We start from the raw sequence: 72,089 nt of genomic DNA on the forward strand, positions 1-72,089 counted from the left end.
CGGGATATTCAACATAGTTTTGAATCGAATTCCCTCCAATGAGATACTTCCCAGGACAGACCGTAACATGAACACAATGGTATACAGCAGGTTTCAATTTAACAACCACACTATACAGGTTATTATTTGCAAATGTACAAGGAGGAAGTAAGCACTACATATAAAAGTGTAGAGAAAACATGTTTTGCAGGTGTATATCATACAAGCAATTCTATAGGGACACATACGTGATGACCATATACATGCTTTTGACGTTCCATATGTTGGAAGATGGTTTAAGCACAGTGTCGGCATTAAAACTTAAAACATGATTCTTACAATCATGTTTAAAGTTCTAAAGCCAACATCATCACAATGCTTAAAATAACATTACAACAGTGTCGGCATTCTCTCATCGATATCATGCTGTTGATATATTGACTGACGACACAGCATGAACAACGACAAAGTAATTACTTCCCATTCTATCTAATTTAAAGGTTATAAACAGGACATAGATTATGGCTGACTATTCTACAAGTCATCTCAATAGAATGCTTTTTAATTTGCCTTGGTACATAAAATGCCAAACACAAAATACAACTGCTAAGATGAAATAAGGATCCCAAAAGTACCATCACTAATTGCCGATGCAGTTAGTCGTGATACAACAAGATCGGTCTTCCAGAGGGTATGTATTGTACCTGCAGAGATTAGAAATAAAGCTTCATTGAAAGAAATGGCTTTTCACATTAACAGTTGTAAAGATTTGACATTTGATCTTAGAGATTGGAAAGAAACATTCAGAAAATAAATCTCATATGAGAGTAAACAGAATTGCCTTCAAGATTGCATTTCACTGCAGGCAAGATCTGCCATTTACTGCAGTCCTAAAGAAACTATTTTAACCTCAATTGATGAATTGTTTTTATTTAGTTTTGATCAATAAAACAGAAGGAAACTTGTCTAAAAAGCAGTCTGTCATTTCAACCAAATCTGTGCAAACTTTAAAGTAAAATATGTGACCGAACAAATGGAAATAGGGGTACAGTAAGTACATTTCTGACAGTACTCAAGCAGATCAATCTCATATAGGGGAATATTCAATAAATGTCGAAAACGGACGATTATCGCCACAAAAAAAAAAAAAGGGGGGGGGTTGTCCGTTTTTTGCCAAAAAAAAAAAAAAACAGGCAAAAAGTTTTCTCCATCTCAGACCAGGAGGGGAAAAAAAAAAAATGCAAAATCCATAATTTTTGCCTAAAAATGTGGGGATTTCTTTCAGAACCCTTTGGACACCCCCCTAATGATAAATTACTCCCAAAAAAATTACGTAAGTTTAGTACTTTGGCGACAAACACCGGTAACATTTTGGGTGTAAAATAAATTTTAAAAAATCATTGAAAATGGGTTGGTTCTGGTTTTTCGGGGGGGCCATATGGATGCGACACGTGTTTCAAACATCGCACGTGGCTGGCGCAGGAGTTTTTCTTCATGATTTTTAAAATCGTGGCCTGCGCCAGCCACGTGCAATGTTCAAATAACTTGTCGCATCCATGGAGCCCCCCGGGAAAAACCAGACCAGATATCGTTAAACCCATTTTCAACAATTTTTTTTTTCACCCAAAATTTGACCGGTCATTTTCACCAAAGTGCGCAACTTCCGGAAAAAAAAAAAAGAATTGGGGTAGACTATTATTGGGGGGAGGGGGGGATGGAGAAAACTTTTTGCCTGTTTTAGTCTAACAGCTTATGTAATACAGTGATGTGCCCTTAAGGCCCCCATACAAGGTGCGATATGCACCTTGCAACGCAACGGCCGATCCAATGGCCGACATATCAGGTGGTCCCATACAGAGCGATCCGCTGCCCGACAACCCGATATGCCGACACCCACCTCCTAAACCCATATAGCGCTGCATGGGATCGTACATCGCATCCCCAGATCAAGTGAACCTGCAGTAAGATCTGGAGGTGCGATGTACGACCTCACGGGAGAGCGCACAGGTCGATATCATGCCCATACACGGTACGATATAGCAGCGATATCGTACCAATCCGTTGGATCGACTGCTATATCACACCGTGTATGGGGGCCCTTATGCTTCATTTAGCCTTCCAAGCCTTAACCCGTGTACTTTAGCTATGGCATACTTGGTTGTCAGATTTGTGTTATAAGCTTGAAATACTTGTTTAAAATGCCTACTGAAATTTTAAAGATGTATTTTATTAAATGCATTGTTTTAATTTAGTACGGCGTAGAATAAAATGTGGCCCTTTTGAATGGCCACCGAAATGTGACAGGTGGCCTATCACTGATGTAATCTGTCTACTGATGTTATAGAATAAAGAATTCCTTAAAACGGGTCAAAAAGCTAATATTTGTCAAGAAATATGTTATAATTGGTTTATTACTGTGATCGCAAAGCAGTAAGCCTAATGGTGGGGCCATTTGGGCACAGAACTACCTGCAATTATTGTGGTGATTAATTAAACCTTGCAACAGTCCCTGAACTCATCTAGAAGCTGCAATAAGCACTATTTCTCCCCTCCCGGTAACATAAGTAATTATCAGCTTTTATTTATGTAGCACTATCGTACTTAACAATATTTAACTTACATTTACATCAGCCTCTGTTGAACCTACAAACTATGGTTCTGATGCAGAGATTGACGGTATCACACGATACGAAGTTGAAAATGTAGCTGGTGGTGCTAAACAAAATAAACTCCCCGTGCATTGCCCTTTGTGATCCTAGTGTAGCGTCCTTAGGGGTGGGCCGGATCACCATCGCAATTAAACTAGTGTACAGATATGCCCAGCTAGTTTGTTGTTCGTGGCGCACCATTCAAGGCTCTGTGTTGCGCCATGGAACATTACGTGATGGCTGGACTTGTGGCGTACCGTGGTATTCTTCAACGAAGGATACGCTACGGCATGTAATACAGCGCTTAACCGCTGGGTGGCAAGAGCTCCATTGTTGTAATTTGTACTGAACACCATACTGTTAAATTGGATGGATATCACATTCAAGCACTGTATAGTATTTGCATGTTCGCACAACCAATATGTTTAATATCACATACATACTGTACAGTAAGTTTTTAGAACAGGACACAATTGCATATACTGTACATCACTGTACAGTAGTGAAGTTGCCCGAGTTATCATGGTATAACAGATACTGTAGATTAATGAGATGCACGCACAGCTTTCAATGAGATGGGATGAATTATTCTCTAATGGTGAGGTACTGTGTATATATGTACTAGTACTGTATAATATTTGGAAAGGAAGACAATTTTTTTTATTATTAAAAACAGCAGCGGGTGGGTGGAGTGCACAAGGATGAGCTCGCTATGTGCAGTTCTTAATATAGCTGGCTTGTGGGCTAGTGGTTAGGTGATCGCTTTGCAACAATGCTGGACCCGGGTTCGAGCCCTGGAAAATAATATTTTTTGGCACGTTCGGCTCTGGACACTATAGTGAAACTAGTAGTGGGCTGTTTAAAAGTTAGGCTTTACAAATTCAAAATTGCGGTACTGTCTCGGACTTTTACACTATGGAGATTTCTCATGACTTCAGTAACTGGTAGTGGGCTCTGTGAGAAAGAGAGGTCTCTGTATTACTAACTGATTGTGCGTTTAAAGCGCAAACTTGCGTCAATGTCAGCATGTCTACGCTGCTTTGGCTGTAAGCTCCGAGGGGTTACAAATGGGATCTCTGGCGCATACGCAGTGGAGGGGTTTGCAATGGGATTTCTGGCGCATGCCCAGTGCAGCCAAGCCATATACAGTACCATGTAGCTCTATGCCATGGCATATAGAAGATCACAGCACTGCACATGCCCAGTGGCTCAGTGTTCAAACACAGAGAAAGTGGGATGTCTGTATTACAGTACACACTGATTGTGCGTTTAAAGCGCAAACTTGCGTCAATGTCGGCGTTGCCCCAGACTCTGACACTATAGTGAATTCTCAAGACTTCAGTAACTGGTAGTGGGCTTTGTTTGAGAGAGTGTGCTCTGTATTAGAAACCGATTGTGCGTTTAAAGGGCAAACTTGCATCAATGTTAGCACGTCGACGCTGTGGTGGCAAATGGGATTTCTGGCGCATGCCCAGTGGAGCTGCTCCGTAGATGTGGCGTAAGGAGGCTCATGCAGTAGTAATGCGCATGCCCAGTGGGTCGGGAGTCACACACAGTGCATCAGGTCCCCTCCCCCAAAGCAAGCAATAGCCTCTCATTACCATAATAAAGAACGCTATGTTAATCCATTTACTGTAAGCAGTCAGCTCAAGGTCTGCCCTTACCTGTATGTCGCTGTATGTTGTACAATACAAACAATACAATGTCTAGCGCATTGTAGCTTCATGTAAAATACAGCTGGGTGGCATAGAGTAACATACAGTAGAAATGGAAGGTGGTTTGAAGTTGAGGAGAGTCTACTGTACTGGAGTAAACTTACTTATTAATACTGAACTTCATTTGCTCGATATTTTTGCAGTGCTGTGTGGGCATCGATACCTGTATGTGTTGGTATAAATGACAGAATTCACACACCACCAAGTGATTTCTGTGTAATCCTGTTGTGAAGATTTAAACATAAATTAAAAAATTAAAAATTGAAGCCTTCCAGGCTTAGAACCCGGGATGCCCACTACATCACAGACGCCTGCCATAACAAGTGACGCACCTGTGTGTAATGAATGACCATCGTGCGTCGTACTGTACGTGTGTATTGTGTTTAAGATGGCGACGAGAAGAGATAGGTTTTCTCCAGGCGAGCTCTTTCTCTTGGTGAAGTGGAGAGACAACCATTCTCCACCAACCAAGAGAAAGAGCTCGCGTATATATAGGAGAGCGAGTAGGGCGATATTCCACAAATATGGGTGCCGCCGGACCATCAGGTTACTCTAAAGGCGGTGATCCGATTTGTTGCGGAGGGATGCACCTCGGCTCCAGAGCATCAGGAGGCACCTCCTACTTAGTATTACAGTATTGCTGTACAATTACATGAATTACAGTATAACAAATACACTGTCGTGTAGGGTGTTGGATATCTGACAATAACTGACAGTTGTTACCACACACTCGCATGACTGGCAGAGATTTGATTGACAGGGTCATAAGAGCTACATGGACTAAAGTTCGACACACTATTGGTCGACATGGCTTGTTTGTACAGTAAAACGACAGTAACACAAGGCAAGTTGACCCACCATACTATATTTGGGCGTCAAAAATATTCTGGCAACATTTCATCCATTGTTATCTATTGCCATGTTGGCAAATACTGTGAGTCATGAGTCACAGTCAACCATTTTTCCTGGTCGACCAAATCTATGACGACCTATACACTGTTTATATGTGCTGGCCCTGCCCCCTTTAAGTCTGACATCATGACGTCACAGACAGATTCAGGGGTCTATTTACTAAGCGGTGTTAGGAGAGTGAAAAGTGATAAAGTGATAAGGTGCCAGCAAGTAGCATAGAAATGCCAGGTGGTGGGAAGTTGTGGATAATATATTGAATACCGAATTAGTGAAGATTTAAAAAAAAAAAAAAAAAGTGACTAGGCATTATCCCCCTAGGCCACACGCCTCATCAGATTACTACATTAGTTCCTAAAGTAATTAAATCACTACAATGTCTAAGTCTGGGACAGTGCCGGCAGTACTTACATTGGCGCAAGTGTGCAACTTCAACTGCAGTCTGTGTGTAATACAGAGCTTAATGATTTCAAACTTTATTAGACATTCTTCTACAGCTTTATTATACATTCCTGATTCCTTATGACAACGCTGTACTACTGTACAGTGCGCTGTGTAGTTTAGGAAAAGTGACACCTGGTGGACAAAAAGTTGTATTACACGTTATGACACTTTTCCAGCACTACGCTACACTACATTAGATTACAAAACTTTGTGTGGCGCGACTCATGGCGTGGTGTGTGGTGCACTACATAGCGTATGGAGCAACAAACTAGCTGGGCACATCTGTAGTAATAAAACCATAACACTTGGTAGAAACCTCATGCAAAACATGGCGAGAACATAAAAAGTCTATAATCATCACTGAGCCACCTAGTTGCATCATGTAGTGTTGGAACCATGTATACAAACATACATATCTTCAATTATCTCAAAATATCTCCTAACCTGATCTCTCCATTCTGCACAAGATCTTCATCTCTCATTCACACACATTACTTGCTCCCATTCACAGTTACAGAACTTTTTTGGGCTGCACCCACTCTGTGGAATTCCCTCCCACGCACAATAAGACTTTCTGCTAGTCTCCAAACCTTCAAGTGCTCCCTGAAAACTCACCACTTCAGATAAGCTCATCAGATTCCAGAACCGCCCACATAACCTTCATAGCTTCCCTATCTAATTACATCCCTTCTTACAGTCCACACAACCTCATATTTTCATTATTCACATTCACATCCCCCTAACCTTACGCCAACGTTCCTGTGTGACTGGATCATACAACCCATCAAGAACCTCTGCAATCTGGCAGGACCATTATACAATATGTAGCACCTATCCTTGTGTATCAATGCTTATTTCCCTATAGATTGTAAGCTTGTGAGCAGGGCCCTCTTACCTCTGACATACTTCATATTATTGAAGGAAGGATGAATAGAAAATTTTACAGAGACATTCTTGATAAAAAAAATCTGCTGCCATCTACCAGGATGCTGAAGATGAAACGAGGGTGGACATTTCAGGAAGACAAATATCCCAAACACACATCCAAGGACACCCTCAATTGGTTTCAGAGAAAGAAAATAAAGCTGCTAGAATGGCCCAGCCAATCACCTAACTTGAATCTAATAGAAAATCTATGGAAAGAACTAAAGATCAGAGTTCATAGAAGAGGCCCACGGAACCTTCAAGAGTTGAAGACTATTTGTGTGGAAGAATAGGCCAAAATCACACCTGAACAATGCATGCGACTAGTTTCTACATACAGGAGGCGTCTTGAAGCTATCATTACCAACAAAGGCATTTATACAAAGTATTAAATACATTTCGGGTAAGCGTGTTCAATACTTTTTCCCTGTGTCATTTCATAATATTACACATAACTTAATTTATGGACATCTAAGGTTTAATTTCTTTGCATGTGTGGATTGCATGAGTTGTTGCTGACATTTGGTGAACATTACATTACAATAGCCTCATTACAAAGATATTTACTGAGAAAAATGTTGATGTTTTCAATACAGGTTGAGTCCGGTATATAATTATTCCGAAATACGGAATATTCAGAAATACGGAATTTTTATGGCATGACTCAGATAATTAAACCTTTGATTCTTGATGGTTCAATGTACACAAACGTTTTCTAAGGCACACATTAAAAATATTGTATAAAATTACCTTCAGGCTGTGTATATGAAACAAATTTCATTTCTGTACACAAACTTTGTTTGAGCCACAAAATGATTGAAAATAGTGTATAAAATTACCTGCAGGCTGTGTGTATAAGGTGTGTATAACACATAAATGCATTCTGTGTGTATATTTGGGTCCTATTCTCAAGATATTTCATTATGGTATGCATTTATTCCAAAATAGGGAATATTCAGTTATCCAAAATACCCCTGGTCCCAAGCATTTTGAATATGGGAGACTCAACCTGTACTTACTTTAGCCACTGTATGCAGGCATGAAAATATGTATATATGTATAATTATATATATATATATATATATATATATATATATATATATACACATACATACATACATACACACACACACACACACACACCGGTTGAGTCTCCCATATCCAAATTGCTTGGGACCAGGGGTATTTTGGATAACGGAATATTCCGTATTTTGGAATAATTGCATATCATAATGAAATATCTTGGGAATGGGACCCCAATATACACACAGAATGTATATATGTGTTATATGCACCTTATACACACAGCCTGCAGCTCATTTTATACAATATTTTCAATAATTTTGTGGCTCAAAGTTTGTGTACATACATTAAATAAATTTATGTTTCATTTACACCCTATACACACAGCCTGAAGGTAATTTTATACCATATTTTTAATAATTTGTGCCTTAGACAAAGTTTGTGTACATTGAACCATCAAAAATCAAAGGTTTTATTATCTCAGTCATGCCAAAATTATTCCGTATTTCGGAATATTTGGACATGGGAGACTCAACATGTATGTATGTATGTATGTATGTGTATATATATATATATATATATATATATATATATATATATACACACACACACACACATATACACACATATAAATATACGTGCACACACAATTATATTTCCCTTTGTTGCCCAAAAGGGCTTGTTTTAAATAGTGTTTGTTTTATTATCAGTAATACTTTGTAATTAGCCTGCTTGCCGGGTCATGGAATTATTTTTTGTTCATGTCCAACTGCAATTTTACCCTTATTTTATCATGTGTATGGGATTAAGACCCTATATTCAATTGCAAATAGTAATTCTTGTGTCTCTGTAAGTCTAGATGCCAGCAATGTACCTAATGCTGTGGTTTTCTGGCTCTGGTAGAGTACATGATCTATTTAATTTTAACACTAGTACTTCTGTAAATAGTTTTGTGAAAATGGAGAAACAAAATCATGAATCATTTCTCACAGCATCAATGGAATGATTTCTGTGATACACAAAGTAATTTGAGTAAAATGGTGCCTCATACCTATAATGCCTAAAGTGGTTTTATATTTGGATATTTTAGCACTCCACATGCATTAATAGATAGTGATGCTGATGCGGACAGGACAACAGATATGAAGCTGATGGGTCACAGATGAATATAACATAAGTATTTAGAGAGAACATGAATAGATTTTTATATTAAGCCCAGAAAACAAGACAAAATGAATACATATACATGAAACTTTCAGCAAAGACTACAGAAAGAAAGAAAAAAAATGCATTTTTGACATTTTAAAAAAAATATGAAGCACTGAAAAAGTGCTTCATGTAAAAAATACAGATTTCCAGCAAAGAGTGCTCCCATTACAGAACAAAAAAATAAGGTAGTCAACTTACCATTAGATTCTATTACAGACATTCTCCATGAGAGCACTCAAAGAGATCACCCCCCTTCTAGAAAGGAGCATAGCACCTTCTCATTGTATTGCTAAGAACAACATCACGGACATAACAATCCTAAATGCATAAAGTAATTGATTGATGCCCTGGAGAATTATTGGAAAAAGTTTCTGGCAAGTCAATTGACAAGTTTATAATACAGTTCCAGCTGGAGATTATTTTAAAAACAAGGGAGTCCATGTTCAAGCTATTTGTATGACCCCCTTCCTCCCCATGACACCAAAATAATTTACCCCCATCCCCATAATCATTAACCCTAAACAACAATCATCTATTGCTTAGTTTCCAAACAAGGTAGGCTAGGAGGCATCTAGGATTATTGCTGTATAATTGTGGGTGCAGAATTGCCTACAAGTCAATGGGTCCCCTACACTTATGGGCCTGTGTGCACTGCACACCCTGCACTCATGATCTGGTACATGTGTGTGCAAAAGTCTGAATCTGTATACGAAGTGCTACAATGCAGCGGTAGCAGCTTCTTTTTTTTTCTTTTATGCCAAGTTCCATTGTGCTTTACCTACAACTTTGTTCACATTTAAAACAAATTCATGTGCTGTGAAAGTCGCAGTCCAGAGTCTCTGGTACAGATTGATTGGTGTTTCACTGCGTCTTGCAGTGCGAATAAGGCGCAAATTAAATAAAAAGAGAAGCTACCCTACACCGCTCGTGCCAAATGGCATATTGAGACTAGGTGTATGAGAACACATCTGTACATTGGAGACAGCTGTTCTACCCATATTTTAATGGTCTAAAGACACAAAAGTGATAGAAAGCAAGTTAAAGGAACTTTGCTGGTAGTGAAAGGAATATCAGAGAATTTTAAAAAACTTTAGAATACACACTGACAAATTCAGAACTTAGCACATCCATATTTATTTGATCTTGTATCCACTTCTTGCAGAGGCTAACCAAAACAATGCATTAAGAAAGTTCATAGGCATTCCTTGGGCTAGAAAGAAGAATTAAGGAGACCATTCTAACTTAAAACCCATCTCATGAATATGATCCAGGAACATTGTGTTGGAGTGGCAATAGAAAGTAATCTCACATCTCACAGATGTGTCCTCAATATGCCACGCAGCAAGACTTGCCTACCATGAATGAGCTGTCAAGGTCCCATGCTACTCTGCTAGCGTCTGGGTCTTTCTTGCTGACAATGCGTCTAAGGCCCGTATTCAATAAGTTTTGCGTACGCAATAAAGCTTCGCCTGCCGTAGTTTACACCTACATCGCGTTTTTTAGCCGCGGAAACTTATCATGCACATACCCGCGATTCGCCCTACTCAATTCCAAAAGACACGGAAACGGAGACACGCGAAGTTAGAACAGGCCAAAAGTAGTGTCTGAATCGGGGAAATCAGCCTGAACCCCACAAAAAGATCTGGAAACATTGGGGATCAATTTAGTAGTGCCCGATTAGCCCTAATACAACTATTTGGGGTACTTACGTTCGCACAATTGCCACTAATTAGCGTCTTTGCACAAGTGGTGAAGAATGGCATAAAGCAATATTTTTAGGAGAAAATAAGTATTTCTGTCAAATTTGGGGTACTTTAAAATGGGTGCAAGCATATTTAAAAGTCGCTAAAGTGAAGTTATAAGAAACGTAAAAAACGCACCTTCAGCAAACACCTGCAATCAAAAAAATACCTCACCCATACTTGCAGACCCCCCAAAGTCTATTTCGCTACTTTTTATGTTTGTACCCCCACTTTGCACTTTTTCAGCCCCATTTTAAAAGTACTTTTTTTGGGGTGTTCCTAACTTTTTTTTTTTCGTTTTTCTTTTGACACAGTCATTGTTAGGGGGGCTGTCCCAAGAGTGCCTAGTGGTTTCCCCACCTTTGCTCCCCAAAATAGCGATTTTGCACTTTTTTTCTCCACCTATTGAGAGCGAATCTTTTTCACCTATTACACTGCATTTTCGCGTGCGCGAAAAGTGTTTCCAATTGAATACGGAAAGAAGTTTCTGCCCTAGTCCCATCATATTGCAACTTAGATGCATTTTCAGCTTAAAAAAAAAAAAAAAAAAAAAGACACCAGGCGCTAGCAGATCCTTACGGGATTTGGGTTGACTAGAGGAGCCTTTTAGCATGACTGCAGCAACGATGAAGTAAAAGGAAGGCTGTCAAACACTTTGAGAGCAGCATAATTTCAACAAAGCCTAGAATATGACCCATTGGTCCTAAAACTGGGTTAATGCAATTAGAGCTTCAAGGTCCAGATTTCCCTTGTGTGGACTCATTCTTTCAGGTTTGTTTCAGCATTATTTGATTATGGAACAGCAAGTAATTTTCTTAGCTTTATCCCTAGTCAAAAAGTGTGGAGCCCTGCCCTCCATTTATCCACTCTTTAGACAGAATGCTGCCTGTCAGTGGGAAAACATATCTAAGAGGTTTACTTTCGTATGTTATTCCTGAGATTTCACTGAGTGAGAGAGAAGATTACTTTTGCACACTTTTAGATCTGTAAGGGACTTTAAAAAGTATATGAAAGAAATCAGTGCATCTACAGTACCTCTCCAGCTGGCACCATGTTCTTTTTTTTGAAGGTGGATTGAAGCAGTATACAGGCTAAACAAAGTTATTTAAATGAATACCACTTCACTATTAATTTTAAATTTGTCCAGCCAAGTTAAAAGGAGCCAGGGCCTTTTTAAATATTAGACTTAATGGTAACATACAGCATAAGAGTATAAAAATGGAAAAGCGTTTTTTTAACATCTCAGACAGGTACTATAAATATTTGTTCATACCTTTCAAATTTATGCAATGCCTTGTGGGTATAATTGAGTGTTTTTAGAAGTGGAGATGTTGCCCATAACCAGATATTATCTTCTAGAAGGTGCTATTTAAAGTAGAATCTGATTGGTTACTATGGGCAACATCTCCACTTCTAAAACTCTCACTTTAGTAAATATGCACATTGGTTGGTATTCAAAATTCTATGAAAAACATTTAAACCCAGTAGATCTCAGCTGTACTAGTGTTAAGCTGGGTAAACACTAGATATTTTGCACGATTTGACCGATTCCGATGCATCGGAATGACAAATTGTGCAGTGTGTATCCATTATCACGATGTGCGCTCCCGCGGGTCGTTTGTCGTATCCTCAGATCTTCACTATATGCAATAAGATCTGGAAATCTCTTGAACGACGCACAGGAAATCGTTAAGGACGCACGGTAGGTAGTTTGTCAGATTGCACAGTTTAAGCACGATATCGTATGTCCGGGAGTGCCGGGGAGATCAAGGGAAACCGTTAACGACATTGCATAGTTTGCGAGTCATCTAGTGTGTAAACACCTTAAGTCATAACTGGACATTGAGCGAAGGACACAAAGCAATTTTAATGTTTAAAATAAATGTATGATATTTCAGGCAGAGTTCAATTGTTGCGCCCCTGTACGCGCCCAACAGGAGCTATTCAATTGTTCCTCCTGTCGGGCGCTATCAGCTGCCAGCGTACCACTTCAGCTCGCAGCCCCAGCAGTGTGCGAGCTGAAATGGGCGAAAAGGTACATGTTTGGGCGCCAAAACGTCACATTTCGCAGTCGCGCCCAGCACTTTGGTCAGGGGTAGCTGCTTTACGCGGCCAAACCCGACCACTTTGGGCGCAAACAGCGTGAAGAACTGCAACAATTGAAAAGTACCCCGCGATCTCCAGTCACTTTAGACGGGAGATCTGGCGCGCTATAACAATTGAATACCGCCCTTAGTGTTACCATTATAATGTGTGCAATGAAGAAAAGGACAAGGCTGATCAATATACATGTATTTCATTGTACCTGCCACGCAGCTAATTGTGCGTACACACTGTACGATATCTATGAACAATATCTCGTTCATATAGTTCATTTTTATGCAGTGAACGAGCAACGATGCGCGTTCCCGCATGGACGATAACGATATCTATGGTCATCCGTACATGCAGGCAACTTGCACGATTTCATCACGATTTACATGTTCAGAGATGTGGCAGGATGACTTCACTGAAAGATATCCATCATAGAGATCTTTCAGTGTGTACACCCAATATCGTTTGTCCTGCACTACAGACAGTTCAAGGGAAATCATTCAGATATCGTTGGTTGTGCAGATCGAACCGTGTGTACCCAGCTTTAGAAATCTCCCTGAAGAGACAGTGGCCAGCAAGCACACCTTTAAATATATTACAAACAGAAATAAGCCATCACTTCAGGACTGCATCAGATTCCTCTCTGTTGCACACATACATCTTTACCACACCCAACCGAGGTTCTGGATAACTACCAGAACCATACAGTACAAATGGTAGGGTCAATTTCTTCGTATACTAGCACCTAAACATTAATATATAATTAAAAAAAAATAATAATAATTCCCTGTAAGGGTTGGCAATGGTCCATAAATTTATAGATGGTACAAAAAAAAAAAAATACGCAACAAACTATTAACAAGCAGGGAGGGGGGGGGGGTGAGGAATATATGCTAAAAAGTAATGACAGCTTACCTAAATTGCTGTTGCTCCTCTTTGTGCTGCCAAAACAGCTCTGGCCCACAGAGGCATTGACTCTACAAGACCTCTGAAGGTGTCCTCTGGTATCTGTTACTAAGACGTTATCAGCAGATCCCTTAACTCCTGTAAATTACAAGTTGAAGCCTCTGCGGATCGGACTTGTTGCTCCAACACATACCAGAAATGCTAAATTGATTGACATCTCATGAATTTGAAGGTCAAGACAACATCTTGGACTCAATCATGCTCATTAAACCTTTCTGAACAATCCATTCAGGGAGCATAATCTTGCAGAAATAGGCCACTTTCATGGTGAGGTTTGTTGTACTCGTCAATTTAGCATCCTCATGAATGTCCAGACCCAAAGTTTCGCAACAGAACATTGCCCAAAGCATCACACTCTTCACCAGCTTTTTTTTTTTTTTTCTTTCCACAAAGCACCCTGGTGCTTCCCTACTTAAAATATACACATATGCATCCATCTGCCCACCTGATTAAACATAAAATGAGAGTTCTGGTAAGAACTTACCTTTGTTAACTCTCTTTCTTCGAAGTCCATAGAGTCCACAGGGAGACCTTGGGGTGTAGGTGGTGGATCAGGAATTCGGGAACCAGGCAGTTAAAGCTTTTCAGCTCCCAGGATGCACTGGTTCACTCTCCCTATAACCCACCCCCAAGTCAGAGGTACCTCAGTTAACAAGCCAAAGGCCGGAGGAGGATGAGAGAAGACAGACTGGTAAACACAAGAATCATACTCTCACAGGTAAGGAGACGAAAAACCGGTGACCAGAAACATAACCCATATGAAGCCAGGTGCGTCAGGGCGGGTGCCCTATGGACTTTGAAGAAAGCGTTAACAAAAAGCAAGTTCTTACCATAACTAATTTTCTTCTTCTGGGTCCATAGGCTCCACATGGAGACCTTGGGGATGTCCATAACCAGAGCTTTTAAGGGTGGGGACGCTCCTGTGCTGAGAGGAGAATCCGGCGCCCAAAGGAAGCATCCGGAGAGGCGAAGGTACCAAAGGCAGAGAAATGTCTGGACAGAAGACCACGTGGCCACCTTACAAAGCTGAACAGCTGAGGCGCCACGGCGAGCTGCCCATGAGGGACCCACAGACTGAGTAGAATGAGCAGTAACAGAAGCCGGAACAGGAAGGCCTACCTGCGTGTAAGCCTGCGAGATAATCATACGAAGCCATCTAGCCAGTTTTGTTGGCTGGCCATCTCTTCTTATGAAATCCATAGAGCACAACTAAGGAATCTGATTTCCAAAGGGAACTGGCATGTTCCACATATATCCTGAGGGCACAGACCACATCCAAGGAAGCCTCACCTGCCGAGAGGTCTGGTGATTGAAAGGCCGGGACTACAATTTCCTCATTAATGTGGAAACTAGCAACAACTTTTGGAAGGAACCCAGGACGAGTCCTAAGTACTGCCCTGTCCTGGTGGAAAAGTAGAAATGGGGAGCGCCGCTAAATCTGACACTCTTCTGGGTGACGTAAAGCCAGAAGAAAGTCTTCACTGTTAACCACTTGAATTCCACAGAATGCAGGGGTTAAAATGGAGGACCCGAAGAACTACTGACAAATCCCAAGGAGCCACTGGAGGTACAAAGGGAGGTTGAATTCGGAGGACACCCTGGAGGAAAATGTGGATATCCGTAATTGGAGCAAGTCTACACTGGAACCAAATGGACAGAGCAGAGACATGCACTTTCAATTAGGCCAGGCAGAATCCCAGGTCCAACCCAGCTTGAAGGAAGACCAGGACTCTGGAAATCCTAAACACCTGGTGGTCGTAGCTTCTGGTACTATACCATTAGAAAAATGTATGCCACACTCTGTGGTAGATCCGAGCAGAAGCTGGCTTAAGCGCTGAGCATAGTTTTGACTACAGCGCTAGAGTAACCTTTTGACCTCAGAGGGATGTCTCAAGAGCCACGCCGTCAAAGACAGACGACCGAGATCCAGGTAAAGGCAACAGGTCCGATCATTGAGGCAGCAGGAACGGAGTATCGATGGAGAGACTCCGAAGATCAGAGTACCAATGGCGTCTGGGCCAAGCTGGAGCCACCAAAAAGGACAGTGCCTCAGTCTTGTTTGAACTTCCGAAGAACTCAAGGAAGAAGGAAGACTGGAGGGAAAGAAGTACTCAAACTGGAAGGTCCTGAAACACCTCTTGGTGAAGCGACCATTCCCCGGATGCACGTCGTGACAGCTGTGGAAGTCTACTTCGCAATTGAGAACTTCCGGAATGAATACTGCCGAAATGGCCGGATGTGACCGTCAGCCCATGTCAGAATGCGGGACACTTCTGTCATTGGTGCCTGACTTCGAGTACCTACTTGATGGTTGATTTAAGCCACTGTTGTGGCATTGTCGGACAACCTGTACAGGTTTTCCGTGAAGTATGTGCTGGGCAAGGTTGAGGGCCCTGTAGACAGCTGGAAGTTCCAATATATTGATTGGCAGGGTTGAATCGACCGATGTCCAACGGCCCTGAAAGGAGTACGGACCAGTCACTGCGCGCCAGCCCTGGAGCCTGGCGTCCGTTGTTAGGATTACCCAGTCCGGGATCCAAAAGGGACGACCCCTGGTTAGATGAGATGTCTGTAGCCACCAAGATAGACACAGACGCACCTCTGGCGAGAGCACCATCGTCTGAGCCTTGATCCAATGGGGTAACCTGTTCCACCTGGAGAGGATCAGCCTTTGCAAAGGCCTGAAATGGCATATTCCAACATGTCGAAGGAAGACACCATGGATCCCAGAACCTGCATTGCCGAGTGGAGCGACACTCGGCGACTGTGGAGATATCTGCGCACTCGTAGTTGAAGTGTGGAGATCTTGTCTGATGTAAGAAAGATTCTCTGATCCTGAGATTCCAGCAGGGCTCCCAGATGAATCACTCTCTGTGAGGGATTCAGGGAGGACTTATTCCAGTTGATTAACCATCCGTGCTTGTGCAGGAAAGCCATTGTTAACTGCAGATGGCAGTGAAGCACTTCTGGGGATCCTGCTAGGAGCAGGTGGTCGTCCAGATATGGTAACAGTAGGACATCCTGACCACGTAGGAGGCACGATAGCCATAATTTTGGTAAACACCCATGGAGTTGTGGATAGTCCAAAGCGCAGAGCCTGAAATTGAAAGTGTTGTTGTATAGCGAATCAGAGATATTGGTGATGTGAGGGCACTATAGGTACGCATCCTGAATATCCAGAGATACCATGAAGCCCCCAGCCTCCATAGCTAGGATGGAGTGTAGGGTTTCCATCCTGAACCTGGGTACCCTGAGGAATTTGTTCAAGGATTTGCGGCCGAGGATAGGCCGATGAGACCCATTCAGCTACTGAACTAGAAAGAGTAGAATAATAACCAGTCCCTCACTGAGATAGTGGGACTGGCACAATTCCCCCTGCTTGAAGCAAGGACTGTATTGTCAGGCCTTGTTCAGGTCTGAAGGAGGCCCTGTGTAGAAAAACTGGTGGGTAGGCCATCTGAGAAATGAGAGGGCGCACCAGTGAGAGACCACTACTCTTACCCAAGCATCGGTGGTGGCTTGACACCAGCACTGGGTAAACTGAAGTCAGCCTCCCACTCTGGGATATCCCAGAGAGAGGCCCGTCCCATCAGGCTGAGGGTTTATCCTCAAGTTTTGAAGCAGGGCTTCTGGTGTTCCAGGTCTGCTTGGTCCTGGGTTTGGCGACCCTAGCGGAAGCGGACTGCCTACGAAAGGCCAAACCTTTGGGTTTTCTCTGAGGATAAAAGGACTTAAATGATTTAGTCCGAGGCCTAGTAGAAGTAGTTGCTGAAGGCAGAAATGCAGTTTTTGATGCTGTCAACGTGGTTACAAACTTGTCAAGGTCTGGGCCAAGCAAGATCTCCCCTTTGTAGGGGTAACCATTGTATGCCTTTCTTGGAATCTGCATCTGTCTTTCATGAGCGTAGCCACAGGGTACGGCGGTCAGACAGTTGCAGCTGAGACTCTGGAAGTTAGAAGACTGGCATCCAATGTCGCTTCTCCAATAGCTGCATCTCGAATGTGAGCAACAAAAGACATCTGATCCCTAAAAGCATCTGAGGGAAAAAGAGTCTTCAAGTGCATCAGTCCAGCTCTCTATAGCTTTATCCACCAATGCAATAGCCATGTTGGACGGGCAACATCCCCTGAAAGAGAGTATATTGATTTCAGGCAATCTTCCACTCTCCTATCCGTAGGATCCTTCAAGGAAGTAACTGTAGGAATAGGCAACGTAGCGCTTTTAATTAAATGAGTAACATGTGAATCCACCATAGGAGATGTTTCCCATTTTGCACAATGAGCCACAGGAAAAGGGTAACGTGAGGTGAGACGTTTTTGTGGTTGAAACCTCTTACCAGGTGATTGCCAGGCTGCAACCATTGTGTTCAGCTATCTGATAGAGGGCATTCTGCTGAAGCCACTTTCTATCATTTAAACAGAGGGTGCTTGGATTTAGGGGCTGGCTCATCATCTTCTACTAATAAGATGGATCTAACCGCTCGTACCAAGGCAGGAATATTACATTTTTGACCGACTCTCATCCTCCTCCAGAGGGGAGTCAGGGTTAGAGAGATCAGCATAATCTGCCTCCTCAGATGATAATTCAGAATCTGAGAGTTGCGTGGACTGTGACAATAACACAGGACGCTTCGAGGGCTTACTGGGTAAGGGCTTCTCACCTTGCAATGTGGTTTGAAAGGCATTAGATGTAGCCATTAAACTCTGCACAGAGTTAGAGAGTTCGTAGGGGGCACATTAGGTACCTGTATCGCCTGAGCCTGTTGTGGCAATCCCAAAGGGGGAACTACGGCCTGCTGTTATAACCCCATAGGGGGAATGAAAGACTGAACAGCCAGGCGGTCCGCAAATGTGGCCAGTACCTGAGAAAATAAAGCCCAGGGTGCTCTTGAACAGGCGCTGGGTTGTCTGATGGACTTGTGGAGTATAACAATTACTACATAACTCATCTTGTACCAAATCTTCCTCACTTAAGCCTGCAGCCCATAATTTGCATTATAGCAGTATGGGTGCAGATGCCTGTTTGTTACTCTTGCTTTTGCTAGACATAGCTGCAGAGTAATATGGCACACAATATGGCACTGGGTATAATGCAACCACCGTGTATGTACGATACTAGTAGTAATGCAATATATTGGTCCGTCTTATGCTTGGGTAAGCTGCAGGAGCACGCAGCCCAAATATGGCATAGTGCAACGACCAACTGTATGTGACAAACCTCACAAATACTTAGTTCTATATATGTGCGGTACAGGAAAACCCCTGAATACACCTGTATGTTAGGGCAAAGTCAGAAAACAAGGGAAAGATATATGCTGACAGTAGAATAGAAAATAGGCAGGCAGCACTAGCATTAGTCACATACACTGCAGAAATAACCGATAACTGCAAACTTGCACTACAATCAACTACACAGACTCAGTGTCTGGTAGGCTATAGTGCTACATACGCAGACCCCAGGGTTAGGTATGTAGTTGAATCGTACCCTGCATATCCCTGAGAGAGCTGTGGCTGTGCCCTAAGAAAATGGCTGCCGGAGACCTCAGAGGGGGCATGATCCGAGGAGTAGAGCAACTCAGAAGCGAGACCTCTGTGGAATGGCACCCTGAGCTGAGGGGCCGCTATAACGGGGAAGCTGACCTCCCCTTGCCGATTTTTTACATACCTGGATGCTGGTTTCCTCACCATGTGCACCCTGGTGGTGTAGTGGATCACTGTTGCTGGAGCCTGCATTTGCACCTCTGGTCTGTCCCCTGAGACCGGAGGTATGACTGTCCCATTAGCGTCCGGCTGCAGTCTGGGTCCTCCTATGGGGCATTGCTAGCACGGACCCCGGGATGCCTGCCGAGATCCCCAGATCTGTACTGGCGTTGCGGCGCCGAAGCGGCAGCGCAGACGTCCTATGGACAGTCTGCTGCTGTGCGCTCTAAGGTAGTAAATGTAAAATAATAAAATCATTATATAAATAAAGTAACTCCGGCTGGGCACCAACGAGATTCCTCTGGCTCGGGGTATAGGGAAAGTCAACCAGTGTATCCTTGGAGCTGAAAAGCTTTAACCCGCGGTGCCCGGATTCCTGAACCACCACCTACACCCCAAGGTCTCCTTGTGGAGCCTATGGACCCTGAAGAAGAAAACAGGGTTAAATCTGACCAGACAACATTTTTCCATTGATCCAAGGTCCAGTTACGATGCATGCATGTCCATTGTAGGCGCACAGGAGAAACAGTTGGCACACCAATTGTTAGCTCATACCAGAAAGAATAATCTTTGCTGGCATCAAACATCAATGCCCAACACACTGTAAAGGCTGGTACACACTAGACGAAATATTACTGTAGGTAACATAAGAAGATTCAAGCAAGGTCTATAGGATACTAAACTACTGAGAAAATTTTACATTTAGAAACTCAGGGCCGTATCCAATTAGCGGCGTAAGCTGTTTATTTTGTCATTTGCGAAAACAGCGTTTTTTTGCTAAAAAGGTGGGGATTTAATTTAGAATCCTTTGTACACCCCTTTTTAATAATAAATTACCCCAAAAAGGTTTCATAAGTTATGCCTTTGGCTAAATACGACGTGCAAATTTTAGGTAATTTGCTTGGTGCAATTTTAAATGCCTGGAGCAGAGAATAATCTTTCCCTGTAGGGACATCAACTGGACACAATATTGAACCTAAACTTTGTGGAGAAGATAGCAGTCCTACTGATGAATCACCAAATATAATCACTTGTGAACAAATTTAAATATTTTTATTCTGTTATAGCCATATTGTGAAAAATAAATTCATAAATTTAGACTTAACTGCAGTCGAGAGTTTAAGATTATATGGAGCCTATTAAATGCAGGTTACCTCATACATCTAGCCTCCTTGCGCGTTAAACAGCCCTTGCGCCATGCCGTGGCGTGACTTGGTAGCGTTGAGCGTCTTTTCATGTGACTTTTTACCTTCAAATGCGTCTTATTCGCACAGTGAATAGGTAGCACAAGCAGCTTCTGCTGATTAAAATGATAACCAGCATGCCTATGTTCTATGAGCAAGTGCGGGTGTATCTGCATGCAAAAAACTACATCAGTGTGTCAGTGGCTGTAACACTGCATATCATTTTAATCAGCAGAAGCTGCTTGTGCCATCTATTCGGATCACTCTGCGAATAAGACGCATTTGAAGGTAAAAAGCCACGCGAAGCAGATGCTCCGCGCTACAAAGTCACACGAAGCTCCAGCGTTCTGTGCAGCGTGACTTGTAATGCACGGAGGATAAATATAAGTGGACACATCTGTACTTGCTTTTTTTCATTTTTTGTATAGCGCATAACTTCAACAGTCACTTCATCCTTATGGCTATATGATTAGTTAGCTGCCCCCAGCATTAATATTGAATTTCCAGTTCCCAGAATTGATGTATGGCATATAGAATACAGCGCAGCGCAACATGCCTGTCGTGATTTAACTGCCAGGTCCTGTGCAACTCTGCTAACATCAGACGTCTTTTTTGACAGAAAATGCATCTAAAGGCCCCCATACATCAGAGATTGATTGCAGCAATCGTGCAATTTGCAATCGATTGTGTATAAAAATCTTTCCCTTTTTCAATCGATTGCAGAATTGCCACAATCGATTGTGTATAAAAATATTTCCCTTTTTCAAACGATTGTAAATTGCACGATTGCTGCAATCAATCTCTGATGTATGGGGGCCTTAAGTCGCAAAGCAATTCGACTAGAACGCATCAGGAGACTGCACTAATTAATTTGATATGCGACACATGTATACTGTGCACAACAGAGTCTGTAAATGGAACTTGGTGTGAAAATAGCTGCAGTCGCTGCATCGTAGTACTTTGCATGCTTATTGAGAGTCTACGTTGCACACAGATATACAAGTGTTTCATATGAAACAAATCAGTTCAGTGTCTTGGTGCCTCCTAGTCACATCGCATTCAGACTTAGCTGCATTTTTGGCAAACAATACGCATAAAAAGACGCCTGGCGCTAGCAGAGTTTCTTGGGACCAGGAGTGCCGAGAAGGGCTGTTTGGTGGTACTGCAGCCAAGCAGAGTGAGGACACCTCTCTAGCTTCAAACAGATCAGTCGCCCATTTTCTTGTGCAATAGGCATTACATTAATGATAGAATGTTTGCACAACACTACATTCAGATTGTAGAATGCACAGTGTGCTTAATATAGCGATTGTGTGCAACAATTATAAAATTCTTTCCTATTGAGTGGACAACAGTTTCGAGGACAATAAAGTTGTCATCAGTTTCCCAACAGATAGCTCCAGGCACCCATTGTTGTGGAAAAATCCTCTTCGCATTGTGGGCCTGATTCAGTAATGATTGCTATTCTGGTAATACGCACGCTACACAGTTGCTAATATCAGCAGTGAAATGCAAATGTTTGCAATCGCATTGCATTGCCTAACATAAGGACGCCCACTTCCCCTTACTCACATTTATATACTTAGGCAAGACAGCAAAACAATTTGTAACCGAGTAAAATTGGACCCATATGCACAGTTAAGGCAGGTCAGACTTTGCTAACTTCAGTGTACGCTATGAGGCCTCAGGCTGCGTATAGGCCATGAAGTGGATAATTTATGAACACCTCTGCAACGCACCAGCACGCCTGGGATCGTCCGACCCCCCCCACAAACGGCACTTCCTGTTAATCACTCTGCCCTAGGTCTGTGTATCCTCTGCAATTGTAGTTCGGATCGCAAATGCTAGTCGCGCACTGTGATGCACAGTGCAAATGAATTGACCGATTGCGTGCGTATTAGCAACTGCGTTCCTTGCTGAATCAGGCCCTGTATTGGTGTGCTTCATACACAGGCTTTCATATAATTTGAAGACTAAATTGACCTCTGCCAATTATCTGTTAAGGCTGGTTCACCATAACTGAGGCACAAATGTCCCTAAGAAAACTGTTGCGGTGACAATAAGTCTTGTCAGCAAAATACAGTTGTCGTTGAAATATGATTGACATCAGTTCCTCACACCAACAGTAAATGAACCACAGTAGTCAAGAAAGGAATGAGACTTCCTTAAAACCAATTCAATATCACTTTAGCCTGAGAGTGCTTCACATTACATTTCCAGAAAATCTTCACACCAAAATACAACATCACAGATAGGTAATTTGCATACTTTGCCTGCAAAATGCCATTATTCTGCATAAAATCAACAGCTTTCCTTTCAGTGCAAGGCAAATCCCATATCTTTATCATGATGATAATGGTGGAGAGCTAACCAGTCTGTTTCCACCATGAGACAATTAACAAGTGGTTCAATGAGGTAGTACCTTTTATATGCAAGTACCAACAATTTATTATACTTAGGGCCGTATTCAATTAGGTGCGAAAAGTTGCGTTTGGCTAAAAGTTTGCATCTGCGATTGCTTTTCGCCAAACAACTTTTTCGCACCTAATTGAAAATCAATCGCAGATGCAAACTTTTCGCACATAATTGCGTATCGCGCTACCCAATTCCCGAAGTGTTCGCATGTGCAAAAACTCCATAGACAAAAACAGGCTTAAAGGTTATCATCTCAGAGCAGGTGAAAAAAAAAAAGTGCAAAATCCCTATTTTAGGCTAAAAATGTGAGGACTTGGTTCAGAATACTTTGGAAACCCACCCTAGTGACTAATTCGGCAAAAACATGCTTTTATTTAACTTAATTTCCCCTAATAATGACATGTCATTTTTGGGGTGAAATTTCAAACAAAAAGGTGTTGGAAAATGGGTTTAAAGTAGGGATGTGCAGGCTCGGATAGGTTCGAGTTTGCACGTGGAGTTCGGATTTTTCCCTCCAAAAAAACGGAACTCAGAAAGAGGCAAAACGTCATCTTGCATGGACGAACATCATCATTCCTGGACTTTTGTCCAGGAATGATGATGTTCGTCCATGCAAGATGACGTTTTGCCTCTTTCTGAGTTCCGTTTTTTTGGAGGGAAAAATCCGAACTCCACGTGCAAACTCGAACCTATCCGAGCCTGCACATCCCTAGTTTAACGTACTGGGTCAGGTAATTTGGGGGGCTGGATGGATCGGACAGGTGTTTTAGGATTGCAGGTGGCAGTAGCAGGTGTATTTTTTAATTTTTTTTAAAAGTGCACTTTAAAAAGACACAAAAATATACTAGCACCCATTTTAACGTACCCCCAATTTAACTGCAGTAATTATTTTATCCCAAACATATTGTTTTTTTAATCAATTTTCAACACATATGCAAATATGCATATAACAGCCATTTCACACAATTTAAGAACCCAAAATACTTTTGTTAGGGCTATTAATACACTTCCATATTGATTTTTAGGCTTTTTATGGGGTACAGACTGATTTCCCCAAGATGTGCTGTACTTTGCGCTAGTTTCTCCATGCGCAATTATTGCGCAAATGTGTTTTCGCTTGTTTTGTAACTGGATAGCGCACATTGCGAAAATCTCACCAAAACTGGCGAATAGGGTAAAGACTTCTCCAGCAAAAAGTTTGCTTTTTATCACGTCTAATTGAATACTGCCCTTAATGTGATTGAAAAAAACTAAAAATAGATTGTACTCAATTTTGTTTCATAACACTGCTGGTTCCCTTTTTCCCTGTAAGTTATACTGTGCTTAGTGATCCTGTCATACTGGGGGCTAGGACGGCCGCTGAGGTGCATGCAGGGATTTAAGGCGCGTGCTCCCGAAAATGGGCGTGGCCTATTGGGGGGTGGACGTGCCCTTGTGACAAGTCCCCAATTCATCACACTTGGGTGCGAACCCAGCACTTACAGAGGTGCTGGGCTTCCACCAAGCTCTCCCCTCACTGTGAATACACCAGACAGCTCTCAGAAACCTCAATTTTTCTCACCAGAGGGACACTGTGACCGGCAGGTGGGGACGACACAGGTAAGGCTGCTTTAGTGGGGCGCCAGTGAAAAAGGCCAGGGCGCATTTCACCCCTTTAAAAATCGGGCATGGCGCAGCACCTCACTAAAACAGCCTAGCGGGAACACTATGTGCTTCACATATATTGAAAAATGTAGAAGTGTTGTAAAGGTTACAGACACATCACTTCTTGGTAATATTACTAAATAGTTTTTTTTTTCCCCCTATGGATCAATCAGCAATAGTTAGTACATAAAGATTGTCAGCAGTTTTTCAAATGCCTATAAATTATTGACAAAGTTATTAGAAATGTCAACAAGATTCTAAAAAAAAAAATCTTAAAAGCTGACCCACAGAATATAACCGATGGATGAATGGATGGATGGATGTTACGTTCTGATATAGAGAATGCTGTTCTTTGAATAGAAACTGTTGATGACAACAATTGTCAACACATTGAAAAATTAAAAAAACTTTATTCAATTTTTATTGCAATAGCGGCACTGCGTGACAAAATTCCTAAAAAATGTTTTGTTTTTTTTTGTCTTCAATAAATGGCTAGCAGGTCCCCTGAAGTACCCATTGTCCACATTTATCTTAAATCACAAGCCGTAGAAATTGCTCTAAACTGGGATATTTTAATTTTAACAGCCCTATAAATATATGGATTATCAACGCACCGAATTCATTAAGTTTAAGCTCATTTTTTAATTTGTTCTTTAAAAGCAGGTTTAACTAGGCACATCTTTTCTACAAATATGGTCTGCACCTAACTAACAGGGCTACACCACTGAAAACAGGGTTTCAATTGCAGCTGACTTTGCGTGTCCTTGGTCGGTAAACTCAAAATAGTGTATTCTTACAAAGCTAGACACTAGAAGAGATCCTATTATAAAAGTGAACATTATTGGAATACTTACACTTTACATGAAAGAAATGAAATACTGGGGGTTTTTTTGCATACGATATGTACTATTACAAAAGGTTACATACACAATACAGAACTTTAACGGCTATCTTTTCAAGAAGAAACGTTACTGCTACTCAAACACTGAATATTCTGGGCAAAACATGAGTGCTGATTTATTTATTGCTGCGGTTATTCACAATACAAACAAAATTAAATAGTACTTTGAATTTTATTTCATTTGTTATTTTTATTGCAGAGGCTCAATGAAGCAGTATCAAGTATTTCAAAATAACCCTAGTATGGATTTGTGATGGATCATAAAGATTGAAATATTACAGATTTCAAATTAAATGCATCAGGCAAAAAACAGTTTTTCCAAATGTGTGGCCTAGATAAAAAGTAATGACATGATTCACGAGATAAGATATCTGTGCTCAAGCACGCACACACGCATTAAAAAAAAAAAAAAACTGAATGAAATGGATAAACGTAGCACGATTCATACCAAGGGCAATTGATCGTCCTCAAAGGACAGTGTAAAGTTTTGCTCACACAGCACATTGCATAACCGTTCTGTGACACAGACTATGCACTATGATTGACAATGAACAGCTGTAATCTGCATCCAGACTTAATGTAAAAAAACACATCACACTCCTATGTGTGCAAATACTGTACCATTCTGAGAGCCGCCTATTTTAATTATTCAGAAATTACTTATTTCAGTTGTTCTAATCTAGACTAATATTATATTATACATATTACATTAGCACCACCTGTGGATCTTTTAAATTGTGTCAGTTACTGAAGCAACGTGTCAAAGGCTTTTATTGATAATTACATAAAGTTTATGCAAAGAGTCAATATTTGCATTGTTGACCCTTTTTCAAGACAGCTGCGAGTCGCACTTGGCATGTTGTCAATCAACTTCTGGGCCACATACTGACTGATGGCCACCCATTCTTGCCTAATCAATTCTTGGAGTTTGTCAGAATTTGCAAATTTTTGTTTGTACACCCGCCTCAATGGGATTAAGTTCTGGGGAGTTTCCTGGCCATGGACCCAAAATTTCAAAAGTTCCCCGAGCCACTTAGTTATCACTCTTCCGAAATGGCAAGGTGCTCCATCATGCTGGAAAAGGCATTGTTCATCACCAAACTGTTCTTGGATGGTTGGGAGAAGTTGCTCTTGTAGGATGTTTTGGTACCATTCTTTATTCATGGCTGTGTTCTTTGCCAAGGGAGTGGGCTCACTCACAATCACTCACAACCCCACATGAATGGTCTCAGAATGCTTTACGGTTGCCATGACACAGGACTGATGGTAGCGCTCACCTTTCCTTCTCCGGACAAGCGTTTTTTCCAGATGCCCCAAACGATCTGAAAGGGGATTCATCAGAGAAAATAATTTTACCCCAGTCCTCAGCAGTCCAATTCTTGTACCTTTTGCAGAATCAGTCTGTCCCTGATGTTTTTCTGGAGAAAAGTGGTGGCTTCTTGGCTGCCCCTCTTGACACCAGGCGATCCTCCAAAAGACTTCGCCTCATTTTGCATGAAGATGTACTCACACCTGCCTGCTGCCATTCCTAAACAAGCTCTGCATTGGTGATGCCCCGATCCCGCAGCTGAATCAACTTTAGGAGACAGTACTGGTGCTTGCTGGACGTTCTTGGAGCGCACTGAAGCCTTCTTCACAACTATTGAACCTCTCTCCTGGAAGTTCTTGATGATCCGATAAATGGTTGATTTAGGTGCAATCTTACAAGCAGCAATATCCTTGCCTGTGGAGCCCTTTATGTGCAAAGCAATGATGACTGCACGTGTTTCCTTGCAGGTAACTATGGTTAACAGAGGAAGAACAATGATTTCAAGCTCCACTTTCCTTTTAAAGCTTCCAGTCTGTTATTCTAACTAAATCAGCATGACAGTGATCTCCAGCCTTTTCCTCGTCAACACTCACCTGTGTTAACAAGAAAATCACTGACATGTAGTCAGCTGGTCCTTTTGTGGCAGTGGAAAATGTGTTTTTGGGATTAAGGGCCTGATTCAGAGCCGCTCGTAAGCGGCCGCTCGTTTGCTCCAAGCGATGTTCGCACATCTGCGCATGGGTCGTAATGCGCATGCGCCAACCAGTCATTGCGGTCGGAAATCGAGCACTCACAAAATAGGGAGTGCCTGCTAATTTGAGTGACAGGATGAGGCGTTTGTGGGTGGTAACAGGGGAAGGTGCTTGAAAACGGGGAGTGGTGATCCAAACGCAGGCGTGCCAAAACGGGCGTTTTAAGGGTGTGCATAATTAACAAAGCAGCGTTGGTTGTTTCTTAGCCTGAACTGTTCGCATGATTGCGGCAGGAAAATCCTACCACAAGCACTGCAAGCAGTTCAGACGCCTTTCGATGTACTCGAAAAATGAAATAGTGGAGATGACGTAGGATGCGAACGGCAAAGGGGCGTCTTTACAAAATAGCGAGCGCATGTTTAGTTCGCTCGCTCAGACATAGAGGCGTCAACAGACCGCAAAGAGCGAGAGCTCAATTTAAATAGCCGGCCCCTTTTTCTGAACGAGCAAGCGCAAATAGCGTCTGGCTCTGAATCAGGCCCTAAGTTCATTGCCATGGCAAAGAGGGACTTTGTAATTAATTGCAATTCATCTGATCACTCTTCATGACATTCTGGAGTATATGCAAATTGCCATAATAAAGCAGCAGACTTTGTGAAAACCAATACTTGTGTCACTCTCAAAACGTGTGTGCATATACATATATATGAACATTATATATATATATATATATATATATATATATATATATATATATATATATATATATATATATATATATACACACACACACACACACACACACACACACACATCTCTCTTGCCTGTTTGATCAGCTTTACCAACCGGCAAAGATGATGGCTTAATGATGGTTGTGAAACAAAGTAGTTATCTATGAGCAAACTAAGTTTTACAAAACAGGGTATAAAAAAATAGTTTGGTTTATTAGTTGTATTAATTATATCAGCAGAAATATATATATATTTATAAACACAGGGTATTGAAATGAGGACTCTAGACAGGCAGGTATAGCAGTGGGTTTTAGTGGTAGCAGACACTGCACCTCAGCATACGTGAGGTTAGGCCTGGATACACACAGGCACATAAACAGAAAATAAGCAAACATAAAAGTGAATGCCTCAGCACTCATTGTGCTAATGTCTGTAGACACTCTAGGTCCTGGCACCATAATGCTAACACCACCCCCAGCCTATCGCCTGGCCAGTTTGTCCGGCACCAGGAGCAAGGAGCATCAGGTGTGTGAAAGTCTTAAACCATTCATGTGCTCCAGTGATTATTCCAGCTGGGCTTGAGTAAATGTGAAATCTGGAATTCCACACCTCCACTGCTACTGCAGAACGCACAGGTTTCAGTCCATATTAGGATGTGCAGCCCAGCCCCTCCCATTTCCTGTGTGTGTGTATTTAAGGTACATTCTGAAGGTGAGACCCCTTCTTTGGGCTAGCACTCTTCCTGCCTGCCCCAGGTGATTTTAACTGGTATGGGTCCTTGCATTGCAGTACACACATCTAATGGGCTCTATGATAGGTAAGACCTAGATAAATTAATTAGTGTGTTAGTATTAGAGATGTTAGGGACCCACCTGTATAAGGTTCACCGTGACGTGGTAGGTGGGCAAACATCTTTGGCCAAACATGTACTAAGAAACCTTACATTTAAAACCATGTTAATTATTGCAGTCTATTATAGATATTTTGATCATTTGTATTCTTAGTGCTTATAGTGTGCACCTGCTTCCCCCCCCCCTCTTCTTTTTGCTGTAGAACTACTGGTCTCAGCATGTTAGCACCTATCATCATGTTTAATATTAGGATGTGCAGCCCAGCCCCTCCCATTTCCCTTGGAGAGGGCTGATTCCACCAGAATGTGGGCAATTAAGGTGAGAGACAACCCCTCTCACCACACATCTCCCTCCCTTTCGCTTTTCCAAGCTTGGGGAAGCCCAAATATTCATTGGGGACGGCCGACAGCCTTCCGAACCACCTTTCCATGCGTGTCTTCTTCATACCCCCTGAACATGGTGTGTTCTGGCAGAGGAGCAACCATCCTTCTTTTCTTGCGGACACCGGGTTCTGCTCTTTTCTGCTGCCTGCAGAGAAAAAATACCCTCAAAGAACCAGTGCGACATCCGAGTAGTCTAGCAAGAAGTACAGGGACCGGACCTTCTTCTTTCCAGACAGCTTGTCGCCGCACCTCAGGAATGCGATATGGTCGCTGCTTTAGAACCACTCCTCCAGATGTATTTATCTTGTGCTCTATTAAGGCAGTGTGTGCCAGTTGGGAAGAAAACACAACCTGAATATTGTGAACTAAGGCTTCTGCTCCTTTTCTCTGTTTTGCTGATAAGGTGTCCGCCAGCGGAACTTCTGTAGGACCAGGCAAACTAGAGTGGCCCCTAGGAACCTGAGGGGTGGTGGTTTCCAGCACATCCATGGCAACATCTGTATTGGGTATAACACATCAATTGCGCAGGAGGTTCGCTCTCCAAAGAGGACTGGCCGTGTTTTTCCGCTCTACTTGCTTTTCCGAGGTAGGGCCTTGTAGACTTTACATTGGCGTTGTCTCTGGTTCCTTTAGGAGCTCAACAAATCCTGGGAAATTGCGTCCCAATGATAGGATAGGGGAGCTTAGGAACAACCACGGCAATTACCTCATAAGTGCGCCCCTTTATGGTGAAGCACACTCACACCCGGGAAAAGTTTTCTGTGGATCCATGAACGCAGAGTACTTCGACTAATCCTGGCTCCTTTCCCACTGGCCTGGGCAGGACAACCTCTGAGATCAGTGTTAGCTCACCCCTGAGTCTATAATAGCTGAGAGTTCTCGGCCATTCAATGATACAGTATCCCACATTAACGGGGATCTGGAATCCAGGAGTACCATTGTGCAAATAGCGGGGTACGTAGCACCCATACTAGTAACCCCACAGGCTGTTTTTCTAGGACAGTCCTGCCTTATATGATCTGGCTCTCTGCACTCAATAGTAATGACCCTGGCATCTCCAGCTGTGTTTCCTTGAGGAGGGGTGACAGTCGGGCTCACAGTCCAATGGGGTGCCATCTTAACGGGTTGCTCATTCCCTGGTTTCTTTTCTGTCATTTTTGTCATATTTCCTGCGACCTCATACTGCGCCAACACTAATTAATTCCTCTAAACTTGGAGGATCAGTGTATATGATGCAGCGCTGCATATTCCGCCCTAGGGTTCTTATACACTGGTCAACAACTACCGTCTCTACAATCTGAGCGGCAGTGTGGTCTACTGGCTGGAGCCAACTTCACCCATGTGGCGAGTTCTGCAACCTGCATCCGAATAGGGACCCCTGGTATTAGGGCCCATTCATGGAAGCGCTGCGCTTTCCCAGGAGTGAGACCTGACCTGGCCAGAATAGCACTTTTGACTAGGTCATATTTCTCTGCAACAACAGAGGACAAATCAGCATAGGCTTTCTGAGCCTCACGAGTGAGATAGGGGGCAAGTCTATTAGCCCAGGTATTCTGACTCAATAACCAGGCTGTATGTGTAAGGCCCCTGAGATAATTCCTCTGTGTATATCTGTATTGAACCAGTACTTACACCAAGAGACTTTGCCAGACAGTGTCAACTCAACTAGTAAGGCACGTATGAAGAATCCAGATGAGGGTTTATTTCAAGCTGATATTCTTGTAATTATGCATAACATAGTAGGTGAAAAGATGATAGTTTACCAGAGCTCAACAGGAACAACTGCAAGCTAAAATGGCAGGCACACACACTGAGCTACAGACAGGTAGAAAGGAGGGGTAATGACATCAGATCCTAGCTACAGAGAATCAGGAAGGACAAAATTAACAAGATGCAAAGCCTTGCAAAAGTAACATAACAGCAACTAAAACAGCATATGAAACACATATATCCTGGGACATGACACTCCCAGTCTGAAATATTTAGATTTTACAATAAATCAAACGTTATAATAACATCCTTAGATAAAGTCCAGAATTGATCTTGGGACCTGTAAATCGATAAACAGAAGGAAAATATGTTAGATCAAGTTCCAAGTAATAACCCATCTTCGGAATGGGGAAGTCGCAACTTGTAAACACTTCCACCAACCCACAGTACAATCCAAATAATAAAGTGTCGATGGTATATCATAGCTGGAAGTTTGTGGTAGAATACTCTAATGATGAGCTGAATCTGGTGGCCAAGTCCTTCTTTACGTGATATATTCTTTTGGAAGAAGAAGCACTAGTTCAGTGATTGGACGGAGCATCCTTTGCTCACTTTGACCTCCACCTTATGAACCTTTCCATCGTCACTAGGAGCAAACCTGGTGATAAGACCCATTGGCAAATTCATTGCAATGGGCTTCCTTATCATTCAAAAAAACAAGGTCACCGATCTGGAGGATGGGTTTTGACATCTGCCATTTGTGATGACTTCGAAGCATATGTTAATACTCTGTCTTCCAGCGATGCCAGAACACATTGGACAGGTGTTGAACCTGTTTCCACTGATGCCTGTAAATGTCACTGTGGTCTAAGATATCAGGAGGAATAGAAGCAGCTCCAATCTTCTGGGTGGTTAGAGAATCAGAGCTTAAGGATACCGGGACAAGTGGTCTTGCATTGATTATGGCAGATACTTGGAATGTAAATATGTCCTGTTTGATGTCCCAGAGTAACCCTAAACTGCATTGTATGGGAGGAACATCGGAACAAAGATTAAGATCCTTCAAGTTGGTGGCATGATCATCAGAGGGAAATGCTTCCATTACCTTTTGGCTGTTGGAGATAATCTTGTGGAGCCTGAGGTTTGATACAGAAAGCATTTCTTGTGTTCTGGTGAGAAGATCAATTGCCTCTTCACTTGGGGGTAAGGATTTTAGTCTGTCATCAATGTAGAAGTTCTTTTCAACAAGATGACGAGCATCAGATCCATAGTCCTTCTCACCCTCCTGGGCTGTGCTCCTGAGTCCATAGATTGCTACTGCAGGAGAGAGGCTGTTGCCAAATACATGCACCTTCATCCCATAATCTAAGACTCCATTGTTGTCCTTGTGCCATAAGAACCTCAGGTAGTTCAGATTGTCTTCCCTGACTATGAAGCAATGGAACATTTGCTGGATGTCAGCTACTACTGCAACAGGTTCATGTCTAAAATGTATTAGCACTCCTATGAGGCAGTTTAGGTTTGGCCCAGTAAGGAGCAGGTTGTTGAGGGAGACACCATTATACTGAGCACTGGAATCAAAAACTACTCTTTGGTTGGGTTTCCGCGGGTGATACACTCCAAAAGGATGGAAGGTACCAGCATTCTTCCTCTTCCTTTACTGGTGGTGCAGGTTCTGCGTTATCTCTGTCAAATATATGTTTTGCATGAAACCCACAAAATGTTTCTCCATCTCTGGTTTCTTCTTTAGGGTTTGTTTTAAAGCGGTAAATCTAGCAACTGCTTGCTGTAGATTGTTTGGTAGTTTCACTCTTGGAGAGCGAAAGGGTAAAGGTGCTACCCAACTGTTGGAATCGTCCTGGGTGAAATCTTTGTCCATTACCTTGAGAAATTCTTCATCTTCTCTTGCAGATGCTAACTTGTTGTCCTCACTCGTTGAATTGAACACTGTCGGGAACGCTAGATAGTTGAGCACATCGGCCCAAATTGCAATTTTTATGGTATACAGTGTTTTTATAAAAATGTGTTGGATACGTTTTAAAAAGATGTTGTTGACTTAATTCAGTCATAAAAAAAAAAAAAAACTGCAATTTCTGAGCGTTTTTTGGCAAAAAAAATTGTCAGTTAAGTAGTTAATGACATTGGCTGTACGTTTGGGGTCATTGTCCTGCTGCAGGATAAATGTGGAGCCAATCAAACACCTCCCTGATGGTATTGCATGATGGATAAGTACCTGCCTGTATTTCTCAGCATTGAGGACACCATTAATCCTGACCAAATCCCCATCTCCATTTGCTGAAATGCAGCCCTAAACTTGCAAGGAACCTCCACCATGCTTCACACTGCAGACACTCATTATTGTACTGTTCTCCAGCCCTTTCGGCGAACAAACCGCCTTTTTTGTTACAGCCAAATATTAAAAATTTTGACTCATCAGTCCAGAGCACCTGCTGCCATGTTTCTGCACTCCCGTTCCTATATTTTCGTGCATATTTGGCCTTGTTTCCACATCGAAGGTATGGCTTTTTGGCGGCAATTCTTCCATGAAGACCCCTTCTGGCCAGATTTCTCCAAACAGTAGATGGGTGTACCTGGGTCCCACTGGTTTCTGCCAGTTCTGAGCTGTTGGCACTGCTGGACATCTTCGGCTTTTGAAGGGAAGCATGATGTGTCTTACATCTGATGCACTTGGCCGACACTGCGCATACGGTCCTCAACATTGCCCGTTTCTTTGTGCTTCTTCAAACAAGCTTGAATAGCACATCTTGAAACCCCAGTCTACTTTGAAATCTTTGCCTGGGAGAGACCTTGCTGATGCAGTAAAACTATCTTGTGTCTTGATGCTGTGCTCAGTCTTGCCATGGAGTATGACCTGTGACATTAATCGGTCTTCTACAACCTCAGCTTTGTAGCAGAGTTTGGCTGTTCCTCACCCAGTTTAAGCCCCCTACACAGCGGTTTCTGTTTCAGTTAATGACTGTTTCAATCTACATATGAAAATGATGATCATTATCACCTGTTTATAATAATTCTACAAAATCTGTGACTTTGTGCAAGTATACCTATAAAGGGTTGGGTATGAAATACTGCCAGTCGGGATGCCTGCTGTCAAAATGCAGACAGCGGCATCCAGATGCTCGGTATCCCAATAGGGGTCGAGTAAGTATACTAACCCTCAAAGGGTGGTTACACCAAAGTTTGATTTGATTTAGATTCCTCTTATGTTCATTAACTTTAGATTTTGTTAATTGATAAACATATAGAGTTATGGTAGACTTACCTAGATAACTCCTTTTCTTCGAGGTCCATAGGGTCCACAGGGATATCATGGGAAGACCAGGCACCTAACAGTTAAAGTTTTGCTTCCAGAATGCCCTGGATCCTCCTCCATATATACCCCGCCCCTAGCCATAGGACTTCAGTTTAGTTAACAAGCCTCAAGGCAGGAGAAGGAAAGAGGAGAAAGAAGACCAATCGTCCACCAGAAACATTCTTGCAGAAGATGAGATCTGTGACTGAAAGAAAATCACCCAATGAAGTCAGGTGAGTCAGGGTGGGTGCCCTGTGGACCCTATGGACCTCAAAGAAAAGGAGTTATCTAGGAAAGTCTACCATAACTCTATTTCTTCTTCAGGGTCCATAGGGATCCGCAGGGATAACATGGGGGATGTCCTAAAGCTGTTCCACCTAGGGTGGGGAACCCTCCTGAGCAGAAAGGAGAACTCATCGCCCAAAGGAAGCTTCCTGAGATGCAAAAGTATCAAAACCATAGAACCTAAGAAAAGTGTGGACAGAAGACCATGGAGCAGCCTTGAATAATTGTTCAGCAGAGGCACCACATCTGAATGCCCACAATGGCCCTACAGACCGACTAAAATGCGCAGTCACTGTGCTTGGGACAGGAAGATCAACCTGTGTATACACCTGGGAGAAAATCAAGCGTAGCCATCTCACCAGAGTCTGTTTACTAACTGGCCATCCTCGTTTGTGAAAATCATAATAATACAAAAAGAGAACCCGATTTTCTAAAAGAATTTGTACGCTCCACATAAATACGGAGAGCACGAACTACATCCAGGGAGGCTTCAGCTACAGAAACGTCTGGAGCCTGAAAAGCTGGAACCACAATTTCTTAATTTACATTAAAACGGAACACTACCTTAGGAAGTTAACCCTCCCTTGTACGAAGAACAGCTTTATCCTGGTGATAAACAAAAATGGGGAGCAACAAGAGAGCGCTGTCAAAATACGGGACTCTGCAAGCAGAAGAGATAGCAAGAAGAAAAATTGTCTGAAGCTTAGGCACCCCCCCGGGAGGGTTAGGGTTAGGCTAGGTAGAGGGTTAGGATTAGGCAGCGGGGAAGGGGGGGGAGGTTAGGGTTAGGTTAGCTTATACTTACCTTAGCGACGATCAGGATTTTCCAGCTCTGTCGGCCTGCCATGCGGCCGGCGGTATTTCACACAGATTTCGGTGGAACAAAGGGAGACTGAACTCGCAGAACTCCTTGGAAAAAAATTCTAACATCTGGTAATGAAGAAATCTTCTTCTGGAAACAGACTGACAATGCAGAAAACTGCAGTCTCAAAGTGGCCAGGTGGTCTCCCATCTAAGTAAGAACCAGGCTCAAAAGGCACAGCCTCCGAGATCTGGCATGTGTAGTGTGCTGTGGCTATAGGTAAATCCTGAACACCTTATGATCATATTCCTTATGGGAACACCATTGACCAAAAGAATGTCAACCTTCTTTTGCGGGCAGAAGCAGGCTTCTGTGCCCTATCATTTGAATTTACAGAACTGGAAAACCTTTAAGCTCTTAGGATGGAAGATTCAAGAGCCACGTCGCCAAAACCAGGCGAGGCAAGTCTGGATGTCGGTATGGACCCTGCGTTATAAGATCCTTCCATAAAAGGAAGAGGATAGGACTGTCTATGGACAGATTCCATATGTCGGTGAACTAATGACGGCTGGGCCAAGCCCGAACCACCAGTATTACCTTTCCACATTCCTGATTGAATTTTCAGAGAACTCCTGGGAGTAGAGAAATCGGAGGAAATAGATCCGCCAGCTTGAAATCCCATCCCAGTGCATCCACGAATGGTGCTGATGGGTCTCTAGACCTGGACCCGCACTTGGGGACCTTGTGGTTGTGGCGTGATGCCATCAGATCTCTCTCTGGTAGACCCCATTTGTTTATCAGGAGCTGAAACACTCCCGGAAAGAGAGACCACTCTCCGGAGTGTATGTCCTGGCGACTTGGACAGTCTGCTTTCCAATTTAGCACTCCCGGTATGAATATTGCCTATGACCGGAAGATGACGTTCTGCCCAAATCAGAACCCTTGTCACTTCCTTCATGTCTACATAACTTCTTGTGCCTCCCTGACGATGGAGGTAGGCCACTGTAGTCGCATTGTCGGACTGGATCTGGACCAGCCTGCCCTGGAGCAGATCCTGTGCCCTGATCAGTGCTCTGTATACTGCTTGCAGTTTGAGAATGTTTATTGGCAGATGACCTTGATTTGTCCATCCTCCCAGAAAGGTGTGATGACCTGTCACTGCCCTCCATCCGCTAAGGCTGGCATCCATAGTAAAATCCAATTCAGAATCCAGAACGGGCGCCCTTTGTTTAGATGATCCTTTCTCAGCCTTCACAGGAGGGAGTAAGGGAATAATGAACCTCTGGAGTGAGAAGGATCCTTATAAGATGATGCTGTCTGTTCCACCTGGAGAGAATCAATCTTTGTAGAGATCTGAAATGGAATGGGGCATATTCCACCATGTTGAAGGTGGATCCATGGACCCCAGGACCTGACTTGCTGAGTGAATGGGTACCCTCTGATTTCGGAGCAATATCAATATCAGTAGCCTGTCCAAGTATGGTAGTATCCTGACTCCTTCTGAGATGAGCAAAGTCATGACCGCCAACATCTTGTTAAACACCTGAGGGGCTGTGGACAGACCAAAAGGCAATGGTAATGAACAGCCCAAACTCTGAAACACTTAGTGAATAGTGCAATAGGTACATGCAGATATGATCCTTTTTGTTCAGGGAACCATGAAATTCCCAGCATAAAATTGACTGTAGGGTCTCCATATGGAACTTGGGCACATGGATGAACCTATTTACCTTCTGAATCAAACACAAATCGGAGTAACAATTCCTTCCTTTCAGTTAAAGGAACTGGGATTAACACCCCTGAATTTAGCAGGGAAATAAATGGCCTTGATTGGATCTGATGAGGGAGTTGTGCAAACAATCTTCTTGGGTGTAACCCTTTAGGAAGGTGTCACGTAAGAATCACCAGTAGGGAGGGGAATTGCCTACCTAATGCACTCTGTGGGAGAGGGTAAAAAGATACTTATCTTTTCTGGAATCTGGAACAGTCTACCAGGAGTGTTCCATGCTTCCCCTCTAAACTCAGTGAGCTGTTTAGATTGAGGGAATCCAGCCTAAATCACCTTCCTTTGTCTGAACACCAGGTTTATTCGGCTTTAGGCAGGGCTCGACAAAATCCGGGTCCAGGTCGCCATGGCGACCAGATTTGGCTGCCTGGCGACCATATTTGCAGCAACCACCTGACGCCGTTGCACCTGCCGCTAGCGTAGTGCAGACCGCGATCCACACTACACAGTTTACAAACACACAGCCGCCACTACAGCGGCGGCTGTGTGTTTGTTAAAGCAGCCAATGAGAGTCAGACAGACTCTCATTGGCTGCTGCGTCCAGGAACGGGGATTCAGGTAAGGTGCGTGTGCATGTGGGGCACTGCATAGGGGGGCTGACCGCTACAGGGGGCACTGCATAGAGAAAACTACTGGGGGCACTGTATAGGGGTGGCTACTACTGGGTGTACTACCACGGGCAATGCATACAGGGGACCACTTCTGGAGGCACTATATAAGGGGCACTACATAGGGGCACCACTACTGAGGGCACTGTATATGGGTACCACTACTGGGGGCACTGCATAGGTGGGTGGGCTGCTACTAGGGCACTGTATAAGGGGGGGCACAGGGGTCTACCTGGGGTAGCCATTTTGTGTTGTGGCCATGGGGGTTGGTTGCCTGGGGCGTAGTTGCTCAGTCATGCTGCTCCGGAGGAAGGAGGTCTGGCTCCTACACTTTCATCCTGGCTCCTAGATTTTAGAAACATTTGTCAAGCCCCATCTTAAAAACCGGTAATTCAGCCTCTATAATGAGCATTAAATTAACCTCCCCTCTAGAGAGGAACATCCACTGATGAATGATGCTCCTCCTCCGGTAGGCCCAGAGGGAGAAACCTGTGTATCCTCTGCCTCCTCAGATGATATATCGGAATCTGAAAGCAGGATGGACTCCAATTTATATATATGCTTAGACGGCTGATTGCTTTTTCGCCTGTAACATCTGCAGATAGGTAGATGCTAAAAAACAGATTCTGAACTGAGTAGACATAACCTTCCATCCAGGAAGGACGTGCAGTCAGGTACATAAATATTGGGACATTGACCGAATTTTCATATTTTGGCCTCTATTCACCACCACAATGGCTTTGAAATGAAACAAACAAGATGTGCTTTAACTGCAGACTTTCAGATTTAATTTGAGGCTAATTACATCCAAATCAGGTGAACGGTGTAGGAATTACAATGGTTTCTATATGTGCCTCCCACTTTTTAAGGGGCCAAAAGTAATGGGACAAACTAAACAATCCTAAATCTAACTTTCACTTTTTAATACTTTGTTGCAAATCCTTTGCAGGCAATTACAGCCTGAAGTCTGGAACGCATAGACATCACCAGACGCTGGGTTTCATCACTGGTGATGCTCTGCCAGGCCTCTACTGCAAATGTCTTCAGTTCCTGCTTGTTCTTGGGACATTTTCCCTTCAGTTTTGTCTTCATCAAGTGAAATGCATGCTTAATCGGATTCAGGTCAGGGGGATTGACTTGGCCATTGCATAACATTCCACTTTTTAGCCTTAAAAAACTCTTTGGTTGCTTTTGCAGTACGCTTCGGGTCATTGTCCATCTGCACTGTGAAGTGCCGTGAAATGAGTTCTGAAGCAATTGATTAAATATGAGCATATAATATTGCCCGAAACACTTCAGAATTCATTCTGCTGCTTTCGTCAGCAGTCACATCATCAATAAATACAAGGGAACCAGTTCCATTGGCAGCCATACATGCCCACGCCATGACACTACCACCACCATGCTTCACTGATGAGGTGGTATGTTTTGGATCATGAGCAGTTCCTTTCCTTCTCCATACGCTTCTCTTCCCATCACTCTGCTACAAGTTGATCTTTGTCGCATCTGTCCATAGGATGTTGTTCCAGAACTGTAATGGCTTTTTTAGATGTTGTTTGGCAAACTCTAATCTGGTCTTCCTGTTTTTGTGGCTCACCAATGATTTACATCTTGTGGTGAACCCTCTATATTCAGTCTTGTGAAGTCTTCTCTTGATTGTTGACTTTGACACATATACACCTACCTCCTGGAGATTGCCAAATCAAGAACAAAGTGTAGTGAAGGGGTTTTTCTTCACCAGGGAAATAATTCTTCTGTCATCCACCACAGTTGTTTTCCGTGGTCTTCCGGGGCTTTTGGTGTTGCTGAGCTCTCCAGTGTGTTCTTTCTTTTTAAGAATGTTCCAAACAGTTGATTTGGCCACACCTAATGTTTTTGCTATCTCTCTGATGGGTTTGTTTTGATTTTTCAACCTAATAATGGGTTGCTTCACTGATAGTGACAACTCTTTGGATCTCATATTGAGAGTCGACAGCAACTGATTCCAAATGCAAATGTCACACCTAGAATCAACTCCAGACCTTTTACCTGCTTACTTGATAATGAAATAACGAGGGAATAGCCCACACCTGTCCATGAAATAGCTTTTGAGTTGATAGTTCCATTACTTTTGGCCCCTTAAAAGGTGGGAGGCACATATAGAAACCAGGTCCGTAAAAGCTCCATGGGAACAGAGGAGCTGCGTGCTGCCACTGCACCTACCCCGAGATTCAGCCATGATGTGGTGGACATTATTAGATGGGGTTACAGACAGCTGCCTGAGCTCCTCCGTCTAACCGCTCGGTCACGTGTGGTGATGGATCATTGAGCAGGGTGATTTCTAGGTGATTCAAACACCTCCCCCCCTACAAAGGTGCCAGCCGCCCGCTCACCCAGAGGCGGATTTAGGCCTCATAGGGCCCTAGGCAAGATAGTCGTTTTACGTTCTTTACCTGCCTGATTTCCTTTACTCTCCTTCACTAACCTCAATATTCTTAACTCCCTAAAAAACCTCACGCTTGTTACCAATCTTTACCTCTGCCTCTATAACTACCTAATTTCCTTCGCCACTCATTTTGGTTGGGGATAGATTCTCTTCAGTAAATGTACCATGATGTCCTAATTCCTACACCGTTCACCTGATTTGGATGTAGCCTCAAATTAAATCTGAAAGTCTGCAGTTAAAGCACATCTTGTTTGTTTCATTTCAAAGCCATTGTGGTGGTGAATAGAGGCCAAAATATGAAAATTCTGTCAATGTCCCAATATTTATGCATGCACCTTACTGTGTCTGTGTGTGTGTGTATATATATATATATATATACACACACATACACACACACTCGGGTACAAGTCGACCCGAATATAAGCAGAGGTACCTTACTTTTACCCAAAAAAACTGGGAAAACTTACTGACTCGAGTATAAGCCTAGTGTGGGAAATGGCAGCAGCTGGTAGTGCCCCCTGTAGTAATCCTCCCCTGGTAGTTCCCCCAGTGGTAATCCCCCCTTTTAGTGCCCCCTGTAGTAATCCCCCCCTGGTAGTGCCCCCTGTAGTAATCCCCCCCTTGTAGTTCCCCCAGTGGTAATCCCCCCTTTTAGTGCCCCCTGTAGTAATCGCCCCCTGATAATGCCCCCTGGTAGTAATCGCCCCCTGGTAGTGCCCCCTGATAATGCCCCCTGTAGTCCCGTCCCCCCCCCCCCCCCCTAGTAGAGAGAGACGTGAAAAGAATAAAAAAAAACAAAAAAAACACTTACCTTAAACTCCCGCTCCTGGTCCCGCCGCTGTCCGCTCCTCCGGCCGCTTTGCATGGGAGAGACGTCGTCATGACGACGTGTCTCCCATCACCCACTGCGGGAGCCGGAAGATGGCTCCCGCAGTGGGAGCAGCAGCAGCCGGTGAGAGTCTGACAGACTCTCAGCGGCTGCTGATTACACCAAACACGCAGCTGCCGGCTCCGGCGGCTGTGTGTAGCGCTGACCGAACTCCGTCCGGTCAGCGCTACACTTGACTCGAGTATAAGCCGAGGGGGTACTTTTTCAGCACATTTTTTGTGCTGAAAAACTGGGCTTATACGAGATATAGAGATATATATATATATATGCCTTGCAAAAGTATTCACCCCCTTACCTTTTTTTCGTCACCTTACAACCTGTAATATATCTCTTTTTTTTTAACCCGCATTTTATGTGATGGATCTGCTTAAGAGTCTGATTTGGTGAAGTGAAATGATCTTTATAAATACAATTCTGAAAATTGGCATGGGCACATGTAATCACCCCCTTTGCTATGAAGCCCCTCAAAAGTTCTGGTGCAACTAATTACCTTCAGAAGTCACATAAATAGTGCAATGAAGTCCACCTGTGTGAAATCTAAGTGTCACATGATCTGCCAGTATAAACACACCTTTTCTGAAAGGCCCCAGAGGCTGCAACACCACTAAGCAGGAGGCATCACACCCTGAAGACCAAGGAGCTCTCCAAACAAGTTATAGACAAAGTCGTTGCGAAGTACAATTCTGGGTTGGGTTATAAAAAAAAAAAAAAACATAAAGAAAAAAACTTTGATGATCCCCCGAAGCACAATCAAATCCATCATCATTATCATCATCAAATGGAAAGAACATGGTACCACAACAAACCTGCCAAGAGAGGGCCACCCACCAAAACTCACAGACCGGGCAAGGTGGGCATTAATCAGAGGCAGCACAGAGACCAAAAGATAACCCTGAAGGAGCTGCAGAGTTCCACAGCAGAGACTGGTGTATCTGTGCATGTGACCACAATAAGCCGTAAACTCCATAGAGCTGGGCTTTATGGAAGAGTGGCCAGAAAAAAAGCCATTTACTTAGTGATAAAAATAAGAAGATACGATTTGAGTTTGCCAAAAGGCATGTGGGTGACTCCCCAAATGTTTCGGCCACCAAGGAAAACGCCATGTTCGGCAAAAATCCCTACACATCCCATCACCCCAAGAACACCATCCCTACAGTGAAACATGGTGGTGGCAGCACCATGCTGTGGGGATGTTTTTCAGCAGCAGGGACTGGGAAACTGATTTGAGTCGAGGGAAACATGGATGGTGCTAAATACAGGAATATTCTTGAGCAAAACCTGTTTCATCTGCCTGGGACGGAGGTTCACCTTCCAGCAGGACAATGACCCAAAGCATACAGCTAAAGCAACACTCGAATGGTTTAAGGGGAAACATTTAAATGTGTTGGAATGGACTAGTCAAAGCCCAGATCTCAATCCAATTGAGAATCTGTGGTCAGACTTGAAGATGGCTGTTAACAAGCGGAACGATCCAACATGAAGGAGCTGGAGCAGTTTTGCCTTGAGGAATTGGCAAAAATCCCAGGGACAAGATATGGCAAGCTCATAGAGACTTTTCCAAACCGACTTGCAGCTATAATTGCCGCAAAAGGTGGCTCAACAAAGTACGGACTTTAAGGGGGTGAATAGTTATGCACTCTGAAGTTTTCTGTTATGTTGTCCTAAATGTTGTTGGTTCACAATATAATAAATAAAAAAACTTCACAGTTGTAGTCATATTCTGTGAATGAAATTATGCACACCTGCAAACAACTCATTTTAATTCCAGGTTGTGAGGCAACAAAACATGAAAAATACAAAGGGGGTGAATACTTTTGCAAGGCACTAATATATATATATATTATATACACCTATCTATCTATATCTACACACACACACACACAAACCTTGGTGGAAAAAAAAAAAAAAAAAGACTGTCGCCGTAAAAAATTGCTCCCATGCAAGGTCAGGGCAGTTTGCTAGTATACACACACACACACACACACACACACACGTATGTACGTACAAGCTGACTAAGTGCTGACCCACTTCTTCAGCACTTAAATTAAAACTGAGGAAGGGTTGGGGAGAAGGAGCTTATATACCCTAGAAGTTAAGGTATTAAGAGCTAGCTCCTCAGCTCTCAATACGCCACATAGTCAAGAGCATCCCCAAGATGGAGGAAAAGAAATTCCTATATGCATAAAGTATACTCTGCATCTACTGTCAGCTTATTTTCTCAACATGCGTCCGCAGTGTACCTTCCCGTAGGCCGAGAGCCATGGAGAACAAAGTTATGACAATATTGGTCTTTAAAAGAAATCTGGAAGGATATATAATGCTTTCAACATTTAAATTCCATTTTCATATCCATGGGGGTCTTTAAGAGGACCCCCAACCTCAAGTGGAATTTCCATTGTACTAGACATACTGCAACCACAGTCCATATTTTACATCTCATCAAAAATAAATGGATACATCTATTCCAGTATTTCACTATTAGACTAAAGTCTGTCAGTGACCACTGCCTTAAAATAGAGTTCAGATATGGCTGTTGGTGCAACAGTTATATCAAAGGTTGTCTGTGTGTGATTTAATAGAGTGTCCACATTATTCAAAATAAAATGTTGTAGGGGTTTGTTCAATTTCCTCTGATTCCAAGCTAGAAGCATTTCTATCATTGACTGGAGAATTCCCTTCCAAATAAGAATCTTTACCTACATAAACACCTCAATTGTGCTTTTGTTCCAGTCTTGTAACATAACAAGCTTCATCAAAGCAATAAGCTCTTTAAATAGTTTTGAAGGCCGAAATGATTTAGGAGACCAAGGTGTACATTTGGAGTATACAATCTCAGCCTCCTGCACCAGTCACTTGCGGAAGGTAACCTCCTTACTGGAGAATCTGCAATAATACTGCAGAAACAAGCTGACTCGCTCAGACTAAAAATTGCAATATGCGTTTCCCTAACATATACAGTAGTAGACTTACTATGAGTGGGGAGATTATTGCAGCTATTTGGGCTCCATTGCTGTTCCCATGCACAGGAAGCAGAACTGTACAGCAGTTCCTGCTCCTTGTTAAGCTCCAGCCAGCCGCATTTAAGTAGTGTTGTACAAACTCACGTGTGGAAGATACCTTTGACAGGAGTCATCCAATGACATGAATACATTTTCCCAAACCACTCTAATGTGGAGCAAGAAGGTGTGCAATCTTCAGTGCATTAATACTCTTGGACCGCAGATGTTTGTATGTTAAAATTGGGATATCTACAGTATTTGAATAAGCTCAATTAACAGTAATCTGCAGCCCCATCACTCTGGACCTTTAAGTATATCTAAATAACTCTCTCCAGAAAGCCAATGGCAAACAACATTGCAATGATATAAGGATGGGGTTCCAGTCACTATGTTGCATCTTCAGCATAAAAAAACATGAAAAATAGGTCTTAAAAAAAAAAAAAAAAAAAACACTTTGCAGTCTGCACCACACACTAAATGCTATGGGGTTTTCCCTACCAATGTCCCCATTCCTCCTGAAGCCCTGGAAAAGAGCACACCTATTATCCATAATCTGTAGAATCCCACACCCCAAAAGTCAAATTAAGATTTTCTCATGACATTTATCCCTCTCTATGCCCTTTCGAGAAGATCATCCATGACTTCATTTTTAAATGCAACCATCTTTTGTGCCAAAAGATCTCAGCCACTTCAATAAGATCATACAAGAAGATAACTGTGCTTCTCAAGAAGAAACTTATCCTTACTGCTGTCCTTCAACAGCCTACTTTTGATTTTTCCCTTCTACATTTCTTTTAGACACAAGTCAGCTCCCTGAGATAACATTTTTCTTAACTCACAGACCTATCAACTGACATACTATTTTTAGACTTTGTAAAAAAACTCTGCGGTCTCCAGAGGGCATAACCATATAAATGCAGTTTTGGGGCCTTGTTGCACAGAATATAAAAAAAAAAAAAAAAAAACAGATTTTCCATTTTGCAGGATGAGCTTAATTAAATCACAAGGTGGTAAAGTGGGTCTATTTTCAGAGATATGTCGAACATGCAGAAAAAACACCTCTCACTGCGCAGTGGTAACAGTCAATCACTTGCAGTTCCCCTGCAATGATTGACAGTTACCGTCACTGAAACCACAGATATTGCAGATTCATTTGTTAAAGCCAGTGTGCAATCATAGCAGTTTCACAAAGCACTGTACACATGAACTTTACATTCACCTCACAGAAGTTGTCAGATTATATCTATATTCCATGTGCTGGCAGAAAAGTGTATTGCAGGGAGATTCAATATTACAGACTTGATAAGATGCAGTCTCTTTTTTCCAAAGCATCAGTCAAGTTGTGAAGGGTTTTATTTTTGTTTTAACACTTGCAACATCTATTTTTGTGGAAATCTGTATTTAGTAATATTATTGGGAATATGACAATGCTTCAATAAAGGCTATCAATCTGTCATACACACAATGAAAGGAACAGTAACATAACTAAACAAAAAAAAAAATGCATGCGTGGATTAAGCAAAAATCAAATAAACATTCAAACAGTCATATAAAACATTAAAAATAGTTCAATGTCTGAGTATAATCTATTTGGCAGTTTATGTAATTTTAAGTTAATACACTAAATAAAAATTTCAATACAATTATTTCAACATTCAGAAACAACTTGTTTAAGGCAATTTGGTGTAATTAGCAAAAACTGAATTGAAAAATTAATAATCATTGTTTAATGTCTGCATTTTGTAGTAATTACTACAGGAATGTAGAAAGGTGTTTGTTATTTTTAACAAAGTTTACAAGAATACAGTACTTACTGTAATAGCCAATTAAAACAGTATTCTCAATCTGAGAACGTGTGGTATTATTTTCTGCCCAGTCCTAAAACAAAAAATAAATAAATAAATATGAAAGACAACATTACACATTTGGTATAAAAACAGGTTCCTAACATATCAAAAACTGAATATATCAGCAACAGCAGAAATAATAAATTCCTTGCTGCGAGTTCAAAACTAAATGATCACTTTACATTTTTAACATAATGAATAGACCCCAAAGTGTCTGATTCAGCAGCAGACCCAATTCTGCGATTTACGCAGTTCAGGCAAGTATTTGCCACTGCGCATGCATACAAGTCACACTGCACAAACGTATCTGCTTTGCGATTACACACGCACACAGGAATCATTCGCAGCATGAGAGCCCTCTGCATGTCAGGAGAGCTGCAGTATTTGCGGCTGATCAGGCTTGCCGTACATGCTGCATGACTGCTTGATGTGCATTGATGGTACCGATGTTTACGCAAGAGTGCGACATTGGACGGATATGAGAAGGCAGCAGTGAGCGTCTTTATGCCGGCTGTGCTTTGGCAGGAATTAGCATATTTTTCGCAGCTGCGTTCCATGCGAAATCGCAGCTGCGAACGCATTAGTATCTGCTGCTGAATCAGGCCCTCTGTTCTCATTTGCAGGACTTCCCACTGAGTTACAGACTGCCCCTGGAAGCAACATCACCACAAGAACTGTTCATTGGGAACATTGTGAGTTGGGTTGCCAAGGCAGAGAAGCCACACAAAAGTCTCAGAATACTATGCATCTTATGGATCTTAATGATCCTAATTGTTCAGAATTCACTAACTAAACTCCCCATCTGTATAAATAAGGGATATTAATAACATACAGACCAGGTCAAATTTTACTGTATAAAAAGGAACACCACTCAGTAAATCCCCATTTGCATTAGATTTCTCTGCTTTGACATCACATTAGTATTATGACCATCATTCTTCTACATCTAACTGAACTATACTTCAAAAGTATTTTTCACCACAAGTGACTTACTAGGACAGATCAGAGTATTTAACTTTGATTAATCAAACCACCATAAATAATTGATGAATTTAATATAGTGTTGAAATATAGAACCTATCTTCGGATATTGTGGAAGACATTTTTATACTCCTCCACACACAATGTATTGTGCAATTGTTCAATAACAAAATGATATTTTATGTTGACCTGGTGGAAACAGAGCTTATGAACAGATTACATTCTGTCTGGGAGTGTGGACAACATTTGGGAGTTTGTTCTTCTTAACCCCAATCTGAACAGATGTTTTGTGAGTCTGATTGTTCTTAATTATCCAGAATCCACCAATCCAACTTTCCTTCCGATATGAGGCGTATGAGATAGCCTGTACAATGGGACTGTGACTATAATGGGTCTGTCACTAAAAATGTAAAAGTATTTGTGGATGAGTTACATCTTTAGTTTAAGCAGCAATTTGACTAAATTAATTTAAACAGTAATTTATTCAATATTAACTTATGTCTGTTGACACGTGCTCACCCACATATTAATGTGGTAATTACATTTTGAACCAGATTTGGGGGGGAAAAAAAAAATCCTGTTTTTTTGGTTTAAACCAGTTTTTTTGCATTAATGTTTAAATAAAAAAAAATTAATCTTGCTATGTATTAGAAACCTTGAGCAATCACATTTTAATGCTTTCTAACATTAACAAACCAAAGTTATTAGTGTTTGATGATTTGACATCTTTCAATAAAACCAATTTTAGACTAAACATATTTAAAACATGCAAAAGCACTTTTCAGAGAAACACAAAATAATAAACACTAGTGAATAAAACACTAGTTTAAAGGCCTTCACAGTTCCCAGTCTGTTTCGAAGCTTCGAATGAACTAAACCGAAAGAAGAAAAAAAATCTTTCTACACTAGCTGAAGATGCTTGAGCAGTCAGAAGTTGTTAAGTAATGGGAAATACATCGGGGTTAACTTTTTTTGCTTGTCCACCATTCAAGACGATACTTGTGACACCACAGAGATGAAGTCTTTTTTTCTAGTACTCATTTCAGTAGGACTGAAGGTTTTGAGTTGAAATAGAAAAGGTAAACATGGAGATTAAACCATGAGGTGTTTCTCTGTATATTGCCTGTTGTATGTGTTGGTGTTTAGATTGAGAATGTTAGCTGTGGTTATTTTTCCTGCCCTATGGGATTGATGGGGGAGAAGTCTTCGCTTGATGCAAGGCAGATTTAGCACCTCTTTTCTGGTTCATACTCCCTATATCTGTGTAGTGTGTGCGATTTACTGCATTGGTTCAGCTTACTCAGATAAAAACCACTAGCAACAAGAATGTGGAATAATACCAGTCACAATGCTGTGCCTGTAGTCACAGCATAATTTAAAGAAAAACACAACAACACAATTGTTTTAACCAAGGTGGTTTAAACCAGCCAAGCCTGTTTTGAACACTCTTTCATCTACCATTTTCTGGAACACTATTTTTATTACATTTACCTTTTCTCACACTTATTTTAATATTTCACTAATGATAGGGTTGCTTACCATTTTTATTGAATAAAAGTTAAGACTGAACAGATTTTAAGTCTCACCAATATGTGAACCTTATTACTACACTTTTCATCTCTACCTTGTCCATCGCTCTTTGTCCATCGCTCTTTTAAACAAAGATGAACAAAGTGAATGCAATTATGAAAACAAATGATAGGGAGGACCCTATTCTTTAGAGACTTTACAATCCATTGGAGAAAGGTGAGATAAGTGGAGCTAGTGTGGCACAGAGTGGATAGTAGGTGTACCAGGTGTAAGTTTAGGGGCCTCCCCCTAACCCCAATATTTACCATTGAGATGTCAGTGGTTGGGATGCTGGTGCCAGGATTTCGGTGCGGCATTCTGAGTGCCGGCATCCCGAGAGTCAGGGTACTAACTGCATTTCAAATTCAGACTTGACAGCAAACAATGGTTTTCATTCAAGTCCGATTGTTCGAGATTTGTGCATGTGCAGGATCTGTACTGTGCAGGTCTATCTGCAAGTACACTTGCAGTGCCTCTAAGCCGCAGCATGATTGGCATGCTGCAGTGGTTTAGGGGCGGGAAGTGGACAGGGCCTGCCAGCGTTCCTGAAAATGGGGAGTGGCAAGGGGAATGTTTACCTAAGCCTAATGTAAATGAATGAAAATCATCCTACGCTTCCTAATGTCCTGCAAATTGACCCATTTAATGGACTGTCCTCTTAACCACTTAACTTAACCACGTCCAAAAACCACTCAGAAGTTTGTGGGGGGGGGGTTTTATGACTCAATTAGGTCAAGAACATCTTTTTAAGACTTAACCAACACAATTTTATGAAAAAAAAATTTTTTTTAAACACCGTACACCATAAAAATAGCAATTTGTATGGTATACTGTAGTGATGGCTACTGCTGTACCATCAATGGCTGATGGGTTCAATCATCAATAGAAACCATCGATTATTTGAGGCCACAGCCACCGATATTTCATTAACATCGGTTTGCAAACCATCGATAATTGGTGGCCATTCCTTGTATAGTATACCATCCCTAACTGGAGGCCCCCGTATCGAGTCTTGATCGTACAGGACTGCCATAATAAAAATTAAATGACCTATAACATCAATGTTAAAAATAAATGAAACCGGAATATTTTGGGTGTGCCGTGACATCATGACGTGACCTGGTGTCATGACATTACTGTGTCACTGTCCAATGACTGCCGGCGTGGGAGTGGCTTCGCAGCCATTCTTTCACAGCGCTGGAGCCCCCTGCGGACGTAACTGGACCCTCCCACACCCCTGCCGGACCCCTACGCACCCTGCAGCAAACGCTGCTGGACCCACGCAAGCCTAACCCTGACACATCCCCGCCTACACCACCGGACCCCCCCCCCAGGTATTCTGGAAAAATCCCATATTTGAAGTCCTCCTGGTCCCGAGCATTTCGGATATGGGTTCGGATGAATGGAGGGGGGGAGAGAGAGGGGGGGAGAGAGAGGGGGGGGGAGAGAGAGGGGGGGAGAGAGAGGGGGGGGAGAGAGAGGGGGGGGGGGGGGGGGGGGAGGACACAATCATCCAAGCCCCGGCCCTAAGTGCCCTCCCTCTCTTAGCTAAAAGCTTTACTATTAAGATGTTAAAGAAGTGTGGAATACTGTCATTGTACTCTGCACATTAATCTTACAAAGAACAGTGGTGGTTCAATATTATATACAGTAATGTGCAAAATCCTGACAGCTGGGATTTCGTGCCCATCTATCTACATAAAATCAATTCTCCATGTAGTGAGGTATTGTTCTGTTTGCATCTTGTGCTATTGTCCTGATGACAAAAATGTTGACTATTATGTCATTTTAGTGAGTTACTAATAAAGATGTGATTTTACTTCTCTACTACCTGGCGAGTGCCCTTTTTTCTAATTTTTGTATTTTGGAATGCTTTAGGATTCATGAGGAGCAACATTATTTTGATTAAAGCTTAGAGTACGGACTTGGACATTTCTAATTCTACAGAAATATGTGGAAGAGAAACAATAGTTTTCATGGTGCGGTGCACAAAAGGATTTATAATATACTAAAAATCACATATTAAATAGGGTAAAATACCAAAACACAAGGGGTATATGTTCACTCTTACACATGTCTGGTGCAGGACTCAAATTATATTACAGATTATACACACAAGGACATATCCACTATATTAATTCATAGAAAAGTTATGAAAAAATTAAAACTTGCCTTAAATGTGCCATTTTCAAACTTCATAAAAGAAACAAGGAAAATGTCCACAGGCAGCAGCGCAGAGGTGATCAGAGCGACAGCCAGCGAAAAGATTGCTGTAATTGTTGAAATCACTTCACTTTCCTGACGACTTTGGTATTTTCGGACATAAACCCAACAAAAAGCAAAAATAGCCTGAAACATAAAATATAATGTAAATAAAATATGGCACCACCAAATCAAAACTATAATATAACCAGCAAATAATGTTTTAAAAAAAGCAAAATATCACTGTTGTAAGAAAGGACACTAATTCACAATCAAACATCTACATCCACTTCTAAATAAATAGCCAGTTGAACTGAGAAATTAGTCAAGTCAGAGGTTCCCAATCACGGTCCTCAAAGCTACCAAACAGTTCAAGTTTTAGAGATATCCATGGTTGAGCACAGGTGATTTAATTAGTACCTCAGTAAATTTGATTTAACCACCTGTGCATAACCATGGATATCTCTAAAACCTGAACTGTTGGGGAGCCTTGAAGACCGCATTTGGGAACCTCTGAGTTAAGTGAATAATTTATTTATTCATAATATGCAATGTAAACAGTGCGATCCGGGTCATGCCGACCCAGATCGTGCCACATGCTGCCCGTTTGGCCGGTTTCAGTGGCGCTTGGAGATTACTTTATCTCCAAGCGTCCACTGCAGTGCAATGCCAGAAGAGCCAGCTTTAGCAGTGCTTGGAGATGACATCTCCATGCGTCCACTGCAAGGCCGGGGTCACTGCAGACTCGGCTCCGGTATGAATGGTGTCACTGCAGACCCGATTCCGTGGTGTAAAAGGGGTCTGTCCCAGGTCTGATCCGGGTTGGAAATGTGTTCGAAATCCCGGGTCAGACTCGGAACTTTGTTGTAAAAGGGGTATTACTGAAGGCATCAGTTACCTGGTCAAGTCAAACAGCATCACTTGCTAAAACTAGTGAGTAACAATTCTTGCAAAATGCTTTGTAATTTTTGCCCAGCAACAGGACAAAATAGCATAAGAAAAAAAATCTCCTAAACAACTTTCAAATATATTTAGTAAGTGTACGTTTATTGAAAGGATTTGTAAACGTTTCAAACTGTCATTTCACATAGTGTAATTATTTTTAAACAGAATTTTCCTTTTAAATGTGAATTTAAAAATAAACAGAGCAACAATTAAGATTCTTGTTGCATAACAGACTGAAACAAAGCATAGGATTATCAGACGCTATAAAAACGGTATAAGTCACAAGCATATCCCCCCTACATTATGTGTGTTAAGCTGGGCACACACTACACGATATCCGACGCACTAGAATGACAAATTGTTAATATCGTGCAGTGTGTATGCACTATATCGTGTAGTGCGCACTCCCATGGGGTCGTCTGCCGCATCGCCTGATCTTTTGTACATGCAGTAACATCAGGCGAAGCAGCCGATGATCCCATGCAGCGCTATGCGGCGGAGGTCAGCATATTGTTCGGTCAGGCACTGGATCACCCAGTGTGTATGGACCATTGGCAGCCGTGTCGCATCGCTAGGTACACACATCGTTTAGTGTGTTCCCAGCTTTAGGCTTGTGTTTTTCTCTGTTCTGATCCGCAGACTGTGTGAATGTACATATTGTGCCATCCAGAATGACACATCCTGCCCACAGATAATGCAAGTTAACCCTCACACCTCAAAGAAGTGAGGGAAAACGAGTGTAGTCAGCACTACATGTGCACAAACAGGCATGGCAGCACCTCGTATAGAACTGAACTCCCCACAAAGTTTTTACCCAGTTTTAGGTAAAACACAATCTCCGTTGTTGCCATAGATCTCTGCCAATACCATAACCCCAAGAGAGGTATAGCCTACACCTGTATAACTATTTGCACTGCAAGTATCCATTACGAGTTTCCCATAGCAACCGACCAGCTTCTAGCTAGCATTTATCAAGTACATTCTATAAAACAAAGCTAATTGGCTGCTATGGGCAACTTCTCCACTCTTTAGGAGTTATGCTACATCTACCGCTGGCCCAGAGCGTAAACACGGCCACGTGTGTTGCTAATCTGCACACACTGTATGACTCATGTGTACGTGCTGTCACAGCAGGACTGTGCGTGCCCCATGTGCACGTAACCTGTATACACACATGCATGCTGAAGCCATAATCCCTTCGTAGAGACAAGCTAACCAGTGAAACAGCGACATTATTTGCGCCTCCTCCTCCCATATACACACAGGTCCAGTCCCATCAAAGTGCAAAGTACCTACCAGTAACAGCAGCCCGAAAACGCACCATCCGATCAACAGCTCCGTGTGTCCAGCCGCCATCTTCTCGCTTCCTGCTTCCACCGACAGCTGACAGACCCCGTGACAGTTACCCGTAAAAGTGTCAATGCGAGGACTGCACCTAACAGCCAATCCATTGTCTTCCCGCCCCTCCTCATTGTGACGTCAACGTGGAGGAGGAGCCGCCACCTGAGGAGAACGCGTCCTGTTACCATCGTAACTAGAGCCAGCTTTTTAAACTGTCCAAAGCCTCTCATTTTAAATAACTTCCTTTCTCAGTATCTATATTGATATTTTAATTAAGGAATGAATAATGAAACTTTTTAAAATAAGACGTTAACACATAACTAATTTCTTTTAATTCTAAGGAATAAATAGGTATTTTTCATCTAAGCCATATTCTTTTTTATATATAGCATCTACTGTCTTAAATTTACTAAAGGTTGGTTTGGGCATATTGGCGGGATTCTGGCATTTTCCCAGCGGGATGCAATTTATTAAGCAACACGGATGGTGTATTGGTTATCATTATTGCCTCACAGCAGGGACGGACTGGAGCTGTATATCAGTCCTGGCAGTCCGCCCTGCACTTCCGTGTAGAGGGGGTCGTTGTAAATGTAAGGGGGAATGCCGCGAGTCACGGGGCTGGCCTCGTGGCACGCCCCTGTCTCTTTTCGGCCCAGCACAGCCGGAGCCGGCCCATACACTCCTCCACCCCTTCCAGCTCCGTGACATCTTAATGATTTCGGAGCCGTTGGGGTCTTTTCCTTCACCCCTCCTCGAGCCGGTCCTTAGGCCATCGGCCCTTCTGGCATATGCCAGAAGCGCCCGATGGCCAGTCAGGCCCGGCCTCACAGTAGTTTGGTCTACTGCCCTCTTTCCTGAGAGGGGCTGCTGCTGGCCTGGGTTCCGGCGCCTGCTCAATTAATCTGGCATGCGCCGGGACCGGTACATGCACATAAGCAGTGGTGGCACTGCGCATGCACATAACACCAGCTTCTCGGGGCTGCATTGGTTGTAGCCCTGAGAAGCCCTGTTGGGCTGCCCGAAAGGCAGAGCAATGGCTTTCACTGAAAGCCGCTCTCTGCTGATCGCAGCTCAGACTGGCAGTCTCAGGGGGAGGAGACACCTCCCCCTGGGGCTGCTTGTCTTCAGTATAACTGGCAAGTGGGGAAGCAGTGGCGTATCTATAATGGGTGCAGTGTGTGCGGGTAATAATAATGTAATTATTATATTGCCCCCCCCATTAAGTCGTTCCGATGCCTCCCCGCCTACAAACGACAGCAGACTATTAGAATTGCGTAATTTGGCTCTGCCCCCTCTCGATTGACCCGCAAATCATGGTATTTTGCCACTGGGGGAGGAGCCTAATGCCATGGTGCCAGGTCCTGTCCCTGCAACTGCTGCAAGGTAAGTGTAATGTATGTGTGACATATGTATGTGTGTTTTAGGTATGTGTGACATGTATGTGTGTACATATATGTCATACTTGCCAACATTCAGCTCCCTCCTTCTGGGAGGGAGCTGAATGTCTGCACAGAGCGGGGGGCTTGGTGGGGTAATGATGCCGCATTGGAGGCGGGGGTGGGGCCATGTGATTGCATCATCGTGGCCCCGCCACCTCTTCACAATTGCGAAGCAGGGGACAGGGCTACGATGACGCGATTCAGCGCGAGTTGCGTTACCACCCCCCATTCCACACCCCCCCACTGCGGGGGTATCTATTAGTAGTCGGGGGGGGCAGCCGGGAGGCTTGCCTGCCTTTCCGAGGGGTCGAGAGCGGCACCCGATATTCGGGAGGCTCCCGACCAAATCGGGAGAGTAGGCAAGCATGATATATGTATTTGTGTGTGTGTATATGTATTTATGTACAGTATGTGTATATGTATATATATGTGTATCAAGTGCCGCTGGCGCCTGTACTCCACCCAGGGTTGGAAAAAAAAATGTTCCTTTTTTTCTTTACACCAGTTTTTTTTTTTTAAACAGTTTTTTTGCATTAATATTTTAATTAAAAAACATGGAATCCTGCATATTATATACAGTCAGGTGCATAAATATTGGGACATTGACAGAATTTTCATATTTTGGCCTCTATTCACCACCACAATGGCTTTGAAATGAAACAAACACGATGTGATTTAACTGCAGACTTTCAGATTTAATATGAGGGTAATTACATCCAAATCAGGTGAACGGTGTAGGAATTACAACGGTTTCTATATGTGCCTCCCACTTTTTAAGGGGCCAAAAGTAATGGGACTATCAACTCAAAAGCTATTTCATGGAAAGGTGTGGGCTATTCCCTCGTTATTTCATTATCAATTAAGCAGGTAAAAGGTCTGGAGTTGATTCTAGGTGTGACATTTGCATTTGGAATCAGATGTTGTCGACTCTCTATATGAGATCCAAAGAGCTGTCACTATCAGTGAAGCAAGCCATCATTAGGCTGAAAAATCAAAATAAACCCATCAGAGAGATAGCAAAAACATTAGGTGTGGCCAAATCAACTGTTTGGAACATTCTTAAAAAGAAAGAACGCACCGGAGAGCTCAGCAACACCAATATACCCGGAAGACCACGGAAAACAACTGTGGTGGATGACAGAAGAATTATTTCCTTGGTGAAGAAAAACCCCTTCACAACAGTTGGCCAAATCAAGAACACTCTCCAGGAGGTAGGTGTATATGTGTCAAAGTCAACAATCAAGAGAAGACTTTACAAGAGTGAATATAGAGGGTTCACCACAAGATGTAAACCATTGGTGAGCCACAAAAACAGGAAGACAGATTAGAGTTTGCCAAACAACATCTAAATAAGCCATTACAGTTCTGGAACAACATCCTATGGACAGATGAGACAAAGATCAACTTGTACCAGAGTGATGGGAAGAGAACAGTATGGAGAAGGAAAGGAACTGCTCATGATCCAAAACATACCACCTCATCAGTGAAGCATGGTGGTGGTAGTGTCATGGCGTGGGCATGTATGGCTGCCAATGGAACTGCATCCCTTGTATTTGTTGATGATGTGACTGCTGACAAAAGCAGCAGAATGAATTCTGAAGTGTTTCGGGCAATATTATATGCTCATATTCAGTCAAATGCTTCAGAACTCATTGGACGGCGCTTCACAGTGCAGATGGACAATGAGCTGAAGCATACTGCAAAAGCAACCAAAGAGTTTTTTAAGGCTAAAAAGTGGAAATTTAGGCAATGGCCAAGTCAATCCCCTGACCTGAATCCGATTGAGCATGCATTTCACTTGATGAAGACAAAACTGAAGGGAAAATGCCCCAAGAACAAGCAGGAGCTGAAGACATTTGCAGTAGGGGCCTGGCAGAGCATCACCAGGGATGAAACCCAGCGTCTGGTGATGTCTATGCGTTCCAGACTTCAGGCTGTAATTGCCTGCAAAGGATTTGCAACAAAGTATTAAAAAGTGAAAGTTAGATTTAGGATTGTTTAGTTTATTCCATTACTTTTGGCCCCTTAAAAAGTGGGAGGCACATATAGAAACCGTTGTAATTCCTACACTGTTCACCTGATTTGGATGTAATTACCCTCAAATTAAATCTGAAAGTCTGCAGTTAAAGCACATCTTGTTTGTTTCATTTCAAAGCCATTGTGGTGGTGAATAGAGGCCAAAATATGAAAATTCTGTCAATGTCCCAATATTTATGCACCTGACTGTATTAGTACTGTGAAACATTGCTATGTATTAGATACCATGATCAACCATGTCTTAATGCTTTTTAACCAGGGTTGGAAAAAAACAACAAGGTTTTCTTTGTTTGTTTGCTTTTTAATTTTTTCCAACCCTGACTCCACCTGTAAAACAATAGTATAAACACAGGATTTGCACACTGAGGGGTAAATTTACTAAGATTTGAGATAGGTCAAAAACTTACTAAAGGCAAAGTCGGGTGAGTTAGAGAGAGATTTCTCTCATTTCACTCGTAAAACTCGGGTGAGATAGCAATCTCGAATCTTATCACCATCGGGCCAAATCGGAAGTACTTTTCACCAAAAACATACATCTCTCAAATTTACCAAAAATCGGGATGACAAGCTCGGGTGAGATAGGTGCAAACTCTCTGTCAAAATCACTTTTCAAACTCTCAACCCCCTGAGCTGCGAGATGGTCAGAAACATACACAAATCACTGTGATTTGTGTATGTTTCTTTCTGTAAATGGATAAAATAGGGATAATTTAAAAAAAAATGACGTGAAGCCCCCCCCCCCAAAACACTAACCAGCCCGGGGCTTGCCAGCCTGTCCAGGTTCTTAACACATTACAGGGAAAAAAATGTGTAGGGTTAGCGGCGGCTAACATTAGCGGCCACTCATTGGCTGGGACCCACGTGGGCATAGCCAATGAGCGGCTCCTCCACGTGGGTCCCAGCCAATGAGCGGACGCTAATGTTAGCCGCCACTGATTGGCCGGCGGCCCGGCACTGAAGTCAGCTCTTTCCCACGAGCAGACATTAGCGTAGTGTAATAGCATGCAGAAGCATGTTTTAACACTGTATCCGGAGCCCGTATTGGATTTTCTGCGGAGAACATCGAGGGACATAAAGGTGAGTATTGGATCTTTTTTTACAGGTAATTCGATGGGATACTTTACGTTGACAAGGGGACATGAACATCTGGAAACAGGTGAGTATTAAGTGTGTTTATGGATGCAATAAAGCTTTATTTTCACGGTGTGTTGTGTATTTTATTAACCATTTATTTACAGGTGAACTACAGGTGCCAGTGGGCCCTTAATGCCCCACATGCTGGTACTTGTGGTTCTCCAAGTACCAGCATGCGGGGGAGGCTTGCTGGGACCTGTAGTTCCACTGTAAAGACAATGATGTGATAAATCTATTTTTTACACTACACCTAACAATATCAACACGCCATCCACCACCCAGGGGTGGTAGGGATAGCCCCGGGCTATCAGCCTAGGCCAGGGGTGCCCTGGAGAGTGTGACCCCTTTATTGGGGGGGTCGCCAACTCCCCAGGGATCCCTGGCTGGGCTGACTAACGGTCAGGGCTGATGCTGCAGCTGGGGGGCCGGTGAAAGGGCACACCCCTGGCTGTGGCATCAGTCCCCCGTTAGAAAGGGTCCAGGGCTGGTTTTAAATATACGGTGGAACTCACGTAATTTTTTTCTCCATAAATTTAAAACCAGCTCTGTCCCTGCTGCCTTGTGCTGGTTCTTACATTACGTGGAACCCTACACATTGTTTTCCCTGTAATGTTAAGAACCAGGACAGGCTGGCAAGCCCAGGGCTGGTTATTGTTTTGGGGGGGGAAGATCACGTAATTTTAAAAAAAAAACATTAAACTATTTTTTACAAGTTTTAACACACAAGCAGTAAGCACATGTCTCACTGATATGTGCTGGCTGCTAGCTCGGGAGAGATTTGCAGAGAGAAAACACTGCAAAACGAGTTACTCGGGAGAGATATCTCTTTCTGCTTCACCATCGGCAAACTCGTTTAGCCTCAAATCGCCTGTTGGTAAATTTGGTAAAAGAAAAGAGATTAAATCACCCGAATTTTGGCGAGGTCCAGCGAGATAAATCACTTTGTTAATCGGGACCATCTCGAATCTTAGTAAATTTACCATTGACTGTGAGATTGTTGAGATTTTTAGTCGACCTGTAAAGTACTATATTATTTTAACTTTATTGATACTATTACCCCCTCACCCAATTTTCCTCGGGGGTCCTTAAGAAGGGGGGACCCCATTCTTGTGGGGGTCCCCACTTTCCTAGGGAGTACAGTCCTGAGCTGACCACTAGAGTGCTGGTTGCCATTATGGCAGTGGGACCCCATGCTGTGTGAGCCCCTTTTATAGCGGTAACTGCCCTGGCTGGTTAAGCTTATTGCTGGTTATTTTAAAAATGTCCAGTGCTTGACACCAACTCACTTGCCAGAGGCAGGTCTATTATTTTTACAGGTTTGCTTGGGTTTCTATTCTTCTAGTTAAAATGACACCAATGGTGAGGCGATATTCTATTGTCACCTAAAGTCAGTGTTCCCAGCAGATTCCCATCAGAATTGGCTTTAGTAAATCAGCGGATTGCAAAACCGCTGGGAATATGTCAAAACACCCACAACCGAAGCTCAATAACTATACTCCCTAGTTGGAGACTAGTGGCCAAGGACTTAATATATACTATATATCTTCATTTAGTGTTCCCGCTAGGCTGTTTTAGCGTGTGCTCTCCTTGATTTTAAAAGGGCAAAATGCACCCTGCCCTTTTAGCGGCGCCATGCTAAAACATCCTGCCCTGAGCCTTCCCTACTCGCAGGCTGCAGTCCCCTGCGAGTGGGAAAAGTTGCGGTGAACAATCACCACTGGGCGCATGGCATCTATTCACTGTGAGGGGAGAGCTTGGGGGAAGCCCAGCACCTCCGTAAGTGCTGAGCATGCCCCCAACTGTGACATATTGGAGGCGTATCACATGGACATGCCCCCTCCACAGCCAGCCACCCCCCTTTTCAGAAGCTAAGCTCCCTGCCGGCCCGCCCAGTGCCCTGTCTTTCCCGCAGCCTAGCAGGAACACTATTATTATATATCAGTTATTGTCAGGGTGTTGTTTGACATCCTGAAAATAAATTACAAGATTTTTTCACCATTTTACAGATGCTAGAGCAGTGGTCGCCAACCTTAATTGGGGTGTGAGCTGAAGAGCTACTAAAATTGTAGAATAAAAAATCTGTAGTGTGTCCACGTTACGTTGGTCTAGCAACTTCACTTTGTAATAGTGCAGGCTCCTATTCTGGAGAAATGCCTTGCCTTGCTTTATCAGGTTAATTAAATCTAGGCAGTGCTGGGCGGTAGCCACTCGTGTATTAAGCCGCTCCGCCGTGGCATCAGTGCTATGGGTGGAGCCACAGGGAAGCGTGTCAAGTGATAGCCGTAGCAGCTATGTCAATCACTTGACATGCTTCCCCATGGCTCCACCCACAGCGTCGACGCCACAGGGGAGCGCACATTCTAGACCTCATCACTTCCTCATAGTCTCATAGTTGACTCCGAGTTGCTGATATTATAACCGCGAGCTACTGGTAGCTTGCGAGTTACGGGTTGGTGACCACTGTGCTAGAGTCACTAAATAAATGGAGAGAGAGAGAGAGAGAGAGAGAGAGAGATGTAAAACAACATTTAAACACATATACAATAATACTTTGGCAGAATGCAACTCTATTAATAGGCCAGCATAAACCACATTACCCACAGGAAACGGAACTTTATTTAACCCAAATCTCCACCTCAACTCTATCCTATATGGCTGCAGGTGTTAAACCCATGTCTTCGTCTCCATGAGTCTGACAGCTCTATCTTTTCCTATTAGTGCTGACTAGTCCAGGTGTTCTGATTGATCTGTCTGTATGCAGTCACCAAACCAGCTGGTGTGAACTACACAGGGGGCTCAAACTTCCTTGTGCCAGCTTACCTTATTTGGGCTTTCAGTTCTACTTAACTGAAATACAGTAAAAATAGATAAAATTAATTAAAACAAAGTTAAAATGTAAAAAAAAACTTTCTACATTAAAAAAATTATTTTTTTCAAGGATCAAAACATTATTAAATTATTTAAATCAGATTAGATTGTGGTGGTACAAGTCCTGCCATAATACAGTACAGTTAACGAGACCAAGCCTTGACTAACAAAAGCTGTCAAATTTTGTTGCCACCAGGGAAATCACTAGCAGTAAGATTGGCCAGTTCTATAGTGGAACATTCTTGTAATCAGGATAATGCCTGCCATTATAAAGTTCCTCTATATCACTTCTGATTGTCGATAAGCAGGACTCCAGCAATTTCAGCTGAAGAGGAGTAGGAAGGCAAGGAGTACAGTGGGCAGAAGTGAAAGAATAGGGGCTTGGTTACTGGAGATATAAGGCAAGAGGAACACTAGGTGGAGGGTATGCAGTCGGGATGCTGACAGTCTAAATCCCGATTGTCGGCATCCCAACTGTCTAATCTCGGCAAGTGTCTAATGACAGGCGTCGAAATCCCAACGCCTGTCATTAGACCTACGCCGGGAGCCCGACACCCGGCTTACCGATTGAAGGTAAACCGGGCGCTGGGTGTGGACAGCCGCGTAGGGGAAGAGGTTAGGTGTGGGGCTTCTGGGGGGGGAATTTAGGGTTAGGCACCCCCATGGGAGGTTAGGGTTAGGGTTAGGCTAGGGGAAGGGGGGGTTAGGGTTAGGCACCCCAGGGGGAGGTTAGGGTTAGACACCCCCCCGGGAGACTTAGGTTTAGGCAGCAGGGAAGGGGGGGTTAGGTTTAGGCACTTAGAGGGGGGTTAGGGTTAGACACTTGGGGGGGTTAGCATTAGGCACCCCTAAGAGAGTGTTAGTAAGGGGGGGTTAGGTTAGTTTGTACTCACCTTACCTGCTATCGGGATCTTCACCTCTGCCGGGCTTCCACTGTTGGTATTTGATACCAATCCCGGGTGGAGAGAGGCACAGAGAACAAGTGGATGGTGCGAGCAAATGGAAGGAATAAGTGAGGGTATAGGTATGTTGGCTAAAAAGAAAAATGCATGCACACACATAAAGAGGAGATATATTGGAAGGGGTGAATGCATGTAGCTAAACACTGACCTAACCTGTGATATTAGGGAAAACGGGAGGAGAAGAAAAGGTCAGAAACAGATTATACCCAGTGGAGGGGGTGCAGCAGATAAACAGGAAGAGCTGCGACCACCCATTCTGCCCATTGTATGCCCTTGACTCTGGATAATGATGAACCTAACAAAATTGGGTCCCATGTAGTGGCAACCTATTCATCCAGATGGTCCTATATAAAGGACATAAGTCTCTAAGCTCCATGCCAGGACAGGCTTTAGTCCTAGACTTAGAAGACAACTGTATTGAGCCCAACATTTTTCAGGTAATTACATTTTTTAACAAACAACACACAGTATCTGCAATGGCGTGATAGTTCTCCAAAAGGATCCAAAGTGTTAAATATTAATCTAGCAGCAGGTTTCAAGAAAAAATGGAGATTTTTTCTTAACTAGAAACAACAGAATATATACAAACCTGCACTGTAAATTCTATATGTTAAAAACGGTTGTACCAAATATGCTGAACAAATGTATTAAAATATGCAATTATTGAAAAGATAATGGTACAGTATAATATAAATGCAATGGGTCTACAATCAGTTTCCCTATAGATTGTAAGGTTGCTAGGGGCCCTCTTACCTTTTTGTCTGTCTGTTACTACCCAGTCTTGTTTTGTTCCCTATTGTAAAGCATGGCGTAATATGCTGGCGGTATAAGTAAATGTTAATAATAATTAAGCATTCAGATCTGTCATATGGAAGACGTTATAGTGCTTTAAAGAGTGCTATATAATGTTAAGACATTCTATGTGCACTGAATGTCCCATATAAAGTCTTTCATTAAAAACATTTATGGGTCAACATTATAAAATGTATTTGTCCGTGGAAAACAGCACCCTCAATTGTAGCAGCAGAAATGCATCATATTTTCCAATAGGGTTAAATTTGTGAATGCATGGGTGAATATATGAATTGACTGTGTTGCTTTCTTAGCTTTGTTGTGGAGCCTCCTGTAGGTATGCCGAGTCCTGAAGAATTGTAAGAAAAAAAATTTTATACAATTTTCTTCTGGTGTTTTATTTTGTCACATTTTGTAAAGGGTATCTCTGACGGTGAACTTTGGTCAGTATCGGACTGGTCCACAAGGACTTTGGGAATATACTGTACCCAGCAGGCAAACTACCTGCTGGCCGCACCCCTTCCAGAGAACAGTGCCGATGAGCCACCTACCAGGAGGTTTTAAGTATTCTTGCTAATACCCATGGCTGCAAGGTAAATAGAAGCCAAATCTGTTACCCAGCCTGGATTTTCTACCCAGTCTTCCTGCACTGCTGACGGTAGTGTTTATCCAGACAGGCACTGTAGAGGACTCCAGACAGACACTGTAGAGGACAGCTTACTGTGGGTCTCTTTTCAAGTGGTTGCTGTGGCAACAGCACTGCTGTAAATCTGAGTTAGTCTTGGCAGTCACTGCAACTATGACTCAGAGGGGTTGATTCAATTAGGGGCGAGCAGGGCGAAGTGCTGTTGCAAAGGCGTCAAAATCTTGCCCCCATCTTGGCCCGATTTCACCCCAAATACATGAATTTTTGTACGCAGCTGTATGGGGATGCACACAAAATCTGTGAGTCCAGGGCTATCGTAATTGTTGCATATGCAAGCACTTAAGGCCCCTACACATTAGACAATATCGTGTGCGATTTGACTGATTCTGGCGCATAGGAAAGACAAATCATTCATATCATCCAGTGTGTACACACTATCACAATGTGCGCTCCCGCCAGTCATTGGTCGTATCGTCAGATCTTTCGTACATGCAGAAAGATCTGTCAATCTCGATAACGATTCCCCTGTTATCGTACAGTGTGTACGCACTACTGAACGACAAACGATATATCGTTCTGACCTGCACAATGTGTCCGTCACTTCACAGCCATTCCCAGTCCCCTCCCATACCTGCTAACACAGATGCATGCACAGAGCAGTGAGATCTGTGCATGCATCTGTGTAAAAACCTTTTAAAGTGTAAAATAAAAAAAGGACATGGGGTCTTTCCTAAAAGCACAACCAGCCCGGACTTTTCAGAGCCAGTCCTGGTTGTGAAAATACAGAGGACAAAATACATAGGGGTCCCCTTTATTTATCACAACCAGCACTGGGCTCAGAGAGACGGTACTGGTTTTGGAAATACAGAGGACAAAATGAGTAAGGGTCGCCTGTATTTTCCATAACCAGCACCAGACTCTTTCTAGCAGGGGTGTTATGCCACAGCCAGGGGAACCCATTCATCGGGTCCCCCGGCCAAAGCATTACACCTGACCACTAGTTAGCCCAGGCTGGGGATCCCCCTCTCCAGGGCACCTTAGGCCTAGGCTGATAGCCTGGGGCCATCTCCGGCACCCCTGGCCAGTGGGTGCCGGGTTGGTTGTGTATAGTGCGTGTAAAAAAATAGATGTAATAATATTGATTTTTGCTGGAGAATTACAGATCCCAGCAAGCCTCTCCCGCATGCTGGTACTTGGAGAACCACAAGTACCAGCATGAGGGACAGTAAGGTCCCGCTGGTACCTGTAGTTCACCTACAAAAGAAATATTAAAATATATACAAGACAACAATATTTATTTTGCAGCTGAACTACAGGTACCAGCGGGACCTTAATGCCCCGCATGCTGCTACTTGTGGTTCTCCAAGTACCAGCATGTGGGGGATTCTTGCTGGGACCTGTAGTTCTCCAGCAAAAGGCAATATTATTACATCTATATTTTTACACACTATACACAATCAACCCGGCACCTACCGGCTATGGGTGCTGGGCATAGCCCCGGGCTATTAGCTCAGGCCTGGGGTGCCCTGGAGAGAGGGGCCCCTTTATTGGGGGGGGTCCCACCTCCCCAGGAATCCCCAGCCTGGGCTGACTAGCAGTCAGGTGTAATGCTTTTGCTGGGGGACCCGGTGATAGGGTTCCCCTGGCTGTGGCATTACACCCCCGCTGGAAAGAGTCCGGTGCTGGTTATGGAAAATACAGGAGACGCCTATTCATTTTGTCCCCTTTATTTCCAAAATCAGGTCCGGCTCGCTGAGCCCAGTGCTGGTTGTGCTAAATACAGGGGACCCTGTATTTTGTCCCCTGTATTTTCACAACCAGGACTGGCTCTGAAAAGTCCGGGGCTGGTTGTGCTTTTAGGGGGGACCCCACTAAAAAAATTTTTACATTTTACACTTTAAATAGTTTTTACACAGATGCATGCATGTGTCTCACAGCCCATTATTTAAATTTGGTCAGAAATCTTTAAGATGTGTATGCACTATACCGTTAGTCCAGGAGTTCTGGGGAGTTCAGGGGAAATAGTGGACAACATTGCATCGTTTGCAAGTCATCTAATGTGTACCCAGCTTTACTCGTGCTGCAAGCAGACTCACACCAATTATTGGTACGTGCGCTCCTGATTGGTGTGGTTGCGGGAATGGAAAGGTGGGGATGGTGGAAGGGGGTGTGAAAAAGAGGATTGGTTGGGAATGTTGTGGTGATAGATAAAACCATGTACATATGTCTGTGGGTGTCGGGTTATGCTGCCTATAGCGGGGGATAAGCAGCGGTGTGTGCTGTGTGGGTGACTAAGGATATGTTTTGTCTCAATAGATGTGATGGATATGATAGGCAGACACCAAAATTGCAGGACAAATCCTTTTTATTGAGGAGACACAGTGCTTCTCTAGGACGGTGGAGGTGGTGTGGGGATCTGTCTTATACTGTACATTTTTTTCTGGTGCAGTAATGATTACAGACCCCTGTTGGCAAATATGTTGCGTTGTTGACTCGGTGGGGAGGTGGACCTTTTCCGGGGGCTCCTAACCGTGCGGTTCTAGACCTGCATGTTACCCCTGCTGGACCTATGGTCTTATGTCTTGGGGACCGAGTGTGATGTAACTATTGTATGTGTTGGGGCACCCTCAGTAAGCGGCGTCCCGCACTGGTAACGTTAGTTTGAGCTTACCTACCAGTAGGAGCACTGGTGTCCTCCCGTGCCCTCTCCTTTATGGTGCGCTGTGTGATCTTATGCTTACTGTCTCCAGGAGGGCCAGAAAAGGCTAAACCATGCACATTATACTAAAAACTATACATACATAGTTTCCAAAAAAATTTAATTTATTAGGGACTGCACAAAAGTCCTTATTCGCCACATTATTAAATATAATATAAACTATTATCGTATTTCTTCATTTGATGCAATCCAATTCAGAAAAACAATCACTCCAAAAAAGACCCACATATTTTCTCCCTTAAACTACTCTGATTAGAAAGAAAAATGTGTTTTAAATAGAATAAACAAGGAAAGATGGTTAGTGGGAATCATTTTTTTAATAAAAAGTTTATTTTAAAATGAGTGTACATTAACTAATTTTAATCTATTAATATATTAAATCATTTATCTGCATTACAGAACAGAAGTGTATCTAGGGAAGATGGAGCCCAGGGCAAATAAACAATGACGCCCCTTAAAATTGTTATTTAAAACTTTTAAATACACTGGAAACACAAATGAGTGAAGTGCGAGTGCAAGCCTAAACATCAATATGACAGTGATAACTACCATGTGAATAAACACTGTTGTGGAATGGAAATTGTAAGCAAATGGTCAGGGGGATGCAGTTAAGATGCCGACGGTTATGGTGCCGGCGGTCGAAATTCCGGTGCCGGAATCCCAACCCGTGACCTGAATACTGGCACCGGAGACCTAGCTGCAGGGGAAGTGTAGGGTTAGGATGCAGGAAGGAAGGGTTAGGGTGTGAAGGGGGGAGGGTTAGGATTTCCAGAGCCCCTGTCTGAATTCTGAGCATTGGGATGCCACTGTCGGTCTTCTGACCGCCGGTATCCCGACTGCTGATCTCCCATATGTATTCTGACCAGGACATTGTGGCTATCAAGGTCCCCAGAAGTTGCATGATTTTGAAAATGTGAATGTGATGCTTTTTTAACACCCCTCTCACAAGTTGAGACTTAAATGTTGGCCAACATAAATGAAAATGTGTGAATGAACACTGCTGTCACACCCCTCTTGTCTCTACACCAGCGCCCCCTGCATACCAGAAGCCATAACCCATGCCAAGCTCGTCCCACCCTTGTTACATCACTGGGTATGAAATAAATGAAAAAAAAACACGTTGTAAAATAAAAAGAGCTCCCACTCAACATACAGTTCCTGCTAATGCACCAAACAGTCAACACAGAATTTACTCCTTGGTCAACGTGGAGCAATCTATTAGCAGATTAAGCAGTGATAGCGTACTGGGTGGCACAGCCTGTTAGAGTTAATTTATCTATCAATATGAAATGTGATTGGACATGCTGGGAGCAGTAGTCCTCCAGACAGAATGTTAATCCAGGGTATAATGTACTTTGGTCAAGATACATGTGGTGTTATGGAACGCAGTTGTTGGTGCAGGTTGCAGTTAGTCCACATACCACGTGTGGACTAACTGCAACAGCTTAAGCAGTTCTTAGATTTATTGAATCAGGTAGAACAACAAGTAGCATATGACACATTGATATCACAGGTGTAACAGCGGTATTCAGAATATATTTATAATGGCAGCCTGGAGCTTAGGGTGTTGCTGGGCATTGTAGTGTGCCAGACGTGTTTGCAGTAAATACACCGGCAGATGGTAACAATGGTGCCCTATACACTATCAGTGGTGATACAGTATACTCGTTGTTTAGTATTGCAACTGTATGGATGTGTATACTCTGATTATCCTGGGTCTGACTATCTCCATGGAATGCCAGGGAGTAAAGACGTGCTGGGGCGGTGGCGCATGTTAGAGGTTGAGCTATCTAACTGACTCCAGCAGGTCTAGCGACAGCTGAGTCAGCCGACCTTGTCAGGGCACAAAGAGGAGAAAGCACAGGAGCGCTCTCCTTCCAACAGCCCGAACTCCCTCAAGACTGCCATCCATCACAGGACACAATATGAGCATTAAACAACATTTGACATCTCTTTCCTGTAATGGAAAACATTGAGGGTTAGGCAAAGACATTAAAAAAATAAAGCATGAACAATTCAAATTAGAATTCCTGCTAGAAAATGGAAAAACCAAACTTTTGGTCAACATTTCACTGGATACATAAACTGCATCAACTAAATCACTCTCAATCCTGATAAATTGGTGTTTAGTAGTAACATTAATAGCCCTCTCTGAACTAGATAAATTCAAATTACACTTAGGGCCAAATGTAATAGGGTGAGAGTTTAGAAAATGTGAGAGATTAGCAGTAAAGCTGTCACACTAAGGGCTCTTTTTACTACAATCCGCATATTGAATGCAGATTGTAGTGTCATATTACCGAGTGAATTCGCATTGCGAATTCAGGCAATATCACAGGGATTTACTACAAATCCCTTACAGGGACAGAGCTTGCGATAAAGCTCTGTCCCTGCAAATCCCCTTCGGAGCCTAATCACGGTATTTTCGCAAAAAATACAGTGATTAAGTGCCCGCGCATGCGCCGACCGATCGCCGCTGCTACAACCCCCAGCTCTAAGCCCCGCCCCCCGGTGCTAAGCCCCGCTCCCACGATCATGGACCCCCCGCAACCCCCTCCCCCCCGTGACCCCCCCTCCCTTAATAGCACTTACCTGCATGCTCTGGGCCTCCGGTGATGTTCTCCATTCCTCCGGTCAGGTGATCTCCCATACTGCACTGGGGCCCGATCACCTGATGACCGGACAGCAGTGTTCTATGGGTGACCAGCTGACCAGAGGGGAGCCATCACCGGAGGCCCGATCACCGGTCCCTGGAGTCAGGTAAGTACATTTTTTTTTTCCTATATTTTTTTTACAGTAATCAGCTTGCGGTCTGTTTAGACCACACAGCCGATTACTGGGACCGACTCCCAGCTCTGCTCTCCCCGTTAGAGCAGGGCAGGAGGCCGGTAACCGGGGGAGACCCTGGATAACGCCACCTCCAGGTGACGTTATTATCACAGGGCTTCCCCCGATATTTTTTCACATTTTATTTTTAGTAACTCTGTGCCTGATTCAGAGCCGCTCGTAAGCGGCCGCTCGTTTGCTCCGAGCGATGTTCGCACAACTGCGCATGCGTATGGGTTGTAATACGCAAGCACGAACCAGTCATTGCGGTCGGAAATTGTGTGCTTGCAAAATAGCGAATGCCTGCTAATTTGAGTGACAGAATGAGGCGTTTGTGGGTGGTAATAGGGGAGGGTGCTTGAAAACGGGGAGTGATGATCCGAACGCAGGCGTGCCAAACGGTCAAAACGTGCGTTTTAAGGGTGTGCATAATTAACAAAGCAGCGTCATCGACCACGTCAGTTGGTTCTCTTTTAGCCTGAACTGCTCGCATGATTGCGGTAGGAAAATCCAACCACAAGCACTGCGAGCAGTTCATACGCCTTTCGATGTACTCGATTAATCTAATAAATAGCGGAGATGACGTAGGATGCGAGCTGCCAGGGGGCGTTTTTTACAAAATAGCGAGCGCATGTTTCGTTCGCTCGTTCAGACATAGAGGCGTCAACATACCGCAAAGAGCGAGCGCTCTATTTAAATATCCGGCCCCTTTTTCTGAACGAGCGAGCGCAAATAGCGTCCGGCTCTGAATCTGGCCCTCTGGTCAGATCACATTTCCCATTACAGTTATGGGAAATGAGATCTGCTTACTAAAAATAAGTGATACTTAGGGGTTGGAGTAGAATTTTACGAATTCTACTCCAATTGCCCTGTAATAACTATAGGTGATACTAAAATAATGTGAAAAGGGTGTGAAAACACCCTTTTTCACATTATTTTAGTAAAAATAATGTTGATAAATAGAGCCCTAAGACATTGATCGAGTTGTATTTTCAAAACAGGAAACACCTGGATGAGAGTTTAAATCTTGAGAGTTTTTTGAGTCTGAAAACTATGCAAGTTTGCATGTTCCTGAACTTTATTACATTGGCTGTTTAAAAATGCAACAGTTTTCTCTCACATTTTCTAATCTCTCACCCTATTACATTTGGCCCTTAGTTCCAGAAGTCAGAAAAACAACTGCAGATATTCTTCCACTCCCTCCCTTTGCAGTTGAGTACACAGCACTTTAATGCTCTCAAGCTTCTTGGACAATTGCGTTGCAATTTAGGTCCTATAGTAGACTTCTACTCTTGCCAATCATAGTTTGGTTTAGGATAATGAAGTATTTCATGTACACCACGAACAAGTCCAGCAAACCCCTCACTAAACTTTCTTGTAGATTTCCCCTTGTTTACACTCCTGGAACTCCTATTCCACCTGTTTGTTTACATTTGTTATTTCACTTTCTGACATGCTTTCAGCTGCAGGCATTTCCAGCAATACAGGTCCATGTGGCTGTATGATACTCCTGCTAACACTACCTGAAGTACCATGACAGTATGAGCTATCTGTTGTTAAGTTGCCAACGATGGTAACCTTTGCTCTAATTACAGTATTCTAGCATGATGCACTCAATGGACTTAAAATCAAGTTTGTGTCATTTCTTCTTGGGTACGAGAGCATAAGCTCTACTTCTAAATGTATGTACAGTAGATTGCTCATATTTGGCTTTCTACCGTTGCACACGCCTAATGCTGTCATCTCCTTGATTGCAATTGTTGGTGATCGATTTTTAAGGTAAACAGATGTTCTCACTGCTTCATTCCAAAATATCTTGTTAAGATTTGAAGCATTCAGCAAAGCTCCTGTTTTCTCAACTGTTGTTCTATTTGCTTATTTACTGACACCATTTTGTTCTGATGTATAGACAATAGTTAGCTGATGCTGTACGCCATCTTCTCTCAGATACTTAGTTAACTCTTTATGCTCGTATTCTCCACCATTGTCAGATCTTAGAACTTTTAGCTTCTGACCTGTTTGGTTTTCAACGAGATTTTTGTACACTTGTTACTTTGATTTTATATCTTAGGAAATAAACATGTATCATCCTTGTAGCATCATCAATAAGTGTCACAAAGTAATGCCTGTCACTCATAGATTCAACCTCCAATGGTCCAAACTCATCAATATTATTGGCAGATGCTAAAGGTTGCTAGGTGCATAGCAGATGTGACTAAGGAGGTTAGTGTACTTGTTGATTCCAAACCAGTGCAGGTTTTATTGAAGATAACAGGATCCAAGGTGATAGAAGATATACAGCAGTCAATATGATAAGGTAGTAATCTCTCTTGTGTTAAGTACTGTACAGCTGTACAGCGATGTTTGGCTTAAAATACACAGTGACAGATTGAGTACATGCAGACCCTTTTATAGAGCCAAGTAAACAAGTCTTGTACCTGCAGTCTAATTAGCTGACCTATAAGTCTGGTGACTCAGACATGTGACGAGTCATACATAATAGACATGTGATATTAATGTATCTGAGTCATACACAGTCAATAACACAGACAGTCATGTGATGTTATTCAGTCAGATGAATCATACAGAGTTAAGAGACAGCTTGTAGTGTTTAACCATTTAACTACATGTCAACAAGTATGCACTAACTCCAATGGCACTTGTGCTCTTGATGCAAACTTAGGAAAGGTACAACATGTTTGTTTGCCTTTCACACAGCTCTCACATGCTGGTCTTTCAGGACTGTCCTTTGACATCCCAGTCACCATACCACTCTGAAGCCTATGTATATTTTCATAGCCTAAATGCCACAACTGCCTATGCAACAGTTCTGTTGACTGGGTGGATTCCTCAGCCACCATTGCATGGCACTTCACAGTGTCAAGGGTATATAGTTGTTGGTACTGGGTTGCTACAGCAATAAGAGTCTCTCTCTGATTGTACACAATGTCATGACTGTGGATATTGGACTATGTATCCTCTACTTTCAAGAACACTTTTTGCAAATACGTTAGTTCCAGGTTAGGTACAAATAGTATGTCTTCCACATCAGTGTCAGATTCCATACCTCTAACACTTAATAGTAGTGTAATTGTCCTGACTTTAGTGACATTTAGGACCTTGCCTCCTATACCTCAGACTTTGGTTGACTCAGACTGCTTTCATGCTGCTAAACCACTAAAGGCATGTAGTTGACATCCCGGCGGTCGGTATGCTGGTGCTCATAATACCGTCGCTGGAATGCCGGCAGCAGTTGGAATCCGGGGACCGGCATCCCAACCGCTGGCATCACGGCGGCATTAGGGGGAGGGAGAGGTTTACAGTTAGGGGTTTGGGTTAGGCACTAGGGGTAGGGTTAGGGCTAAACTGCAGGGCGGAGGATTAGGGTTAGGCTGCTGGGGGAGGGTTAGGGTTAGGTTGCGGGGCGGAGGGCTAGGGTTAGGCTGTGGGGAAGGAGCGTTAGACTGCGAGAAAGATGGGTTAGAATTAGTGTTGGGGTAGGGG

At 43.0% G+C, this 72,089-nt stretch overlaps 1 protein-coding gene across 1 annotated transcript; it reads right to left on the reverse strand.

Moving 5' to 3' along the window:
• Positions 1 to 570: 570 nt before the first annotated feature.
• Positions 571 to 53,307, reverse strand: LMBRD1 (LMBR1 domain containing 1). Its single transcript, XM_088470514.1, has 4 exons — positions 53,118 to 53,307; positions 50,847 to 51,023; positions 46,092 to 46,155; positions 571 to 683 (listed from the first exon to the last, which is right to left on the reverse strand). Exons 1-4 carry the CDS (start codon positions 53,175 to 53,177, stop codon positions 586 to 588), a joined length of 399 nt encoding a protein of 132 aa, XP_088326640.1. The 5' UTR covers positions 53,178 to 53,307; the 3' UTR covers positions 571 to 585.
• Between the last annotated feature and the right edge of the window lie 18,782 nt (positions 53,308 to 72,089).

This window comes from Taudactylus pleione, unplaced genomic scaffold, assembly GCF_031769625.1.
Source record: "Taudactylus pleione unplaced genomic scaffold, aTauple2 ptg000015l, whole genome shotgun sequence".
Taxonomy (NCBI): domain Eukaryota; kingdom Metazoa; phylum Chordata; class Amphibia; order Anura; family Myobatrachidae; genus Taudactylus; species Taudactylus pleione.

What these genes read in the sequence shown, in the direction of transcription:
- LMBRD1 (XM_088470514.1), bottom strand. Translation starts at nt 53,177, where the DNA reads ATGGCGGCTGGACACACGGAGCTGTTGATCGGATGGTGCGTTTTCGGG. An exon ending in TTGAAAATGGCACATTTAAG is followed by an intron (nt 46,156 to 50,846) that starts GCAAGTTTTAAT and finishes TTTTTGTTTTAG; the next exon opens with GACTGGGCAGAAAATAATAC. An exon ending in TGTTTTAATTGGCTATTACA is followed by an intron (nt 684 to 46,091) that starts GTAAGTACTGTA and finishes TAATCTCTGCAG; the next exon opens with GTACAATACATACCCTCTGG.